At 44.4% G+C, this 70,595-nt stretch overlaps 2 protein-coding genes across 3 annotated transcripts; one reads left to right on the forward strand and one right to left on the reverse strand.

Annotated features, from left to right (window-relative positions):
- Positions 1-3,399: 3,399 nt before the first annotated feature.
- LOC129856769 (uncharacterized) lies at positions 3,400-4,812 on the reverse strand. The gene has a single exon (XM_055924487.1). The coding sequence runs from the start codon at positions 4,810-4,812 to the stop codon at positions 3,400-3,402; it is 1,413 nt and encodes a 470-aa protein (XP_055780462.1).
- Positions 4,813-13,809: 8,997 nt separating this feature from the next.
- On the forward strand, positions 13,810-54,069 carry LOC129856928 (maestro heat-like repeat-containing protein family member 1). 2 transcript variants are annotated; one of them, XM_055924706.1, is made up of 43 exons: positions 13,810-14,078; positions 14,814-14,925; positions 15,103-15,248; positions 16,169-16,300; positions 16,561-16,723; positions 16,937-17,035; positions 17,140-17,291; positions 19,669-19,809; positions 19,923-20,015; positions 20,484-20,562; positions 21,010-21,123; positions 23,168-23,241; positions 23,584-23,706; positions 23,868-23,978; positions 24,844-24,988; positions 25,618-25,658; positions 25,835-25,976; positions 26,765-26,817; positions 27,302-27,409; positions 27,716-27,835; positions 28,295-28,417; positions 28,883-29,029; positions 30,735-30,761; positions 31,720-31,842; positions 32,096-32,175; positions 32,491-32,635; positions 35,486-35,581; positions 35,672-35,776; positions 36,398-36,533; positions 36,954-37,066; positions 37,238-37,390; positions 37,470-37,624; positions 38,047-38,212; positions 38,340-38,536; positions 38,934-39,071; positions 39,211-39,325; positions 41,791-41,937; positions 42,331-42,519; positions 49,847-49,996; positions 50,301-50,435; positions 50,712-50,814; positions 51,258-51,323; positions 51,595-54,069. In XM_055924706.1, the coding sequence occupies exons 2-43, from the start codon at positions 14,904-14,906 to the stop codon at positions 51,669-51,671; spliced, it is 4,944 nt and encodes a 1,647-aa protein (XP_055780681.1). In that variant the 5' UTR covers positions 13,810-14,078; positions 14,814-14,903; the 3' UTR covers positions 51,672-54,069. The 2 variants fall into 2 exon arrangements, with proteins under 2 accessions (XP_055780681.1, XP_055780682.1); XM_055924707.1 differs by lacking the exon at positions 30,735-30,761 and having other exon boundaries at positions 13,811-14,078.
- Positions 54,070-70,595: the final 16,526 nt, after the last annotated feature.

Here is a 70,595-nt window from a genome sequence, read left to right on the forward strand (position 1 = left end):
AACAGTTCTCTTCTGTGTCACCTCGAAGTCAAGAGGATTATGATGCAGGCATAGGCTGATCGTATCACTTCAACAAGTTATAGGTTCATCAATCTAATTCAAACAGATTGAGGGGAGGGTGAAATAGGGGTTATAATATTGAAGTAGTAGCCAATACTACAGTACTGTAACTGCTACTTCAGTTGGACAGACAGTTCTGTGGTGGTGCTTGCCTCACAGCTGAGCTTGGTAACAAGAGCCCGCCAAGCGCATGCCAATAATAAACTGACCACAGCAGCCTCTAGTAATGGAGGCTGGAATCCTTCATGAAAGGACAACAATGAAACAGTACATTTGTCTGTATTTTCGCATTAGACAAGCCTTCCTGAGCAGGCACATACCTGGAGTGTTGAGTAACGGTCATAAAGAAGGGTCCTTTTTCTGTTCAGGAATGGGGAAGTATGAATTATGGTATTTGGAGATTAAAACAGCAATTAAGGGATTCACTATCAAAACATTATGGCATGTGGGCTCTATATATCTGTCACTAAGACGAGGGTAGACCAAACAAAACACATGAGCTCAGGGCAACAGGCTGTAACACAGAGACTGATGTCAGGGTGGGCCACCATTGGAAGGTACATGTTATATGCTCAGATTAGCTGATTTACTAACTGGCAGGGGTCAGTGAGATGAGACTAAAAGAGAGGTGAACTCATATATCGCAAGTGTTGAGTAGACTGGAGAGAAATCAAAATTCTAGTTAGCAGCTGTTAAAATACAAAACTGTTTCACCATGGTTAATAAGAGAAAGCCCACTAAGGTTGTAAAATAACGTGTCATAAATGTGTTTAAATTGTGGTCCGTGTGCTTGGTGGTGTATGCAGGGGCTGGTTGGATGGAGCCATTCTGGGATTGTAGATAAGATGACTTCTAGCCAAAGAGGGACATATTCAAATATCAGTTTGTAGAAGGCAATTATTTTATTTTTTAAGATTTCCAAATATAGTTATCAAATATTGTATACGTTGAGCAAAATCAACATCATGCTTCCAGACTACTTTGGTGAGTCTATTTTGGTGAGTCTATTTTGGTGATTTCACTATTTTGGTGAGTCTATTTTGGTGAGTCTATTTTGTTGAGTCTACTTTGTTGAGTTCACTATTTTGGTGAGTCTATTTTGGTGAGTCTATTTTGGCGAGTTCAGTATTTTGGTGTGTCTATTCTGTTGAGTTCACAATTTTGGTGAGTTTATTTTGATGAGTTCACTATTTTGGTGAGTCTATTTTGGCGAGTTCACTATTTTGGTGAGTTCACTATTTAGCTGAGTCTATTTTGGTGAGTTCACTATTTTGGTGAGTCTGTTTTGGTGAGATCACTATTTTGGTGAAGTTAGCCCATCACCTTGAGAGACACACCTGTGCTCTCATGCATTAGTTAATATGAGATATGTTGTTTCACCAAGCCATGCCAGTGCAAAGGTACTTTTAGCCTCTGGCTGCTTGTAATTCATTATTGGACCAACGTAGCGTCTGCTGAAAGGGTTGAACTGACTCTGACCCATCTATTTTGGGAGATTTGGCAATGAAATCAAAGTTAAACAGAGTAATACTACTACTACAGACCCTCAATGGGATTTTGGAGCAGGAGAATTGTTGAAGTTTACTTCAAGCTGTGATCCATTTGGACGTTGCGTGTAATTTATTTCTCCCCATTCATTAAGTCCTGCTCCTGCCACCTGAAATTCCAGAGATGGCTTTCAGGTTCGCAGGTTTCGACGGTTCGTTTTAAGGTTAATTCTCTTACCACCTGTGCTGAGTTGTTCTAGAGATTTACCACTGTTCACTGTCTTCAAACTACATACTACAACAGTAGTTCTGGCCCTGACCAGAGCTAATTAAAATGGCAGCCTATAGTCAACTTAATAAATGATTGAAAACATTGAAACATTGAAAAAGTCATAATGTGTTTAGAATGCTCAATAGCTGCTTCACAGGGATTTAATAAGACAAAAGAAAGAGTTGACTATGGGTCACCCAGGATGAAGGGTATTATAGTAGTGCACTATACGGAATAGAGAGACATTTGGGAGGCAACCCACTACAGTATTACTGCTTCTGCTCGGTTATGTCCCTGTGTGAACAGTGTGTTATAGATGACCTACAGAGGGGAGGGACATGGACATGCTACAACAACAGCCGCTACACTGAGTCTACAAAACATTAAGAACACCTGCTCTTTCCATGACACAGACTGACCAGGTGAATCCAGGTGAAAGCTATGATGCCTTATTGATGTCACCCGTTAAAATGACTTAAATCAGTGTTGATGAAGGGGAGGAGACAGATTAAAGAAGGATTTTTAAGCCTTGAGACAATTGAGATATGGATTGTGTATGTGTGCCATTCAGAAGGTGAACGGGCAAGACAAAATATTGAAGTGCCTCTGAACGGGGTATGGTAGTAGGTGCCAGGAGCACCAGTTTGTGTGTGTCAAGAACTGCAATGGTCCTCAGTTTTTCATGCTCAAAAGGAAGTCCAGCCAACTTGACACAACTGTGGGAAGCATTGACTTCACCAAAATAAAACAATAGAGCCATTCCTCCCCCCTATTATATCATAATTTACCAAAATAAAACAAGAGCCATTCCCCCTCTATTATATCATAATTTACCAAAATAAAACAATAGAGCCATTCCTTCCCCTCTATTATATCATACTTTACCAAAATAAAACAAGAAACCATTCCCCCTCTATTGTATCATACTTCACTAAAATAAAACAATAGAGCCATTCCCCCTGTTATATCATACTTTACCAAAATAAAACAATAGAGCCATTGCCCCTCTATTATATCATACTTCACCAAAATAAAACAATAGAGCCATTCCTCCACCTCTATTGTATCATACTATCATACTATTGTATCATACTTTATCATACTTTATCATACTTTATTATTGATGAGAGTAAATTTGTTTGTGAGCACCAAACCTGCAGCCAAGAAGCAATATTTACGCAAGTAAGATTTAGGAGAAACTCAACAGATTTGGATAGATCCAAAGTAGACAGTGTTGATGAAGTGAAATTTCCAGTCATCAAATTGTAGAGAGAGAGAGAGAGAGAGAGAGAGAGAGAGAGAATAAGTCTATAAGAGTAAGTCTATAGATATTTTCAGCGACAGAAAGGTAAGAAACTAAGTAGTGTGATATCAGAAATGAAAGAGGAGTAGAATGTAATCTGTCATTTGCCAAGGAGAGTAGATGGTGATATTTCTACCATGCTTTTGGTGATGTTCCACATGCGGGAGACATGTCTGCATGACTTCTCTCACCATGTCTGCCCTCCAAACTCAGAAACCCCCCACCGATAACCATAGAGCTGCAGGACATTTCAGCAACGTTACACCAGGGGAAGAGGGTCAAAACTTCACCTCAATACGAGATACTTTCAGATTCTTACAGATGATACAATCAGTCTCTGTGGGCTGGATGGAGGGAGAGGGTGTTGGGGTGCTGTGGGCTGGATGGAGGGAGAGGGTGTTGGGGTGCTGTGGGCTGGATGGAGGGAGAGGGTGTTGGGGTGCTGTGGGCTGGATGGAGGGAGAGGGTGTTGGGGTGCTGTGGGCTGGATGGGGGAGAGGGTGTTGGGGTGCTGTGGGCTGGATGGAGGGAGAGGGTGTTGAGGTGCTGTGGGCTGGATGGAGGGAGAGGGTGTTGTGGTGCTGTGGGCTGGATGGAGGGAGAGGGTGTTGGGGTGCTGTGGGCTGGATGGAGGGAGAGGGTGTTGGGGTGCTGTGGGCTGGATGGAGGGAGAGGGTGTTGGGGTGCTGTGGGCTGGATGGAGGGAGAGGGTGTTGGGGTGCTGTGGGCTGGATGGAGGGAGAGGGTGTTGGGGTGCTGTGGGCTGGATGGAGGGAGAGGGTGTTGGGGTGCTGTGGGCTGGATAGGGGAGAGGGTGTTGGGGTGCTGTGGGCTGGATGGAGGGAGAGGGTGTTGAGGTGCTGTGGGCTGGATGGAGGGAGGGGGTGTTGGGGTGCTGTGGGCTGGATGGAGGGAGAGGGTGTTGGGGTGCTGTGGGCTGGATGGAGGGAGAGGGTGTTGGGGTGCTGTGGGCTGGATGGAGGAAGAGGGTGTTGGGGTGCTGTGGGCTGGATGGAGGGAGAGGGTGTTGGGGTGCTGTGGGCTGGATGGAGGGAGAGGGTGTTGGGGTGCTGTGGGCTGGATGGAGGGAGGGGGTGTTGGGGTGCTGTGAGCTGGATGGAGGGAGAGGGTGTTGGGGTGCTGTGGGCTGGATGGAAAGAGAAGGTGTTGGGGTGCTGTGGGCTGGATGGGGGAGAGGGTGTTGGGGTGCTGTGGGCTGGATGAAGGGAGAGGGTGTTGGGGTGCTGTGGGCTGGATGGAGGGAGGGGGTGTTGGGGTGCTGTGAGCTGGATGGAGGGAGAGGGTGTTGGGGTGCTGTGGGCTGGATGGAGAGAGAGGGTGTTGGGGTGCTGTGGGCTGGATGGGGGAGAGGGTGTTGGGGTGCTGTGGGATGGATGGAGGGAGAGGGTGTTGGGGTGCTGTGGGCTGGATGGAGGGAGAGGGTGTTGGGGTGCTGTGGGCTGGATGGAGGGAGAGGGTGTTGGGGTGCTGTGAGCTGGATGGAGGGAGAGGGTGTTGGGGTGCTGTGGGCTGTATGGAGGGAGAGGGTGTTGGGGTGCTGTGGGCTGGATGGAGGGAGAGGGTGTTGGGGTGCTGTGGGCTGGATGGAGGGAGAGGGTGTTGGGGTGCTGTGGGCTGGATGGAGGGAGAGGGTGTTGGAGTGCTTTGGGCTGTGAGCTGCTCTGCTCCATGACTTCAGCTGAATAAACAGTGTATGTTCCACTGGTTACGTCACAAATGGCACCCTTTACCCTATATAGTGCACTACGTTAGAACAGAGTGCGGGTCAAAACGAATGCACTATATAGGGGATAGGGTGCCATTTGGGACACTCCCCCAGTCTAAGCCATGTAGGGGTGGACCCGGACTTAAGGGCTTTGGCCTGTGCCTAACCTTTGTATTATTGCGCTTTAAACACCCTAATTTTATTGAATATGAAAATATTAACGAAGAGGGTGAGGTACTTGCCTGAGGGGCATAAAGATTTGTTTAACTGGTACATATAGCTTAGGTGGTTTTAAATGATTTCCACAAGTTTGACCCAGAGCCATATATACAGACTGGTTTGACCTAGTGCAAAACACCCTGAGAGCCCTTCACTGTACACTCTGAAGGAGAAAAGGGAGAACCCTTTTTGGTTCAACGTAAAACTCTTTTTGGTTTCATGTAGAACCCTCTGTGGAAACAGTTCTACATGGAACTCAGAAGGGTTCTACTTGGAACCAAAAAAGGGTCTACCTGGAACCAAAAAGGGTTCTTCAAAGGGTTCTCCTATGGGGACAGCAGAAAACCCTGATAGGCTCTATATAACACCTTTTTTACCAAGAGTGTACCTGGTAACTCTGTTTTTAGCGTGAAATACAGTAGGTGACAATGTCTCACTGATATGATGACATTATGTTTGAACTATAGATTGTGGTTTCATAAAACAACACTTTTACAGTTTGGTTTGTTATAGTTGTGCAAAACTTGACTATACCTGTTACAGTTTAAAAATACCTGAATAACTGAAAAAGCTAATTGTTCCCCTCATCAGAGTAAATGAACTTTCTCCCACAACTGTCAAGCCAAGGTAAATGTTCAGTAGTGGGGGAAAAACATTCAACAACGCTCAAACTAGGCCCTTATTTTATCAGGTGATTGGTTTTCCTTCAGAGGCGTTAGTTTGTTGAGAACAGACAGAGTTGTGTTTATTGTACTAACCAGTTCTATAACTATTCAACGGGCTGAACCTCCATGGCAACCAGGGATCACATTGATTTACGTTCATGGTTGTCAATGCAGTCCCCATATGGACTATGGACAGGGCCAAATTGTCTCAATGCTTTGCATTCCTAATTCAAATTGGTCACAGGGTTGGTATGCCTGTTGGCCTGTAATTTGTTTAATGTTTTTTAATAAAAGTCTAAACCTCCGTTCCGTCTCGTCTGTCTCCTTAAACTTTTCATTATGGACTGTGTTAAAACTCAGGAGGATAGACTGGGCCGCCAGGAGAGACCATTCATTTAGTCTCGGGGAGCTAACGGACTTGGAGCCGTGAAAATGCAGAGTTTTATAAACAGTCATCTCCCCAAATCAACAGATGCAGCGATATTTAACGGAGAGTTATTGAGCTTTAGCCATGGCTGGTTTCCTAATGGGCCTCTCACCCTCATTGTTTATACTGACTTTAAGCTATAGCAAATGTTTGAATGTAGGAAATTATTTAACTAGCTGGCAAATGTAAACCTTTATGTAAGCAATGTGGTATTGGAAAATGTATAAATAAAATGGCAAAGTAATGCTTTTTATTTCATATCTGATTAATGTCCATCACTCTTGAAATATCCGTATTCACTCTGCACCTACCAAATCATGGCTATTTAGATGTTTGCTTAGGTTGCTTAGAGTGACAGCTCAGTGCCCCTGGCAGTCACACACACACACACACACACACACACACACACACACACCCACCCACCCACCCACCCACCCACCCACCCACCCACCCACCCACCCACCCACCCACAGCACACACACACACACACACACACACACACACACACACACACACACACACACACACACACACACACACACACACACACACACACACACACACACACACACACACACACACACACGTACTACCAGTCCCAGACAAATATTTCCTGTGAATTTGGAGTGGGACTTGGATTTGACACATTCATTTAACAAGTGCCTCATTTCAATATACAATTTGTCTAATGAAGTTTAAATATCAAGAAATACAGTCTGGGCCTGTTACTACAGCTGCACTGTTTCAGAAAACAATTATTTGTGGTTTATAAAAAAGAAAATAAATAAATTCCCATACAAATGACAAACAAAGCCTCTATCCTAAACTAGCTCATTAGACAGCATTCAAACACACCAGAATATTTTACTACAAACATCAGACAAAATACTTTCATTTTTTTCTTCTTTTTTCCCCCCCACCTTTATTTAACCAGGTAGGCTAGTTGAGAACAAGTTCTCATTTACAACTGCGACCTGGCCAAGATAAAGCATAGCAGTGTGAACAGACAACAACACAGAGTTACACATGGAGTAAACAATAAACAAGTCAATAACACAGTAGGGGGAAAAATGAGTCTATATACATTGTGTGCAAAAGGCATGAGGAGGTAGGCAATAAATAGGCTATAGGAGCAAATAATTACAATTTAGCAGATTAACACTGGAGTGATAAATCATCAGATGATCATGTGCAAGTAGAGATACTGGTGTGCAAAAGAGCAGAAAAGTAAATAAAAAACAGTAAGGGGATGAGGAAGGTAAATTGGGTGGGCTGTTTACAGATGCAGCGATCGGTTAGCTGCTCAGATAGCAGATGTTTAAAGTTGGTGAGGGAAATAAAAGTCTCCAATTTCAGCGATTTTTGCACTTCGTTCCAGTCACAGGCAGCAGAGAACTGGAAGGAAAAGTGGCCAAATGAGGTGTTGGCTTTTGGGATGATCAGTGAGATATTCATGCCAAATTGACTGGGAGGAGGGGTGGTCCAAAAGAGGGGAGAGTTGTCAACGTTTTTTCTTTGCTTTAGGGAGGGTAGTGTGGTTTTTGGGGGGGCACAGGGGAGGGTACTGTGGTTTTTGGGGGGCACAGGGGAGGGTAGTGTGGTTTTTGGGGGGCACAGGGGAGGGTAGTGTGGTTTTTGGGGGGGCACAGGGGAGGGTACTGTGGTTTTTGGAGGGCACAGGGGAGGGTACTGTGGTTTTTTGGGGGGCACAGGGGAGGGTACTGTAGTTTTTTGGAGGGCACAGGGGAGGGTACTGTGGTTTTTTGGGGGGCACAGGGGAGGGTAGTGTGGTTTTTGGGGGGGGCACAGGGGAGGGTAGTGTGGTTTTTGGGGGGGCACAGGGGAGGGTTGTGTAGTTTTTGGGGGGCACAGGGGAGGGTAGTGTGGTTTTTGGAGGGCACAGGGGAGGGTAGTGTGGTTTTTGGGGGGGCACAATTGGGGTGGTTGTGAAGTTTTGGGGGGGCACAGGGGAGGATTGTGTAGTTTTTGGGGGGGCACAATTGGGGGGGTTGTGAAGTTTTGGGGGGGCACAGGGGAGGGTTGTGTAGTTTTGGGGGGGGCACAATTGGGGGGGTTGTGTAGTTTTTGGGGGGCACAGGGGAGGGTTGCGTAGTTTTTGGGGGGCACAATTGGGGGGGTTGTGTAGTTTTTGGGGGGCACAGGGGAGGGTTGTGTAGTTTTTGGGGGGCACAATTGGGGGGGTTGTGTAGTTTTTGGGGGGCACAGGGGAGGGTTGTGTAGTTTTCCCGGGTTTACATTTGCTCTTCTGCTCGTATTTTCCCTATTAACAATGGCTTGACTTACTTTTGATATTACCCTAATAAAGTTTAGAAACAGTTGTGAAGGTTTCTTATGGTGTGGCTATTACTAAGCTTTAGCTACTGCAGGTCTACGATATGAAGGCAGTTTGCCCCGTCACTCCAACTGACTCCGACAGTTGAACTTGAGGTGAGGAAGACTGTTTCAAGCCTACCAGAGTTACAGTGCCTTCGAAAAATATTCAAACCCATTGACTTTTTCCACATTTTGTTATGTTACAGCCTTATTCTAAAATGAATTACATTTTAAAACATCCTCAGTAATCTACACACAATACCTCATAATGAAAAAGCGAAAACAGAAATACCTTATTTACATAAGTATTCAGACCCTTTGCTCTGAGACTCGAAATTGAGCTCAGGTGCATCCGGTTTACATTGATCCTCCTTGAGATGTTTCTACAACTTCATTGGAGTCCACCTGTGGTAAATTCAGTTGATTGGACATGATTTAGAAAGGCACACACCTATCTATATAAGGTCCCACAGTTCACAGTTCACAGAGCAAAAACCAAGCCATGAGGTCTAAGGAATTGTCCGTAGAGCTCCGAGACAGGATTGTGTTGAGACACAGATCTGGGGAAGGGACCAAAACATTTCTGCAGCATTGAAGGTCCCCAACAACACAGTGGCCTCCATCATTCTTAAATGGAAGATGTTTGGAACCACCAAGACTCTTCCTAGATCTGGCCACACGGCCAAACTGAGAAATCGGTGTAGAAAGGCCTTGATCAGGGAGTTGACCAAGAACCTGATGGTCACTCTGACAGAGCTCTAGAGTTCCTTTGTGGAGATGGGACAACTTTATAGAAGGACAACCATCTCTGCAGCACTCCACCAATCAGGCCTTTATGGTAGAGTGGCGAGATGGAAGCCACTCCTCAGTAAAAGGCACATGACAGCCCACTTGGAGCTTGCCAAAAGGCACCTAATGATTCTCAGACAATGAGAAACAAGATTCTCTGGTGTGATGAAACCAAGATTGATGGTCTGATGAAACCAAGCGTCACGTCTGGATGAAACCTGGCACCATCCCTATGGTTAAGCGCATGGTGGTGGCATGCTCTGGGGATGTTTTTCAGCAGCAGGGACTGGGAGACTAGTCAGAATCGAGGCAAATATGAACGGAGCAAAGTACAGCGAGACCCTTGATGATAACCTGCTCCAGAGAGCTCAGGATCTCAGACTGGGGTGAAGGTTCACCTTCCAACAGGACAATGACCCTAAGCACACAGCCAAGACAACGCAGGAGTGGCTTCGGGACAAGTCTCTGAATGTCCTTGAGTGGCCCAGCCAGAACCTGGTCTTGAACCCAATCGAACATCTCTGGAGACCTGAAAATAGCTGTGCAGCAATGCTACCCATCAAACTCCCTGACAGAGCTTGAGAGGATCTGCAGAGAAGAATGGGAGAAACTCCCCAAATACAACTGTGCCAAGTTTGTAGACTCAGACCCAAGAAGACTCGATGCTTACTGTGTAAAGGGTCTGAATATTTATGGAAATGTGATATTTCAGTTTTTTTATTTATAAATTAACAAAATATTTAAAAAAATATATTTTTGCATTGTCATTATGGAGTATTGTGTGTAGATTGCTGAGGATTTTTTATTTATTTAATCCATTTTAGAATAAATATATATTTTTTTACCTGAGCAATAAAATCAATCAATCAATCAATCCGAACTGTGCAGCAGCCAATTGATGAATGGAACGAGACATCTGTTACAAAACAGCAAAAAGTTTAATGACATTCGTAGATTGTGAAGACAAGCCTTTGATACTGAGTAAGTCTACATGGTAGGGAGGGATGTATCTCTGCTTGTAGAGATTGACATATCTACAGTATGAATAGTCAATTTATTGTGGTGTTGAAAATGCAAACCATGATATTGAAGTGCCCGAAGATGGTATGCTTTGTTTATTGGTTGTGTGGTGCATTGGCACAGAAACCTGTTTTGTGGAAAGTTCATTGCATTTATTTTATATAATGATAAATATGGCATCAAAATGTTGAAAATCTAATTTCCCCCTAGCTGATCATTGTCTGCTGCTGGCTCTGATCGTAGTGTAATGAAATAGGCAGGGAGAGTGAGCTCGTCTGTGGTGGTCTGCGAACGCTAAACCTTCTGGCCCGTATCCCTGCGTGGCATCGACTGTATCACAAAAGCATGCTGATTTGGAAAGTCGATATCCACGGTTATAAACACAGGGTCGCTACAGTTATTGTTATTTGTGGTCGTAAACATTATTTTGAGTCAATTTTATGAGGGGGGAGGGTGTCCAATTTATTTTACAATACAAGGGGAGGGTCATGTGAAAATATTTATAACTTTGGGGAGAGGGGCGAATTTTTTTGAATGACACCTTGAGCTGGACCAGTCCCCCCCGCCCCCCCAGTAAATTGTTGGGTTGGGTTTAGTTCATGCTGATGAATTATTACGATAGACTTGTGCCACATTGAATAGAAGAAGTCATAGGATGTAATATCACATGCGTCCTGTTTGACTTCAAATGCACTAATAGTTGAGAAAGAGAGGAAGTAAGTTGTGTTCATACATTCACCATGCATAAAACAATGTGATTCATGTCTTTATCTTGACTGAGCATCCCAAAGGGCATCCTACCCCCTATATAGTGCACTACTTTTGACCAGAGCCCTATGGGGAATAGAGGGGGTAATGGGAATAGGGTGCCATTGAGGACGGATCCCTAATAGTTGAGAAAGAGAGGAAGTAAGTTGTGTTTATTCACCATGAGTATAGCAAGATTTTATCTTGATAGATATGGCATTGCATCTTGAACAGAGGCAAATGTGATTCACTACACTCATAATGAAGCCCTAGATTGATCTGCCTCTCCAATTTCCAAAGGCTTCAAGAAAGAAGGGCGGTTTCATTATGAGTACCACAGAATGTCGTTAGGCTATGCCTTGACTATTTATTGGCCTACCTTGGATGCAAATTTCCTTGACCATAAACCATGTTTTTCCCCCCCTATCTTCTCTTGGAGCGACCATGATGCCATGATCTTTTCAATTTGAAGAGTGGTGCTGATGTTGTCATCATCACTAAGAGCTTATTGAAAACATTTGTCAGGTTGTGCTGGTGTTTTTGCAGGTGACGGTAATGGTACAGTACATGCCTAGGCCTCTCGCTGGAGTGCACTGGAAGCAGGTAAATATAGGAGCCTAGTCCAACTGACTGGCTCCCCCTAGTGCAGTTTTCTAGGTTTTGTCCAAGACCCAGTGACTTGTTGTTAATGTTATTACCATCAGCAAGAGATGTCAAATAGCCAAGATGGTACAGCAGGCTGCTGAGGGGAGGAGGGCTCATAACAATGGCTGGAACCAAATGGAAACCAAGGATTGGATGTATTTGATACTATTCCACCTATTCTGCTCGAGCCATTAGCACGAGCCCGTTATTGTGACACCAACCTCCTGTGTAATCAAATCAAATCAAATATCTAATCAAATCTAATTTTATTAGTCACATGCGCCAAATACAACAGGTGTAGAGACCTTACAGTGAAATGCTTACTTACGAGCCCCTAACCAACAGTGCAGTTAAAAAAATATGGATAAGAATAAGAGATAAAAGTAACAAGTAACTAAAGAGGAGCAGTAAAAAATAACAATATATACAGGGGGGTGCCGGTACAGAGTCAATGTGCGGGGGCACCGGTTAGTTGAGGTAGTATGTACATGCAGGTAGAGTTAATTAAAGTGACTATGCATAGATGACAACAGAGAGTGGCAGTGGTGTGGGGATGGGGGGGAAATGTGAATAGTCTGGGTAGCCATTTAACTAGATGTTCAGGAGTCTTATGGCTTGGGGGTAGAAGCTGTTTAGAATCTTCTTGGACCTAGACTTGGCGCTCCGGTACAGCTTGCCGTGTGGTAGCAGAGAGAACAGTCTATGACTAGGGTGGCTGGAGTCTTTGACAATTTCTAGGGCCTTCCTCTGACACCGCGTGGTATAGAGGTCCTGGATGGCAGGAAGCTTGGCCCCAGTGATGTACTGGGCCGCTCGCACTACCCTCTGTAGTGCCTTGCGGTCGGAGGCCGAGCAGTTGCCATACCAGGCAGTGATGCAACCAGTCAGGATGCTCTCGATGGTGCAGCTGTATAACCTTTTGAGGATCTGAGGACCCATGCCAAATCTTTTCAGTCTCCTGAGGGGGAATAGGTTTTGTCGTGCCCGCTTCACGACTGTCATAGTGTGCTTGGACCATGTTAGTTTGTTGGTGATGTGGACACCAAGGAACTTGAAGCTCTCAACCTGCTCCACTGCAGCCCTGTCGAAGAGAAGGCGGGCGTGCTCGGTCCTCTTTTTCTTGTAGTCCACAATCCTCTCCTTTGTCTTGATCACATTGAGGGAGAGGTTGTTGTCCTGGCACCACATGACCAGGTCTCTGACCTCCTCCCTATAGGCTGTCTCGTTGTTGTAGGTGATCAGGCCTACCACTGTTGTGTCATCGGCAAATGTAATGATGGTGTTGGAGTCGTGCGTGGCCATGCAGTCATGAGTGAACAGGGAGTACAGGAGGGGGCTGAGCACACACCCTTAAGGGGCCCCTGTGTTGAGGATCAGCGTGGCGGATGTGTTGTACCTACCCTTACCACATGGGGGCGGCCCGTCAGGAAGTCCAGAATCCAGTTGCAGAGTCCCAGGGTCCTTAGCTTATTGATGAGCTTTCAGGGCACTATGGTGTTGAACGCTGAGCTGTAGTCAATGAATAGTATTCTCACATAGGTGTTCCTTTTGTCCAGGTGGGAAAGGGCAGTGTGGAGTGCAATAGAGACTGCATCATCTGTGGATCTGTTGGGGCGGTATGCAAATTGGAGTGGGTCTAGGGTTTCTGGGATGATTGTGTTGATGTAAGCCATGACCCTACAGACTTGAGTGCTACGGATTGGTAGTCATTTAGGCAGGTTACCTTAGTGTTCTTGGGCACAGGCACTATGGTGGTTTGCTTAAAACATGTGATATTACAGACTCTGACAGGGAGAGGTAGAAAATGTCAGTGAAGACACTTGCTGGTTGGTCACCACATGATCGCAGTAATATGGCTAATATTGCTGGATAGAAAATAGAAATTGAATATAAAAACATAGATATTGTGATGTATCCAGTCCACATTGTCAAAGTATTTCAAGTCATGATGCATGACACAAAAACAGATTATTTTCCTATGGCTATAAATTTGCAAAAGTTACAGAAAAGTGATATCTCACGTACCTCGTGATATCCAGTCAGTGATCTATCACATGCATCAAAATCATTCAATCAGCTGAACTCCTGTCAAAGTCACGCCCACACTGACTCGACGCACTTGATTAGGGGTGTTTACCTGCTTGCGATGCGTTGCAGTGGCATAGAGCTAATCTAGCTACTGGATGCTAACAAGTCTCTCTCTTTATATTGAGGAAAAATACAATATCACAGTGGAAGACAGTTAGTCAGCCAAGTATCGGACAATATACATCGCATTTTCACTGGATTACTGCGCGTGAGGAGATTCATCCTTGCATTTGTGTGTAACGTTAGCTAGCTTGTTAGTTAACATCAAGCTAGCCTGTCAGACGGGCTGTTCGAAAGGTGGGGAGCCTACTTTGCTGTATTTAACGACGCTCATCATTCCATGTGTTCGCCTCTGGTATGCGGTTAACAGTATGGATGTTGTCAATATACTAGAATTGAATACGTGAAATGTCATCGACCCCATTGTCTATTGTTACAGGTGACCGCTAGCTAGCTCTGTTACAGAGCTTGCCCTTCTGTCTCATTCCGAAACAGAGCTAACTTGTTGTCACCTGTAGTAATAGACGATGTAGGTCGATGACACTTCATGTATTCACATACAATTATAGCATATTGACAACAACCATACCCACTTACCAGCGCAGAACATGTGTAATAGCTAACTTAGCTACGTAATATCCCAACCAAGAAAAACAAGAATTGGTCTGACTAGGAAGTGCTGCACTTCTCTCTGACTTTTCAGGTTCAGACTCGTTATGATTTGACAGCTAGTTAACAGTTGATTTACTTTGTCATGCACGGCAACGGTCTGTTGCAACTCTTTGTTTCTATCCAGCATAGGACATGTCATGTGGCTATTTTCACTAGTCTTAAAGTTGCCACATAAAGTGACGCAAGTGAGCTAGTCATGATGTTACTGCACATCATCGCCAGTGAGAATATAATGGAGATTGCACCGTTTTAAGCACATGAAAAACAATCACATTGTGTTGGTGTTCTCCATTCGCCCGACTATTACCATAGACTACCATTCTTTGACATGTCAAACATGCATGTTTTCTCTCTTTGCAGTGTGGTGAAACCAGATGAACAAGTTTTAACCCTTTCTGACCACCAAATGAAATCCTAAATATCTCCAGGCCCAGCCTTCAGACAGGCACTATGGAGGAGTCAGATGTGGAGCGTGAGTGACCTCTATTCATAATTGTGTCCTTATGCCATTACTTCTTTTGATATTGGATGCTGTTGATCCCTTGCATGCTGTTTGGTGGTATGAATAGACCCCAGGTCTCTCATTTGTCTCACTCCTCCACGTCTATTCTGTATTCTCCCAATCCTCCATGTCTTCTCTCCCTATCAGAGGTGACCCTGGCCCTGCTGGATTCAGCCAATGACAAGGACCCAGTGGTCAGGGAGCAGGTCAGGAAGTCCATACTGACCCTGGGGAAGCAGCAGCCTAACAAGGTCCTGTCCATGTGCCAGGACTACCTGGTCAAGCACCCCAAGGTCAGACACCACTACTACTACTGCCACTTACTGTTGATTGGCTACTGTGTGGAGCAGAGGCTGGAACACTATAATAAAGTCCCCAGTCTCATTAGCAATTTATGCTGAACTTGATGTGGCCCATGTTTGTAGGCTATTTGTGTTGAGGTAGGTGGTGCTCAATGCTGGCCTCTGTAAACATTGCTCTATGTTAACAAAATTAATATAATCTTCTTACTACCAAGACCCAAGAAAATTGTAATACAAGCCTGATGTTTAAAACCTACTGTAGCAGTCATATGTTTCCATTGTACTTGAATAACAGCATAGGTTTCTAGTTCTGTTTTAGAGGTGTCGTTCCTCTTACTTTCAGCCATTTATCTGTCCTGTCACCATCCTTGATGTAAATTTCACTCTCAGAACATGGGAAGTGGAGGTGTGACAGTGAAAGGGTTCTTGGAAAATGAGAAGAAGGATACTGTACTATGTGTGACCATAACCCTCTGATGCAAGGGCAATTTCAGACAGCACCGATGCTGCTCTGTGCTGCAGATTTCCACACAATGCTGGAGAGAAGGTTTTGAGTTTTATTAGTTGTTTGCATGGGATACGCATGGTATACATCGTCCAATGAAATGCTTACTTGCAGGTTCCTTCTCGACAGTGCAACAACAATAATACATAATAAAAGATTGCATTAGGTGTGAGATGTTCTAACATGAAGAAATAACACGCATCCTACCAGAAGCTGGAGACCTTATCATCACTTCTCTGTTGACTGGGACTCTGCATGCGCTGCTCCAACGATATGAATACAAAAGAGATGATGAAATGTACTGTATGGGAGAGACTTTTTATACAGGCCACTGTGTTGACATTAATGCATGTAGACTTAAGGCCTGTGTTTAAGTGAATTACAATGTACATGTATTTTCCTGCAGCTTGTCATTGGGCACAGAGTTGTCATACTGCAGACGATTGAGCTGATTGTGAAGACCAAGATAGATGATATCAGTTACCCGAAAATCAAAAGCATAATTTCTTTGGCCTCCGATGAAATGACCCGATCAAAGGTTAGATTGTTTCTGATTGTTATTTGGTCTCATCTGAAATACAAAGTTGGGCATTCAATTTCTCTGCTTTTAGCCTAATATTACGTGTAATCTAGTTATTCTTCTGAGAATGTACTTGATTTATCAGTGGTTATACTTTGTTCTAACATTGAGGCCATTGCATCAATCTGAACACATGAATAGTATCTGTTTGTTTTCATGTAAATACAAAAAGTATGGCCTAGGGTTTGAGTCAACAACTCAGTTTTCATGTTTTACAGGATGTTGTACCTGATTGGCAACAGGCAGCCAGCAATATTCTGGTTGCTGTGGGAAACAAGTACATCAATGACATCATGGAGGAAATCCTCAGCAAGTTCCAACCAGGGATCCTGCCTCATTTTTTTGTGGTCCAAACCTTAGCAAGCCTCTCTGAATCCAATGGTAGGCTAACACCAGACACAATGGTGTCAAGCGCAATGTATAGAGCTGTCTAAATACTTAGGCTGCTAACATGTATCATTTATGTCCTGTCACCTAACTTCCGAGAAGCATTTGTTTGTCTTTTTACAAAGACTATCCCCCTCAGTGTTTTTCAAATTGCTTAGAGATCTCTTGCCATTGTAATAGTTAGTCTAATCTTTCTTTTGTTGACAGTTTATGGTATGGTGCCGTTTCTCAATGCCATCTTGGGCACCATGCTCCCAATGCTGGGCATGGCCAAGCAGGACAACATGAAGTGGGTGTTCTCCTCTGGTAGGACTAGATGCACTATATCCAACATACTGTAGCGTTATGTATTATTGTACATGGTTAAACATGTGTTACCAGACCCAGTTTATAGACCTTCCTTCTCCCAGCTCTGTCCCACTTCAGTGAGAGTATCCTGGAGTACCTAGCCAACCTGGACAAAGCTCCCGACCCGACGGTGAGAAAGGATACGTTCTCCAGCGAGATCTACGCAGCCTACGACATCCTCTACTGCAGCTGGCTCCAGAGCAGGGAATCCAAGGTACACCACATTACATTAAGAGGAGCAGGAAACCAATTTCTCCTAATTACATTTCTGTCTCAACGGTCCCTCTGTTGTAGGGATGTCTTGATGAACGCAACCCCTTAGACTGTGTGCTGGTATTTATAGGGAAGGGAGGAGAGAGGTCCGCAGTCAGGTCAATGACTGATATCAGATGAATAAAGACATTTAGGAGAGTTTCCTGGACATATTTGCTTGGTTAATTCTCAGCAAGGTTATGCAGATAGGTTTTCTTGTGGTGTCTGAGTAGAGGACATAACCACAGTACAGGTTGGTCTAGGCTTGTGGGAAAACAAATAGTCCCTTATCTGTAATCTGGTCATAAACTCTGTATTCCTCCATTTTGGTTCTGAAATGATTAGCCACAGAGCAACTGCAGCATAACTGCTGCTCTTTTATTTTTGAGAATGCCAAAAGTAAGATGACTCCCCGTCTCTGCATTGGTAAACAGATTTCTGCTTCAGTTAGATGTGGACTCGGTTGATAGAAATCACTGGAAAAAGATTCAGTGTCCCAAATGGCATTGTATTCCCTAAATCACGTGTCAAACTAATTCCATGGCGTGCCGAGTGTCTGCTGGTTTTGCTCCTCCTTTGTACTTAATTGATGAATTAAGGTCACTAATTAGTAGTAAACAACTCCTTACCTGGCTGTCTAGGTCTTGAGAGGAAAAACCAAAAACCTGCAGACACTAGGCTCTCCGTGGAAAGAGTTTGACACCCCTGCCCTATAGAGTAGTGCACTACTTCTGACCAGGACCCATAGGGTTCTGGTCAAACCTGATGCTGCTATATCTGGTCAAAAATAGTACACTGTAGAGAATAGGGTGCCATTTGGGATGCAGTCCTAGTGTTGTGTTTCTCTCTCTCCTTGGCTGGTGCTGTAGCTATGACTGGGGTGTTTCTCTCTCTCTCCCTGGCTGGGGCTGTAGCTACGACTAACTGTGGTGTTTCTCTCTCTCTCTCCCTGGCTGGTGCTGTAACTACGACTAACTGTGGTGTTTCTCTCTCTCTCCCTGGCTGGGGCTGTAGCTATGACTAACTGTGGTGTTTCTCTCTCTCTCCCTGGCTGGTGCTGTAACTACGACTGTGGTGTTTCTCTCTCTCTCCCTGGCTGGGGCTGTAGCTACGACTAACTGTGGTGTTTCTCTCTCTCTCTCCCTGGCTGGTGCTGTAGGTATGACTAACTGTGGTGTTTCTCTCTCTCTCTCCCTGGCTGGTGCTGTAGATATGACTAACTGTGGTGTTTCTCTCTCTCTCCCTGGCTGGGGCTGTAGCTACGACTAACTGTGGTGTTTCTCTCTCTCCCTGGCTGGTGCTGTAACTACGACTGTGGTGTTTCTCTCTCTCTCCCTGGCTGGGGCTGTAGCTACGACTAACTGTGGTGTTTCTCTCTCTCTCCCTGGCTGGGGCTGTAGCTATGACTAACTGTGGTGTTTCTCTCTCTCTCTCTCCCTGGCTGGGGCTGTAACTACGACTAACTGTGGTGTTTCTCTCTCTCTCTCCCTGGCTGGTGCTGTAGCTACGACTAACTGTGGTGTTTCTCTCTCTCTCCCTGGCTGGGGCTGTAGCTATGACTAACTGTGGTGTTTCTCTCTCTCTCCCTGGCTGGTGCTGTAACTACGACTGTGGTGTTTCTCTCTCTCTCCCTGGCTGGGGCTGTAGCTACGACTAACTGTGGTGTTTCTCTCTCTCTCTCTCCCTGGCTGGTGCTGTAACTATGACTAACTGTGGTGTTTCTCTCTCTCTCTCCCTGGCTGGTGCTGTAGCTATGACTAACTGTGGTGTTTCTCTCTCTCTCTCCCTGGCTGGTGCTGTAGCTATGACTAACTGTGGTGTTTCTCTCTCTCTCCCTGGCTGGGGCTGTAGCTACGACTAACTGTGGTGTTTCTCTCTCTCCCTGGCTGGTGCTGTAACTACGACTGTGGTGTTTCTCTCTCTCTCCCTGGCTGGGGCTGTAGCTACGACTAACTGTGGTGTTTCTCTCTCTCTCCCTGGCTGGGGCTGTAACTACGACTAACTGTGGTGTTTCTCTCTCTCTCTCCCTGGCTGGGGCTGTAGCTACGACTAACTGTGGTGTTTCTCTCTCTCTCTCCCTGGCTGGTGCTGTAACTACGACTAACTGTGGTGTTTCTCTCTCTCTCCCTGGCTGGTGCTGTAACTATGACTAACTGTGGTGTTTCTCTCTCTCTCCCTGGCTGGGGCTGTAACTACGACTAACTGTGGTGTTTCTCTCTCTCTCTCCCTGGCTGGTGCTGTAGCTACGACTAACTGTGGTGTTTCTCTCTCTCTCCCTGGCTGGTGCTGTAACTATGACTAACTGTGGTGTTTCTCTCTCTCCCTGGCTGGGGCTGTAGCTACGACTGACAGTGGCAGAAGCAGTGGGATCCATGAGTCACCTGATGGCTCATGATAAACTGGAGGAGCAGCTTCCCAAACTCATTCCCACAATCCTCTCCCTGTACAAGAAGAACACGGAGCATTACGTCATCAGTAAGGTAGGTCATCCTCTAATGACCGCTGCTGGTGTTCTATACAGGGAATAAAGTGCTGGGAGGCACCCAGAGGTCTGCTCACTAATTAGCTCATGTTGTTTTCTCCTCCCCTGCAGAGCCTGTGTCAAGTTCTGGATGCTTCTGTGAACATGGGCAGCAGAGTTCTGGAGACGCAGATCGACAGCCTGCTCACTACTCTAAACCAGCAGGTACGGCAAAGTGACAGTCCCCTGATGGCACAGTACAATGCAATGTTGAGGGAGCTAGCATGCAAGCATTTCACTGCACCTTTTACACATTCTGTTGATGTAACTAATAACATTTGATTTGAAAGTACTTCCTTGAACACACAAAGCTTCTTGTCACTCCGCCTGGGCTGTTTGCGCAATGTCAATATTATGTTTTTCTTTATTTAGCATAGCTAGTAATACTAGAGACTGACTAAGGTTTCTCTATAACAGGATACATAATAAATCACTTCCTGTTGTAGTCACATGGTTTGTGACTCTCCCTATGCGACTTTGAAATGTCCTCGATGCATTGGTTTGATTGCACTTAGATCAACATCAATTAGACTGAATCGAGAACAAACTTACTTTTCAATATGGATTGGTTGATTTGTATGAATAATAGTTAATGTACCTACATGTACAGTAATTCTCATTTTGCGCCTCCAGGTTTGTGCACCTGTTGACTACAGCAACCCACTGACGGTGAAAAATCACAACGAGGTATTGAGATGCTTCAGCATTCTAGGTTGGTTTTTCTTCAATAGTCAGTGTGTTTTGTTCTCTGGGTGTATTGGATTGAGGTCAGGGTTGTAGTGAGTACGGTACTAGGCCTATATACCATGTTCAGAGTTCCAGACTGTTTTCCCTCTTCAACCAATACAAGACTCTGTGTCTCAAGTGGCACCCTACTCTCTATATAGACTACTTCTGACCAGAACCCTATGGGCCCAATAGGCCCTGGTCAAAAGTAGTGCACTATAAAGGGAATAGGGTGCCATTGTGAACAAGGTCTTTGTTATTCTGGAACTCGGAGCTGCTGCAGAGAAACTACATGATGGACACCATGTCCTCCTGTAATGAGATAATCCATGATTTAGATCTTAGATGGTGTGACTTCACTCAGAGGTAAATGTGTTTAAACTTTAAACAGTGGTCTGACTCTGTGCCATACGCTTCCTTCCTTCCTCCTCAGCCAACACCTTCCCAGACCGGCTGGTCATGTTTGTGCTTCAGAAACTGGAGAACAGTAATGAGAGGATCCGCATGGGCTCCCTGGCTGTGCTCCGACACCTCATCAACTCCTCCAGTAAGACTGTTAGTTAGTCTGGCTCGGGCCTGTCTGCACAGGACAGGAGGCACTTACCGCAGTGTATATATAGACACTACTACAAACTAATACAGAATATATATATAGGCACTACTACTAACTTCTCCATGCCTATAGTCACTACTACAGTATACACATAGACACTACTACTAATTTACTACAATACATACAGTACCAGTCAAAAGTTTGGACACACCTACTCATTCAAGGGTTTTTCTTTATTTTACAATTTTCTACATTGTAGAATAATAGTGAAGACATCAAATTGAAATAACACATATGGAATCATATAGTAACCAAAAAAGTGTTAAACAAATCAAAATATAGTTTACATTTTCGATTTTTCAAAGTAGCCACCCTTTGCCTTGATAACAGCTTTGCACACTCTTGGCATTCTCTCAACCAGCTTCACCTGGAATGCTTTGCCAACAGTCTTAAAGGAGTTCCCACATATGCTGAGCACTTGTTGGCTGCTTTTCCTTCCTAAAAGGCACATAAAGATTCTCAGACCATGCGAAACAAGATTCTCTGGTCTGATGAATGCAAGATTGAACACTTTGGCCTGAATGCCAAGTGTCACATCTGGAGGAAACCTGGCATTGTCCCTATGGTGAAGCATGGTGGTGGCAGCATCATGCTGTGTGGGTGTTTTTCAGAAGCAGGGACTGGGATACTAGTCAAGATCGAGGCAAAGTACAGAGAGATCATTGATGAAAACCTGCTCCAGAGCAGTCAGGACCTCAGACTGGGGCGAAGGTTCACCTTCCAACAGGACAACGACCCTAAGCACACAGCCAAGACAATGCAGGAGTGGCTAAGGGACAAGTCTTTGAATGTCCTTGAGTGGCCCAGCCAGAGCCCGGACTTGAACCTGATCAAACATTTCTGGAGAGATAGCTGTGCAGCAATGCTCCCCATCCAACCTGACAGGGCTTGAGAGGATCTGCAGAGAAGAATGGGAGAAAGTTTCCAAATACAAGTGTGCCAAGCTTGCTGCGTCAGACCCAAGAAGACTCGAGGCTGTAATTGCTGCCAAAGGTGCTTTAACAAAGTACTGAGTAAAGGGTCTGAATACTATTTTGATAAATTAGCAAAAATGTCTAAACCTGTTTTTGCTTTGTCATTATGAGGTAATTTGTGTAGATTGATGAGGGGGAAAAAACGATTTAATACATCTTAGGATAGGGCTGTAACAACAAAATGTGGAAAAAGTCAAGGGTTCTGATTTCTTTTTTTTTTTCTTTTTTTCCCAAGCCACTGTACATGGTGTGCTTCACATAATGGCATCAGTTGGATTTCATTTAGCGGTTATCCCTTGTCCTAACAGTCGACACATCTTCACCACTTTTACTTGCTCGACACACTTCACACAAACACGTCACTTGCAGGGGACACAGGTGTCCTGGGTTCTGTTCTTTGTGCATCCGTCTCCTCCCTGCGAGCTGTGTGCAATTTGCCTCGTGCAAAGGCTCACAGGGCATCTTTGCTGCTGCCTTGACTCTCATGTCTCTCAGGTAGCCCATATGCCAGACTCATGATGAAGTGTCTCCTGGGCATAGTGTTGTTCATGCACTTCTTGAACAACACGTGTGTGTTGACAGCAGCCAAGTCAAGCATGTTGTAAAACACAGCAACAGGCCAGCGGAGGGTGTCTCCTTTCAGAGTATAGCCGTGCCATCTGATCAAAAACATCCACACTAATTTATGGTGTTAAAACCATTCAAATAATGAAATGTCCTCCTAAAACTCCAGTTCTGTTTGCGATATTAATATCCTAACAACCACAGTGTCTTTTTATATAGACTTATTTAAGGCAGGTCAAGGACGGAGGGGGGGGGGGGGGCATGACTTAAATGGTAGAGTAATAACATACATTAATGAACAGTCAAAATGACTACTTTAGCAGTTCTAGTGTTATTTGACCCTGTTCTCTGGATTTGAAGCATCACTGGTACTTACAAAGAACTTGTTTGATATGAAATGACCTCAAGATGTTACTCAAGGCTTTCTGTCTGTGATCTAGCATCCATTATGGAGTCGAAGAAGCTTCTCATCCTGGCCAGCATCAGACAACCACTGGCTGACCACAGCAATAAGGTAACCTCATGCCATGTGTAAATATTAAACTGTTACAATTTGGCATAGTTTTCTCTCCTAAAAGGCATAGAAAATAAAAACAAACACAGTTTCAATGACCCATGTGCTGTAAAAAAACAACCACATTTTCCATTGGGAAACATATCACACATTATGCGCCAATTTCCCAGACATGGATTAAATCTGGTCCTGGTTTGAAAATCACTTTCAATAGGCTATAATCTCCATTGAACATGTATTTTAGTACAAACATATGCTTAATCAGGGAAACCGGCCCTACATTGTTTCTTATTGTTGTGTTTTGCTTGACCTCTGACCTCGGTCTATCGTTGCCCCCTGCAGGTGAAGAAGAGGGTTGTCCAGGTGATCAGTGCCATGGCTCACCATGGTTACCTGGAGCTGGAGGGAGGAGAGCTGCTGGTCAAGTTTATCATCCAACACTGTGCTCTCCCCGACACCTACTATGTACGTCTGTCATATCTACAATCCCTTTTGGTCTTAAGACATTATCCTTGGCGAGGGATTAGCATGATATTGTAGATGGTGGATCAGTTAACTGCTCTCTGACCTGTATATGGTGGTCCGTGTCTTTCTAAAGAACTGTGTGTGGGTTTGGTCTGTTGCAGCGTCCAGGCCAGCGCCCCAGTGACCCGGAGGAAGTGACCAATGAGGCGCTGCGGAGCATGTGTGACAACACACTTCACCTCTTCACTACGACAGTGGGACGCCTGACTGACGTGAGTCTACTGCATGGAGATAAGATTCCTCTCTCGGCAGGCAGGCAGGCAATATATCACCTGTTTTCTTCTCTCACATTAACATTTTATCTGATCAGCATATTTATGCACAAACATATATTTTGTAGTTCATGAAATCGTTTCAGGTATAGAGGCAGTGAACAAATGACATTTTAATGTTTGTTCCTGCTGTAAAAACGGCTTTTGAATACATCGAAGCCAAGTCACACTTAACACCAAACATAATATTGTTTATGAGAAGAGGCTGAGGGTGGAATTGCTATAATATGGTGTTTTGTGTAAAGAAGCTCAGTCAGAGTATGAACTATCATCCGATGTCTTGAGAGGAAAACCGGCTCACATCCAAAGACGGCATCACCCTATCTGTTTTACAGCCAATCACTCTGCTCTTAGTTACTTGTTCCTTTGCGGTTCCCAACATCAACACTCTCTCTGAGATGACATGTCTCTTGTATTTCTTCCCACTGGAAGCTATGAGACAAGGCATTGACAGAGACTGAAGAGAACAATGATTTACCATGCCTTCATGGGATTAAATCTCTGCAGAATTGGGTTCAAATCATACATTAAATATTTTGTTTGATTTATAGCTCTAGGTTTGATTTAGCATGTCTAGAGCTCTGGGTTTGATTTAGCATGCCTAAAGCGCTGGGTTTCAACTTTTGTGACTATTCTATTGGTTCAATTGCACCAGGCAAACTCAATGTTGTGATATTACTGTACATCTGTCTCCCTGTGGCAGGTGCTGTGTTCCATGCTGTACTACCTGACTGTCTATGTCTGTCTTCAGGTGCTGTGGTCCATGTTGTACTACCTAACAGTGATCCTCTGTCTGTCTCTTCAGGTCCTTTGGCCCATGCTGCTGTACTACCTGACCCCAGGTCAGTACTCCAACGCCACCACACCGCTCTGTAAGAGCCTCACGCTGCTGGGAACCAAGAAGAGAGCCTCCCAGGAGCCCAACTTCAACATCGACTTCAACGAGCAAGGTAGGTGTCTTTTAGAAGAAGGAGCTCCATTTACTAGGTGTGCAACAAATGTATTTTTTCTATCCCATCCTCCCTGGTAGACATTTAAAGTAGATTCATACACACTACATTACATTCATATTAACAAGCCATTATGTCTTCACGATGAGCCGGGCTGATCTGACCAATGAGATGAAGTCTTTTCCTCCCTCACTTTTCCACTCACCGAGTCAGTCTGCCGTTTCCGTATTGGGATTCGGCACACAGGCCCTGTAATGTAAACGAGATGGTCGCAGCCCGGGCCCACTCCTCATCAGCACTTCTTTGGGATTGGGATTTTTTTTTTCTTTCTTCTTTGTTGAAACTGTATTTTATACAGCCATTTTGTTCTCATTAAAGAGCCGTTGGTCGGTTCTTAGAGGCCAGACAGACCAGAGTGTCTGGTTCTGATTAGCTGAAAGAGAAGCCACATTTATCACTAAATAAAGCACTAGCATCGCCTGGGTCCTGAACTGTAAGGTCATTGTTTCAATCATTAAGCTGAACTCTTTGTGGGGAGAAGTATGAGCCTGGCCAGTTAGCAGACTAAGCATTATAATGAATGACTATCGACCTTGTTTATTCTCATCTGTTTCTTCTTTCTAATTCAGTTAATCTTCCCTCTCCACATATACTGATGGTGCGGCTCTTGGTGAGTATGAAATCCTAATGAATTGCTACTTGAATGCTCATGGATTTCAGTTTGCAATGTGGGTGTTATAAAACTGGAACTTGATTTAAACCCTCATGAACTATGATCAGTGTCTCCAGTAATAGCTAGGCTATGCCTTTGTCTTACCTGTAAGTCGGGGTGTGTGTGTGTCTCAGGTGAATGGTTCGTTCCCGTTCCGGAGTCGTGGCCATGGTGCACCGTCTTTGTCTCTACTGAACGTTATAAGTCCTAATATCCACCTTAACGCTGAGACACTCTGGGAGAAGGAGATCCCTGCTCTCCTCAGCTACCTGGAAGGTAAAGGACCTCAACTCAATGACCCCAGAGTCTTATAACCTGTAGCAAGCAATGTCTGTTCGTCAAATGGCACCCTATTCCCTAGGGTGCCATTTGGGGCTCCTATCTGTCTCTCCAAAGCAGAAGTGACTCAGGGCTTTTATTGCTGCTGCAGTATTGACAGCTTAGGAGGCTGTTTGAACCTCATTTTAATGTCAGTGGTGTAAAATAGTTTTTCCTCTGTATTCTACTGAGAACTGACATCAATAAAGACGCATGCTTCTACCACAACAGCTGCAGTTAAGGGACGTTATAAGTGATTCACAATTTTAAAGACTATTTTATGGCCTATATATATATATATATATATATATATATATATATATATATATATATATATATATATATATATATATATATATATATATATATATATATATATATTATATATATTATATAATATATATAATATATATATATTATATATATTATATATATATAATATATATATATATATATTATATATATATAATATATATATATATATTATATAATATATATATATATAATATATATATATATATTATTTTTTTTACTGTGGGCCATTTTTATCTTTCCATCATAAAAATACATAGCTTGGATTGAAGTAGAGCATAGGATATTAAAACTTAAATCATTTTAGCTCTTTGGTCGGTTTTGGAACGTGCACATAATATTCTGCTGCTCTCTTTTTTAAAATGTATTTATTTTTGTCTGGGAGGAAGTGTGATGAGCGAGGTCTGAGTAGTATGGTCGATTCTTCTTTACAGAGTCTACCCCAGAAACACTAGACAACAAGAAATGGGAAGAGAGTCTATTACAGGTATGCCCATCTTTATCTAACATCCTCTTTGTCTGTCCCCACAACACTGTCAATAAGTCACTATGGTGATCTTTATTTAACATCCTCTTTGTCTGTCCCCACAACACTGTCAATAAGTCACTATGGTGATCTTTATTTAACATCCTCTTTGTCTGTCCCCACAACACTGTCAATAAGTCACTATGGTGATCTTTATTTAACATCCTCTTTGTCTGTCCCCACAACACTCAATAACAGTCAATATGTAGAACAAGTTTTGTCCCAAATGTCATCTTATTAATTTTATAATACACTAATACACTTTTGACCAGGGTCAACAGTATGGCACTACATAGGGAATAGGGTTCCATTTGGGATGCATACAGTGTCTGACATACAGCGTCTGTTGGATGATAAATGTTTTCTGTTTCAGTCACAAAGGGATTTGATATACAGCATTATGATGTGGTCACATGGCTGTGTGGTTTTGTTTGGACATGTACAGTTCCTAGCCAAATCCCTGGTGGCCATAGCTGATGACAAGTGGAGCTGTCAGCTGGCTATAGAGGCCACACGTTACCTGGCCACCTATAACCAGTCCCTGGAAGAGAAGGTTAGTGAACAACCTCATCCTAACCTCTCTTCAACCATGAGTAGGGCCAAGAGTTCTTCATGACCTGACCAGGGAGTTCTCTGGTCTCCACTTAGAGTTCAGGGAAAACTCCTAGCCCTAACCATTAAAATAACCTCAAGGAACTCTTCTGAACCTGATAAACATTAACAAAATCTTGTTAAAACAATATATTCTACAAAGTATCCAGATTGGTAGAACCTCCATAAACCTCAGAAAAATCTTAGTAAAAGAATATCTAATACAAACTATCAAGGTTTCTCATCTTGGCTTCATGGCTCTTTCCAGAGTTTCCTCTACAGGTGCGTTGGTGTGACTCTGCAGCAGTGTTCCAATAAGGAGGTGGTCCAGAAGCAGCTACAGGAGATACTGATCAGTGCACGACACAACGACGCCATCGAGAGAGCGGTAAACCTCTTAGTACCCGTTTGAGTCAGGCCATGATTCTATTGATAGCATTTGCTTTTATTTATCATCAAATGTTCAGCGTGACCCGTGATGTAATTGTCTGCGTACGGCAGGGCAGAGCCGGGCAGAACAGTGTTTCTTTGTGCAGCTAATTTGCCCATTTAAGACAGTCTTGTGACAAGTACTCTTAAGCCTTTGCTTATTTTCAAAGGGAGGGTCACGTCTGCCTTCCTAAGCTGTAATTTGTGTCTGGTGTTAAGTTTCCCCTCATTTCCGTTGTATTTTAACCAGATGATTAGGAGTTGTGGTGTTTCTACAGTCTTTAGGCCTAATAGAGAGTGGTAGTCAAATTGTAATGCCGGTGTTAATGATAATCCAGATGTACTGTTTGGTCATTGGAGGCTGAAGCGTCCATTAAACTGTGCTAATGGGGTGTGTTTGGGGTAATGGGTTTCCCAGGGTGTCGCCATGGGGATCGGGCTGTGTGCAAGCAGTCATCTCGATGCCACTCTGGCCAAACTGGACGACTTCGGGAAATCTGACGCCTTCAAGAAAGCCTCAGGAATATTCAGCCTGCTCAAAGTTAGTATGCTATTCGTGTTTTTATTTTCATCGTAGGCGGATAAACACAAACTTGGCAATGTCTGCCTGCCTGGGAGGTTCTCTCTACACCGTACAGTCAGCAATTTAACACATTCAGATTGAAGATTTTATGGAGTTTGTTTTTCTTTCTACTACTTTGAGCATTTGATTGAGCCTGCCTGGAGTGCCAGGTACAGTCGGCACGGTTTGCACTTTTGGGACTATTCCATTGGTTCCATTTCACCAGACAAGCTCGATCAAGCCCTGCTAAAGTATTTTTAAAGGAAATGTGTACGGGTATTGATAAACTGATTTTAATTAGCCTAATTTATATATTTGAAGGTTTTTATAAAGTTGACATTCATTCTACATTTGAAATAGCTTTTTAGTCCACTACTAGGCTCAATTTGTGTCTGGGAAACCAGCCCCTACACTGTAATCCCATCTCTACCTCCTCCTCCACAGGACAAGAATGACTTGGATGTAGAGAAGATGAAGAGCACGCTGATCCTGTGTTACGGTTACGTAGCGCTCCATGCCCCAGAGGACCAGATCCTGTCCCGCATCGACTCAGACATCCTCCGCAGCATCAGTAAGCACTTCAACACCAAGGTAAGGAGCTAGGGCTTGGGAGACACTCACATGATTGCTCCATCACATCCCTTTAATAAAGCTAGTCCACAAAGTTTTGACCCAAGAGTGAATCTCTGTCAGGAAGGCCTGGATGAAACACAGCCAGCATCTCTCAAATTTAAATAGTTCTTTAGATGTTGTCATCAGTCTCAATGGACCCGTTTTGGCCTTCAGGGCACATAGTCACAAGCGTCTCAGAGTTGGAGTGCTGATTTGGATCAGTTTTATCTTTTAAATCATAATGAATAAGAGGGGGAGGATCTGATCGTAGATCAGCACTCCTACTCAGACACTACAGGCCTTCATCAGCATAAAGACCGAAGAGAGTTAGTTAGGGTGTTACATTTGGCTGCCCATACTGTTAGAGTACAGAGGCTGCCAGGGACCGAACTGTTAAATACCCCCACATGTCCTATAAAGAGGTGCAGCCAGTCAAATTAAACCCCACTCCCATCTCCAACTATCCATTTATCCCCCCATTGCAGAGAGAAAAAATAATCACTGAGCGATACCCGTCGCTGATCACCACATAGCACTGTGTTTTCCCTTTCCTCAATGGCAGCGTTAGCTAGCGTAGTCAGAATAGCTGCAATTTCACATTTATTCCTGAAACTCTATTTTTACCGTTCTCCGTTGGCCCAGTGAGCATGCTTGGGTTGGCATGGTACTGAGTGACCTCACAGAGAAGAAGTTCTGTGAGCATGCTTGGGTTGGTATGGTACTGAGTGACCTCACAGAGAAGAAGTTGTGATAAGACTGAGTCTGATGGAGTTAAAAAGACATGCTGGTCAGACAGAGGATCCATCCCAAATGGAACCCTATTCCCTACATAGTGCACTATATAGTGAATTTGGGATGTACACAGTCGGTTAGGCTCACTGCTCACAATTACATACTGGTGGTTATATGGTTAAAACCAACAATGGGTGATAATTTGAGGCATTTGAAAGGTACATAAAAGCACACAGCACAAACCACAGTGAAAGGAATGTGTGATTATATCAACCAGTTGGAGAAGTCCCGCTACGTTGTAGTCTTTCAAATGTCTCACTCGTATCATTCAGGAGCTCTCTGTCTCTCCATGGCTACAGATGAACCTGGTTTATATCCTCAGGGGTTCTTCTCCTGTAGCTGCCGGTCATATGCTTAGCATCACAATGACTGTCTGAACTAGCCTCCATAGTTGTCTTGGTTAAATGAGTCCCGTTAAACTGCAGCCTTCAGGGGCCGCTGCCAATGTACACTATGACCTCCAGATGTCCACTTGAATTGGATCATGGGATTTTATGTCCATGGTTAGGGTGGGTGATTGGACACACACACACACACGGTGTTTAATGTTAAGAAGCCGAGTCTATTTCCATCGAGTCGTTTGGGTTCCACACAGGGCTCATTTAATTGCTACGGCTAGTTGGCTAGCACTGTAACATTTGCTAACCTTTTTACTGCAATGTGGAAATAGAGATTGAGTTCATCTGTATCTGTGAGACATTTAATGTACCGTTGTCCCTTACCATGGTTAACCATCTAAACGGGAACACTTTCATGGTAAGGGCCTTCTGTAGTCTGATAACTTTTTCTTAATGAAGGGAAAGAGCATGTTCTCTTTAGGGGGAAAGGATATATTCTCGTCTAGTAGCGTACACTTGTGGATTAAACTCCTTGTTGCTTTTATGTTGTGCAGGTTCTGGGAATTAAAATAGAGACCAAGGTACCGTGACTGGACCCTAATAAAGGATCCTCTCTCTCTCTCACTAAAACTCCTCTAACAATTTCTTCTCTCTAGAACGCTGCTGCTTCAACTTTCTGAACTTTTACAAGTAAATGGCTCAGCACCACATGTAGATATAATGGGAGGCGGTGTATTTGTTTGCCTCTGTTTCAGAAGTTCAGAACGTTTAGTGCTTTTGAATGCCCTCCATGTCCTACTAACACGGTATGACACTATGGTGTTTCTAGGGCCTTGTGGTTTCCTCCTCCCCTTTTTGATCGAAGACACACACCAGCTCTTAGGTTGTGATGCCAAATCATATGGTGGAATTTGATGTTCAAATTCTTTTTCCCCTTCCAGATCGCAAAGCTTACATTTCTGTCTGACATTTACAGTCTCCAAATCAAGGCATGGATGATCATTCTTTAAAAATACACCCTCTACTTTTTGATTGTTTAATTCATATTGACCTGTATCTACACATTGATTTTTAAGCCAACTGAAAAGTAGTCAAATTCATCTTCAGTAGCATGTGTGACTTACCCAACCATAAGCTGTTGTTTCTTATGCCATTTTCTGAAACCATTCTATTGATGAGATGCTCTTATCAAGTTAAATAATAATAAATATCGACCCCTAACATTTTCAACAAAATCAAAAAATCACTAGGGTTGAAATCCTTGGTCCTGCTCTAGGCTCTCCAGCTATCTCTAGATGTGTTATGGATGGCATAGGGAACTTTAGAATCATAGGGTCAGTGACTGTCTGTGTATGAGGGCTGCACTATACAACTAATATGTGGTCGTCTTGCTCACAATGATGCCAACAAACTAAACCTCGGACCGCTATCGCCATGAACACAGTCTGAGGCTGTGTGTTTGTCTCTGTGTTTGTGTCTGTCTCCCTGTCTCTGTGCATATGTGTGTGTGTGTGTGTACGCTGTATTCCCCCCCATCAGGACCTGACCATGAAGCTGAGTCTGATTCAGAGTGTGGGGCTCATAGCCAAGGCCATCAGCACCGTCGTACGTAATCAGGGCTACATGTTCGTCCGCAAGCAGGAACTCATGGGAGTCATGATGGTCAGTGTTTATGTCATGTTTATGTATTCTGTTATGTCGTTGTTAGGACAGTGTTATGTAGCCCTTATGATGGAGGGTTACATTAAATGTTACTGGATTTAGATCACACCAACTGTAAAACATTGTTTATGACTGCCTATGACAGCTGTTATGTCTTAGGCAGCTGTTAGAAAGGCTTTATGATATAAGGGCTGCTACAGTCAAGTGGTTCTGATTGTGTTGACCCATCTCAATATCTTCCTTTTTATTGAAGGATTTTATCAAGGCAGAACCCACGGATGCCATGCGGACTCCGGTTCGCCACCTTGTGATGACCACGTGTGCCAACCTCATGTATCCTTTAATGCCCAGAGGTGTGCTAGTGGGTTGCATATTAGAACAGAGCCCAGAGATGTCAGCCATAGACTGTCAGCCTGTCAGGAGCTTGTCAGTACCAGGTGTTTCATCTTCCTCTCGGGTTGCAAAAATCAGGGAACTTTCTCAAAATTCCCAGGTATTCCAGAAATCCTGGTTGGAAGATTCTAGATATTCCTTCCCTCCTGATTCCAGGAATCTTCCAACCAGGATGTCTGGAAAACCTGGGTAGTTTTTGCAACCCTAGCCTCTACTGAGTGACATCATTGATCCTTGACCCCAGGTTGACCCCAGTAACCTGGAGCCGGCACTGACGGAGAATGAGAACTTTGATATGCTGCGGACGTGTCTGAACGGTGTGTACGGCCTTCCCCCGGTGAACACTCGGGACAAGGACAGGGGAAAAGACGAGGAGGTGCTGGAGCCCCAACAGAGAGAGGTGAGAGATGACGCTGTAGCATCTCAATACCTCGTTGTGATTTTTCCCCGTCACTGGGTTGCTGTAGTCAACAGGTGCACAAACCTGGAGGGGGTGCAAAATGAGAATTACTGTACATGTAGGTACATGAACTATTATTCATACAAATCAACCAATCCATATTGAAAAGTAAGTTTGTTCTCGATTCAATCTAATTGATGTTGATCTAAGTGCAATCAAACCAATGAAAAATTGACATTTCAAAGTTAGTGGATTGGCATAGGGTGTGTCACAAACCATGTGACTAAAGCAGGAAGTGATTTATGTATCCTGTTATAGAGAAACCTTAGTTATGTTCAACTTTAGGACACACATGAACAACCTCAAGTATACATATACTGTATGCACAGCCCTTCTCTCTGTGTGTAGATACGCAGTCACGCAGCAAAAACACAAACCTGCACTTTGTTCCTTCACACTCATTTTGTGAAAGTATGAAACAGGGTGTTCACGGGTCCTTAAAACATATCTGAAATTCATTTGTCTGATTTAAAGGCCTTAAGTCAAAATGTCTTAAATTCACTTTTCAAACGTCTTAAAGAATGTGACGGAGATGACTACACTGTTTTACATTGTGCTTCTGCGTAATTGTTGCTACTTTATCAAAACGGCAATATTAAATAACAATCGAACCGCACTTTCAAGATGGTGTGTGTCGGGTCGTTGCCAGAGGAGAGAGAAGGTAGCCTATACAATCAGACAACAACCCGATCTGGGATGAGAAACCGACATTGTCCTTCTTACCTAAGAAATGTTGCTTATGTTGGTGATTAGGCTACACAACGTTCCTGCAGATTGTTTTGGTTGTAAAAACATTTTTGTGCATTAATCTACTTTCAGTTCAGGAAGCAGATATCTGCCCTGTCCCTGTTTCGCTGCTGGCTCTCGCTCCTTCTCCCCCCTTTACACACACAGTGAAGGGAGAGATGCAGGCTGACAGTTGAGCAACATTTTAGAAATGTAATTGTGGGAAAGACGTTTTAAAACAACTACTGTTAAGAGTAGAGTCTCAGCTTTGTGTATACTGTAAAAAAGAATTTCTGTCAAGCTAGAGGAAATGACACCACTTAACAAACGGATGATGAGCCAGTGGAACGGAGAGGAGCGTACCATTTGGGGTGAATACAATGGAACGTTTTTGTAGGATGTTACAGTTACTGTTAGATCAATTGCATTGCTATCCAGCAACAATATCATATTTAGAGTTAGCACTCTAGTTAATGTGTTTTGTGTTCCCACTTCCTCGGGCGGGAGGTAGCCTAGCGGTAGAGCGTTGGGCCTGTAACCGAAAGGTTGCTGGTTTCAATACCCGACTCGACAAGGTGAAAAATCTGAGCAAGGCACCTCAACCTTAATTAGCTCCAGGGGTGCTGCACTACTATGGCTGACCCTTTAAAACAACACATTTCACTGCACCTATCTAGTGTATGTGACAATACATTATATTTATTTGTATCAGTATGTAGCATATAGCCTAGGCCACTATACACAAACATGCAGGCAAATAAAAAAAAATCTGATTATTCTGGATCCTATTTTGTTATCGCACATCAGAATAACTATCATGCATTCCCTGAACATGTTAGATGTCTATAATAATGTCTGTCTTTGCACTGGATCAAGTCAGTCTTAGAGCCCTCCCTTTTAGCTACCTTGCTTCAAAGTACAGCCATTTGATCCTGGATTCACTGAATGAGTTATTTTATTTGACTTTTTGGTTGTAGGCTAATGTTCTAGTCTTATCCCATCATTATTATTGGATAATACCTCCAGGAGACCTACTGGGTGTGTAGACTTTTGTTCCAGCCCCAGTCTAACACGTCAGATTCTACAAATCAGCTGCTCAACAGGACCTTGTTAATCTGACTCCGGTGTGTTTGAGCAGGGCTGAATCAAACGCCTGCACACCCAGTGACCTAGTTCTCCAGGGTTGAATCAAACGCCTGCACACCCAGTGACCTAGTTCTCCAGGGCTGAATCAAACGCCTGCACACCCAGCGACCTAGTTCTCCAGGTTTGAATCAAACGCCTGCACACCCAGTGACCTAGTTCTCCAGGTTTGAATCAAACGCCTGCACACCCAGTGACCTAGTTCTCCAGGTTTGAATCAAACGCCTGCACACCCAGTGACCTAGTTCTCCAGGGCTGAATCAAACGCCTGCACACCCAGTGACCTAGTTCTCCAGGGCTGAATCAAACGCCTGCACACCCAGTGACCTAGTTCTCCAGGGCTGAATCAAACGCCTGCACACCCAGTGACTTAGTTCTCCAGGTGGAGAGTTGACCGCATCTTTATACACTTACTGTGCTGTGTTTTTGACTTTAAGGATTTTTTCACAGTGGTATGGGGATGTTATTAAGTATCATTGTAGCAGGTATAGGTATCGAAGCCTGAGTTCTGGACACTTAGCTTGTGATCTAGCTAATGATTAGCCCATTGGGGCAGCCTAAACAAATGCAGATGGGTAACCCCATGCTTCAGCCATCTATAGCCTAGCAGCCCAGGAATCATCAACTAGATTCAGACGCAGGCTAATTAAAATAACAAATAAAATAAAAATATTGAGTGGATGGAACATAATGACTAATAATTAGACTACAATTAGACTACAAATTGACCACAAGAAGCCCAAACAGATATGTTTGACTAAAACATAATAATTTCAAACCTTGCTTACATTTGTGTACGATCACGTGTCTCTCTATAATGCGTGGGAATACTTTGGAACAGTCTTAAAATCAACTTCATGGAACCAGCAGATACCCTGAAAGTGGAGATGGTAACGCTTGTATCTACTGCTTTTCCCACAGGCATTATACAAAGACACCTTCGATGCTCTTCAGGAGTTGTTGAGGAATATTCTGTCAAGAGACCTGAGTCCAGACGGACTCCAGAGTGTATTCAAGGTAAGTTGGTGATGAGTATACGCTTAAATGTTGACTTATTTATACGTTGATCTTTAGCTCAACCTTGACCGTGTCTTTGGTCGTCTGCAGCACATTGAGGAGTGGTTGAGTTCTGGTCAGGGTCATGAGAGGGAGAGGGCGATGAACACCACCGCTCACATCCTACAGTTCTACTTCAACAACCTCCACGTCAAAGTGAGTCAGAAAAACATCTGCAAACCCTTCTTTCTCAGGTAATATTTGCTGAACTTGAGTTCTGTAGACATAAACTAACAGCAAATATAGCTGTGTTTGTGTTTTTCAAAACGTTTGAGATGCCATAATGTTCAGTAGCTTATCTTATGAGCTGACCTTTGTTTGCAGTGGTTCTAAAGGCTCATTTGGTAGGAACATGGGGCTTGTGTTACCAGGACCACGAAATACTAAAGGACATGGAAATAAATCATCCAGAACTCCTGGAGAACAGTAGAAGTTGATAAAAGTGCTTCTTTATTGTTAAAGGGATACTTGTGGATTTTGGCAATGAGGCCCTTTATCTACTTTCCCAGACTCAGATGAACTGGTGAACTGAACTAGAAGTCTATGGGTATCTGCTAGCATCCTTGTAGATACCAATATACTTCGTCATTGTGCTAACGCTAGTTAGCATTGGCTTGTGAAACAAACTGTAATTTCCTTAATACTGGATACAGAGTCATAAAAATGGTATCCACAAGTGGGGGAAGTAGATGCAAGGCGTCATTGCCAAAATCCTGAAGGATCCCTTTAAACGTGGAACCAACCCATAGCCTTAATCTGGGTGGTCTGTCTCTGTAGAACATGGTCACCTTCCACAACCTGGGTTCTCTCCTGGGCCGCCTGGCCCCCCGATGCACCGACCCCAACCCCCTGGTCCGCAGGGCAGCCATCGACTGCATCTACACCCTGCTCTACATCCAGCTACGCTACGAAGGTAACACACACCACTACACACACACACACACACACACACACTGTCTCTGATTCAATACGCCTTGTCTTGTATAGTTTCCTATTCTCTGGCGACCAGCTTAACTCCCCCAGCGACCAGCTTAACTCCCCCAGCGACCAGCTTAACTCCCCCAGCGACCAGTTTAACTCCCCCAGCGACCAGCTTAACTCCCCCAGCGACCAATACAGCCCATTTGTAGACACCTTTTAATATGGGAAACTCTGGTTCCATTCCAAATGGCACCCTATTCCCTATATAAGGCTCTGGTCAAAAGGAGTTCACTATATGGAATGGGCTGCCATTTGGGAAGCACACCTCTGTGTTTGTCTGGCATTCCGCTGGGAGTGAGATTGCAGTGTGTGGAGCTCAGCTGGTCTCATTGTCTCCCTGCCCTGGCGCTAGGCTTCTCTCTGGACTATAAAGACGACTCGGTGGAGAGACTGATCACATTGAGGGAGAGCATGGACAACCCAGACCACTCTGTCCTCTACAAGACCTGCTCCGACCTGGCCAAGGTAAGGGACTCTGTTACACGATAGGAGAATACAGTCAGCATTACATTCACTAAATTCTGATCAGCTCTTTCTGGATAACCTGGGATTTTGGGGAAAGTTACTGGAATTTTGCAGCCCTACTTTCATAATGTGTCTTTATTTTGTCTGTCTGTTTTCCCCTCGTCTGTGTAGATCATCAGTAAGCGTCTGCCCCAGCAGCAGCTCAACACTCTGATCTTCATGTTGTTTGAGGGGCTGGTGGACTCCCAGTCTAACTGCTCCAGAGCCTCCAGTGTTCTACTCAACACCCTGCTGAAGAACAGAGGAGCTGGACTACAAGACCTGGTACACTCGCACACTCACTGACTCGCACACTCTCTCTCACAAACACATTCACCCCCTCTAAATGAGCTGTGTGTGTCAGGTATCAGAGATGCTGGAGGTGCTTCACAGCCGTCTGCAGATGATCAGTGAGGAGCAGGTGAAGGTGTCTGTGGCCCAGTCCATCCTCATCCTGGCTACACAGCACCTCCAGACTGTCATCAACACACTCATCTCCTACCCCCTGCCCTTCGACAGGTGAGAACTATCTCTCTCTTCCTCTCCTCCCTCCATCTCCCACCCCCTGCCCTTCGACAGGTGAGAACCATCTCTCTTCCTCCCTCCATCTCTCACCCCCTGCCCTTCGACAACTGAGATCCCCATCTCTCTCCGTCTTCTGTTCAACAAGAAGATCCCTCTCCGTCTTTGTTTCTCCATTTGGCAAGTGACAGCTCTCTCCTCTTCTCCTTTCCAAAAGTCAACTCCCGTTCTCCCTGCTTCATTTGACATGTTAATTCTCTCGCTCTCACACGCACACGTGAAACTCCATGAACTGAGGAATTTAGGGAAAGTTAGACATTTTGCAACCCTGTGTGTAGTAGCAGAGGAAATGGTTTCACTGCCTCCCATTCTTTGTGAGCGCTACCCCTCATGGTCACTTCTCCCTGTGTGATCCCCAGTTGGAGCTGTGAGATGTGGGTTGCCCTGGGGGCAGACAGTAAACTGGCCTCTCAGATCATGGAGATGCTGATGGAGAAGCTCAACGTCATGGTGCCCTACGTGGACAAGAAGGAGTCCATGATGAGAGGAGGTCTCACCAAGGTGGCCACCAGTCACCCTCTAGCTGTGAGTAGCAGGTTGTAGAGTGCTATGATGAGACTGTAGATGTCTGGGTATTGGTGGGTTGCTAGGTTTATTTGTGTCAAATGTACAAGTCTGAGCAATCATTTTCTATGCTGTTCTATTGTGTCAGATGACCTGTGCCCTGAAGGAGATGATGCTGAACGGCCAGAGCCATGAGGCGGTGGTGTCCCTGTTCCCCCAGCTCTTCAGCTCCCTGCTGGTCCGCCTGGGCTCCAGCGTGGGCGTCACACTACCCAAAGACATCAACAGCTTCGGAACAAACAGGAAGAGCCCCACCAAACTGGGCGCCGGCTTCGACGTGTGCGGGTGGGTTAGGAGCCCACATGCGCTAGCTAGCACATACTGTATCATAAGACACACGGGGTGGAGTGCAGGGACACCCCATTAGATTATCTGGAGAGCCAGTGTTAGAAAATAACTAGAGGTTAGGTCCTACAGGGGTCCACATGAACCCCCCCCAATATACCTCCCAGAAAATGTGATTACGGAGATCATCCAAACATATAAAACGTAAATATACACTAAGTACTGGTGACTGACTATATGAAGTTATCAGTACAGGTAATCAAAAAGAGTAATGACAGTATCTGTTTCACTGATCATAGTTACCATACGATGTGAAAATTAAGTTCCTTCAGGAACAATCTAGTTATTTTAATTGAAGGTTTAACTCCTTTGTCTGTGTGTGTTCCTGGGTCTGCAGGGTAGCGGTGGAGGCACTGCGGATCCTCCTGGCCCGGGCCCAGCTGGACGATGTAGTGAAACCCCTGGACCAGGAGGGGGCCTGGGACAAGATGAAGGACCCCCAGCAGCACATCACCGGGGTCACCCTCCTCGCCAGGTACACCCTGACCCTAACCCTGGCTTCATGTCCACATCCTGGTTCAACCCTAACCTCAGCCCTAACTCATTCTTCATGATATGTACAGTATAGCTACCCTATGTGCTGTACCAGTTAGTGTGAGGTGTGTTGTTTTCAGGGCCATGGCCAGGCACGCAGGCCCTCGTCTCCCGGCCATAGTGGAGTGTCTGTGCCCCTGTCTCAACAACATCTACGAGTGTCAGAGGGTCACTATCACAGCCTTCTTCTCTGAGGTGAGCCAAGCACAGGGCCCACTGTTGTAGGTCTGTAAGGTGAGCCAAGCCCAGGGCCCACTGTTGTAGGTCTGTAAGGTGAGCCAAGCTCAGGGCCCACTGTTGTAGGTCTGTAAGGTGAGCCAAGCCCAGGGCCCACTGTTGTAGGTCTGTAAGGTGAGCCAAGCCCAGGGCCCACTGTTGTAGGTCTGTAAGGTGAGCCAAGCCCAGGGCCCACTGTTGTAGGTCTGTAAGGTGAGCCAAGCCCAGGGTCCACTGTTGTAGGTCTGTAAGTTGAGCCAAGCCCAGGGCCCGCTGTTGTAGGTCTGTAAGGTGAGCCAAGCCCAGGGCCCGCTGTTGTAGGTCTGTAAGGTGAGCCAAGCCCAGGGCCCGCTGTTGTAGGTCTGTAAGAAGGAAGCAATATGGTAGAATGTCCACCACCACACTGATTATACCTATCAGACCCTTCACATCTGCAAACATATAAATCCTGTGTCACACCATGCAATTTGGATGCAATGTCTGTTGCAGATGCAAGTGACATCAACTTTGCTGATACACAAAGCAATTCAAATGTAATAGAAATTGCATGCAACATCCAACCCTGTCATGCATCACGGTTTCATAAATGTTGTTTTGCCAAACGTTTGGTAATTGTAACATAATCGATATAGACAAAATGCTGGCTGTACAATTTAGCTAGCTAGCCAAAATGTTGCCGTTTTGCCAACCATGTTTTGCCAAGCTACTGTAACTAGCTAGCAAACCAAGCTAGCGATGAGCTAAGCTAGCTAGCTAGTGAAGTTCATGTTGGACAGAAAGGTCTGGGGGAGGAGACAGGTTAAAGAAGGATTTTTAAGCCTTGAGACAATTGAGATGGATTGTGTGTGTGTGCCATTCAGAGGGTGAATGGACAAGACATTATAGAAGTGCCTTTGAACAGGGTATGGTAGTACAGCAGGTTCCAGGCACACTGGTTTGTGTCAAGAACTGCAACTCTGCCTACTAAGCTAACATTTTGTTGATGTAATTAACCCCTTAGTTTAAGCACTAAACTATCTCTATATAGTTCCATGTATTTTTTAAAAGTGGTGCACGGCTACTTTCAGACTAGTCTTATGAGGGTTGTGGGCGTCCTGGAGCAAAACAACTGACATGTACGTGTTTGTGAGGGTCGTATTAGTGTATAGCCCAAACTGTTCAGACACTACAGGCAGAAGTTGGCAGATCGGCTGTGCCGACTTGAGACAAGTCCTGTGATGCTTGTAGGGGGGGTCGTAAGGCAAAACATGGTGTTAGAGGGGCTGCCCACATCCACTCTAGGGGGTTTAGAGGTGTGACAGAGTTAGGATGTCAAACTGGACATAGTGGCTTTACAGTATTATAATACTTAGAAAACCATTTTAATTGCCGTTGTCACCAGGAGTCAAAGTACTTCACATTGCATTTGTTGAGCTTTTGTAGGTCTGCTACATGTATATCTCAATGTATCGGCTTCACACTGTGTTCTCTCTCTGTGTGTAACACTAGTTGCTGAACCACTGTGTTCTCTCTCTGTGTGTAACACTAGTTGCTGAACCACTGTGTTCTCTCTCTGTGGGTAACACTAGTTGCTGAACCACTGTGTTCTCTCTCTGTGGGTAACACTAGTTGCTGAACCACTGTGTTCTCTCTCTGTGTGTAACACTAGTTGCTGAACCACTGTGTTCTCTCTCTGTGTGTAACACTAGTTGCTGAACCACTGTGTTCTCTCTGTGGGTAACACTAGTTGCTGAACCACTGTGTTCTCTCTGTGGGTAACACTAGTTGCTGAACCACTGTGTTCTGTCTCTGTGGGTAACACTAGTTGCTGAACCACTGTGTTCTGTCTCTGTGGGTAACACTAGTTGCTGAACCACTGTGTTCTGTCTCTGTGGGTAACACTAGTTGCTGAACCACTGTGTTCTGTCTCTGTGGGTAACACTAGTTGCTGAACCACTGTGTTCTGTCTCTGTGGGTAACACTAGTTGCTGAACCACTGTGTTCTGTCTCTGTGGGTAACACTAGTTGCTGAACCACTGTGTTCTGTCTCTGTGGGTAACACTAGTTGCTGAACCACTGTGTTCTCTCTCTGTGGGTAACACTAGTTGCTGAACCACTGTGTTCTCTCTCTGTGGGTAACACTAGTTGCTGAACCACTGTGTTCTCTCTCTGTGGGTAACACTAGTTGCTGAACCACTGTGTTCTCTCTCTGTGGGTAACACTAGTTGCTGAACCACTGTGTTCTCTCTCTGTGGGTAACACTAGTTGCTGAACCACTGTGTTCTGTCTCTGTGGGTAACACTAGTTGCTGAACCACTGTGTTCTGTCTCTGTGGGTAACACTAGTTGCTGAACCACTGTGTTCTGTCTCTGTGGGTAACACTAGTTGCTGAACCACTGTGTTGTCTCTCTGTGGGTAACACTAGTTGCTGAACCACTGTGTTCTCTCTCTGTGGGTAACACTAGTTGCTGAACCACCACGTGGTGACAGAGCTGATGATGATGGATGTCCTGATGAACAACATGATGGAGCGTATCTCTGACCCCTGCTGTACCGTCCGCATGCTGGCCGTCAGGGGGCTGGGGAACATCGCTGTGGGATCACCTGAGAAGGTATGACTCATTTAATCTTACCTCAATGTGGCAATATTACGCAGGCAATAGTATTAACAGATGTTTCAAGAGATACCAGAGGGATAGGATTAGGATATACTACAGAGCAGGATCAATGAGTTAGCCAGATATCTTTTATAAACAACTCAAAATATATATTTATTTTCTGGTTCATTAAGAAATCTGAACTGTGTTTTTGGTTGTCAATTAGACCATGCCAATTTCAAGTTTATATAAAATAAGTTATTTCAGAATATTTAGGCAAGTTAACTGGTTAATCCTACTTTGTAGTATATCCCTCTGGTCCAACCAAGACCGCAGCAGAGGGGAACAATGTTTCAGACAAATATGGGTCTCTATGTAATCACAACCTATACAACATCTATTTTATAGGTAAATAAATATGCCAAGGAGCTGCTGGCTGCTATGAGCTCTGGGATGGAGGAGAAGGACGACCCTGGGAAACGCATCACTCTAGAGGCCATGTCGGGCCTGTCCAAGGTGCTCCTCTACCTGGACAAGAAGAACGTCCAGCTGCTGGTCGTCTACATCTTCATGAAGATCAAACCCTTCCTGGAGAGTGTGAGTAGAGCAGAGACACACGTCTCTGTTGTCATGGTTACCACCCTGCTGCAGCCCACTGTCATGGTTACCACCCTGCTGCAGCCCACTGTCATGGTTACCACCCTGCTGCAGCCCACTGTCATGGTTACACCCTGCTGCAGCCCACTGTTGGTAGAGTTACCACCCTGCTGCAGCCCACTGTTGGTAGAGTTACCACCCTGCTGCAGCCCACTGTTGGTAGAGTTACCACCCTGCTGCAGCCCACTGTTGGTAGAGTTACCACCCTGCTGCAGCCCACTGTTGGTAGAGTTACCACCCTGCTGCAGCCCACTGTTGGTAGAGTTACCACCCTGCTGCAGCCCACTGTTGGTAGAGTTACCACCCTGCTGCAGCCCACTGTTGGTAGAGTTACCACCCTGCTGCAGCCCACTGTTGGTAGAGTTACCACCCTGCTGCAGCCCACTGTTGGTAGAGTTACCACCCTGCTGCAGCCCACTGTTGGTAGAGTTACCACCCTGCTGCAGCCCACTGTTGGTAGAGTTACCACCCTGCTGCAGCCCACTGTTGGTAGAGTTACCACCCTGCTGCAGCCCACTGTTGGTAGAGTTACCACCCTGCTGCAGCCCACTGTTGGTAGAGTTACCACCCTGCTGCAGCCCACTGTTGGTAGAGTTACCACCCTGCTGCAGCCCACTGTTGGTAGAGTTACCACCCTGCTGCAGCCCACTGTTGGTAGAGTTACCACCCTGCTGCAGCCCACTGTTGGTAGAGTTACCACCCTGCTGCAGCCCACTGTTGGTAGAGTTACCACCCTGCTGCAGCCCACTGTTGGTAGAGTTACCACCCTGCTGCAGCCCACTGTTGGTAGAGTTACCACCCTGCTGCAGCCCACTGTTGGTAGAGTTACCACCCTGCTGCAGCCCACTGTTGGTAGAGTTACCACCCTGCTGCAGCCCACTGTTGGTAGAGTTACCACCCTGCTGCAGCCCACTGTTGGTAGAGTTACCACCCTGCTGCAGCCCACTGTTGGTAGAGTTACCACCCTGCTGCAGCCCACTGTTGGTTACCACCCTGCTGCAGCCCACTGTTGGTTACCACCCTGCTGCAGCCCACTGTTGGTTACCACCCTGCTGCAGCCCACTGTTGGTTACCACCCTGCTGCAGCCCACTGTTGGTTACCACCCTGCTGCAGCCCACTGTTGGTTACCACCCTGCTGCAGCCCACTGTTGGTTACCACCCTGCTGCAGCCCACTGTTGGTTACCACCCTGCTGCAGCCCACTGTTGGTTACCACCCTGCTGCAGCCCACTGTTGGTTACCACCCTGCTGCAGCCCACTGTTGGTTACCACCCTGCTGCAGCCCACTGTTGGTTACCACCCTGCTGCAGCCCACTGTTGGTTACCACCCTGCTGCAGCCCACTGTTGGTTACCACCCTGCTGCAGCCCACTGTTGGTTACCACCCTGCTGCAGCCCACTGTTGGTTACCACCCTGCTGCAGCCCACTGTTGGTTACCACCCTGCTGCAGCCCACTGTTGGTTACCACCCTGCTGCAGCCCACTGTTGGTTACCACCCTGCTGCAGCCCACTGTTGGTTACCACCCTGCTGCAGCCCACTGTTGGTTACCACCCTGCTGCAGCCCACTGATGGCTTGCCTCTGAAGCTAAGCAGGGTTGGTCCTGGTTGGTCCCTAGATGCTGCTGGAGGTGCTGTTGTAGGGCCAGTAGGAGGCCCCCTTTCCTCTTGTCAATTTAAAAAAAAATCCCAATTCCCCAGGGCAGTGATTGGGGTCATTGCCCTGTGCAGGGTGCCGTCTTTTGGATGGGACGTTAAACACTTATTGTTAGAGTAGGGGTGTTAACCCTGGTGTCCTGGCTAAATTCCCAATCTGGCCCTCATACCATCACGGTCACCTAATCATCTCCAGTTTCTGATTGGCTCTTTCCTCCCCCTTTCCCCTGTAACTATTCCCCAGGTTGTTGAGGTAAATGGGAATGTGTTTTCAGTCAACTTAACTGGTAGAATAAGGGTTCAATCAAAAGAAATAAAGAGTTGAATCCTGGTCTCTGTACATTGATTCCATGTACTGTAGCTTTTGTCTATTGACTTTATTACTTTGGGGCGGCGGGTAGCCTAGTGGTTAGAGGCGGGTAGCCTAGTGGTTAGAGGCGGGTAGCCTAGTGGTTAGAGGCGGGTAGCCTAGTGGTTAGAGGCGGGTAGCCTAGTGGTTAGAGGCGGGTAGCCTAGTGGTTAGAGGCGGGTAGCCTAGTGGTTAGAGGCGGGTAGCCTAGTGGTTAGAGGCGGGTAACCGAAAGGTCGCTAGATCAAATCCCCTCGCTGACAAGGTAAAAATCTGTCGTTCTGCCCCTGAGAAAGGCAGTTAACCCACTGTTCCTAGGCCATCATTGTAAATAAGAATGTGTTAACTGACTTGCCTAGTTAAATAAATAAAAAATAAAGTTACTGAAACTTTGCAAGGTTGCCCTCACAAAATAGGTTTCTTACCACAAGGGCCTTTTTGTAGTTAATAACATAAGACATACACCTCAATGTAACATCTCAGGTTAAACTGTAACCACATACACCTCAATGTAACACCTCAGGTTAAATTGTATGTGGTTACAGTTTAACCTGAGATGTTACATTGAGGTGTATGTGGTTACAGTTTAACCTGAGGTGTTACATTGAGGTGTATGTGGTTACAGTTTAACCTGAGGTGTTACATTGAGGTATATGTGGTTACAGTTTAACCTGAGGTATATGTGGTTACAGTTTAACCTGAGGTGTATGTGGTTACAGTTTAACCTGAGGTGTATGTGGTTACAGTTTAACCTGAGGTGTATGTGGTTACAGTTTAACCTGAGGTGTATGTGGTTACAGTTTAACCTGAGGTGTATGTGGTTACAGTTTAACCTGAGGTGTATGTGGTTACAGTTTAACCTGAGGTGTATGTGGTTACAGTTTAACCTGAGGTGTATGTGGTTACAGTTTAACCTGAGGTGTATGTGGTTACAGTTTAACCTGAGGTGTATGTGGTTACAGTTTAACCTGAGGTGTATGTGGTTACAGTTTAACCTGAGGTGTATGTGGTTACGGTTTAACCTGAGGTGTATGTGGTTACGGTTTAACCTGAGGTGTATGTGGTTACGGTTTAACCTGAGGTGTATGTGGTTACGGTTTAACCTGAGGTGTATGTGGTTACGGTTTAACCTGAGGTGTATGTGGTTACAGTTTAACCTGAGGTGTTACATTGAGGTATATGTGGTTGGGTCTGAGTTTATTTGAACTATTCCTGATATCAGTCCAACGTCTGGCACCGTAAAATATGCTTTTCTCTCTTGGTAACCCCCCTTCCTGATAGATTGAGGAGAAATTACACCAATCCCTTACACGGAAATCAAACCGGCTGCGTGCGTCCGCCATCGTGCGCACATTTATTTTGTCCCCCCACACCAAACGCGATCACGACACGCAGGTTAAAATATCAAAACAAACTCTGAACCAGTGACATTAATTTGGACAGGTCGAAAAGCATTAAACATGTATGGCAATTTAGCTTGTACTTGCTAGCTAATTTGTCCTATTTAGCTAGCTTGCTGTTGCTAGCTAATTTGTCCTGGGATATAAACATTAGGTTGTTATTTTACCTGAAATGCACAAGGTCCTCTACTCCAATTTATCCACACACAAAAAGTCAACCGACTCGTTTCTAGTCATCTCTCCTCCTTCCAGGCTTTTTCATTGTTTAACTTTATATGGTGATTTGCATATAAACTTTCATAGTATTACCACGACAACCGGAAACAGTTCGTCTTTCAATTACCCACGTGGGTATAACCAATGAGGAGATGGTTCCTGCTTCTATAAGCAGCTTCTATAAACCAATGAGCTGGGAGAGGCAGGACTGCATCAAATAGGAATGACTTGCATTTTATCCCTTGGCAACGCAGACGCTCGCAAGCAGTGTGGGTGCAATAATTGAATAACAGATTCCTAAATGTATTTTGCAGCGCACGCGACACGAGCGGTGTAGTCAGGGTATTAGAGACTAGTGGCCTCTGAGGAGGATGCTTGTGATGGGGCTACAACGTATGAAACAGATTTGTAAGGCTTATTAGGTTTCTCTTCTCAGAGAGAAGGCCAGATATTATATGTTTGTGGTATTGTGTGTTTTCAGCTCCTAGTTTCTCAGGGCCAGATTACTGTCATGTAGAAGAAAAGGACAACCTTGTTTTAATGAATGGATGTTAGACTGTGAGTCGCTCTGGATAAGAAGGGTTTGATCTGCTAAATGACCAAATGTATTACATGATGAAGGTTAAAGGTTCTGTTATGTAGGTCTACTGGTGTGTGTTACCGTTATGATGGGTTTAGGTTGGATCCTCTAAAGCAGGGGTGTCAAAGTCAAATGGACGGAGGGCCAAATAAAAAATTTAGCTACAAGCCGAGGGCTGGACTGTTCGAATGTTCATTGAAAAAATTTTAAATGACGCATATAGTCTAGTGAACCTAATTGAACCTACTGAAAACCTAACAAATATATTCCAATATGATCAGATAAATAAAGCAATATTTTCTTATGGCTCTGTCAGTAATCTTTAATTTTCAACAGACACAAAAGACAAATTTCCTTTATATAAAAATCCCCATAACATGAACATTAAATGAAAGAAACCGGTATTCAAGGCACCATCAGTAGCCTATATTTTCTATTTTAGCAAAAGTGGGCTAAATTTACTTCAAAGAAAAAAACAATAATAGCAATTTTCTATCATCCACTCAACTGAAATATTTTTAAAATATAATTGGATTGAAATACAATAAAATAAAGTGCAAAAATCTATTAATCAAAAACAACACTTTGTTTAAGGAGAAGTAACATGCAGTGAAAACAAATATTAAACTTTAACTTTTAAACTTGAACTGAGTAAAAACTCTAAATATGTGATTGCACAGTAATGTTCACTTGTTTGAGGTTGAGAGTGATACTTGGTGGTGTCCCATCTTTTCCACAAGTTCATCAATGTTCGGGGTAAGGCTCTGAGCTGAGGAAATCCTCAGAATTGAGTGGAGGTGTTCAGCAGTAAGTCGACTTCTGTGTGATGTTTTGTTCAGGTTCATCAAAGAAAACAGTTGTTCACACAGGTATGTGCTGCCAAACATAGACAACGTTTGAGCAGCCTGGATGCGCAGCTGGGGCATTGTGTCGGGGAGGAAACGGGCGAACTCCGCAGCACCCACTGCCGCATATTTTGCCCTCAGTGCATCATTGCATTGGAGGTCAATCAACTCCATTTGGAGGTTTGGTGGTGAGCTTTCCACGTCAACAGCAAATGGGTTACCGAGCAGTTCCAACCTGCTTTTTTGTGCTTCAAAGTCAGCAAATCGGCGTCGAAAGTCAGCGGCAAGCATACCTATTTTATCAGCCAACTGTGCGCTCGGGAACGCACTGGTAGAGAGCTTCTCTTTCATGGTCTGGCAGCTGGGAAAGTGGCTCAAATTTTCTTTCCGCATCTGCGTCTCCCACAGAGTCAGTTTGGTTTTAAATGCCTTCACTGTACTGTACATATCAGAGATGACATGATCCCGACCCTGCAGCTGCAAGTTCATTGCATTCAGATGACTCGTAATGTCACACAGAAAAGCCATTTCACACAGAAACATTTCGTCTCGGAGTTGTGTTGTGTCTTTCCCTTTGCTGTCCAAGAACAGACAAATCTCCTCACGAAGCTCGAAACATCTTTGAAGCACCTTTCCCTGGCTTAGCCATCGCACCTCTGTGTGATAAGGCAAATCACCATGCTCCGTTTCTAACTCCGTCAGAAATGCCTTGAACTGGCGGTGATTCAAACCTTTGGCTCTGATAAAGTTAACTGTGCGCGTGATGATGCTCATTACATGCTCCATTTTCAAGGCTTTACCGCACAACGCTTCCTGGTGTATGATACAATGATAAGCTGTCAGCTCACCTGTCGCGTTTTCCTCTTGCATCTTTTCCCGTATCTTCGCCACCAGTCCGCTCCTGTGTCCACACATCGCAGGTGCTCCGTCGGTTGTCAAACCCACGAGTTTTTCCCAAGGCAGCTCCATCTCATTTACACATCTTGACACCTCTTCATACAAATCATGCCCCGTAGTTGTGCCATGCATAGGACGTAAAGCCAAAAACTCCTCTGTCACGCTTAGGCTGGAGTCCACTCCGCGGATGAAAATTGACAACTGGGCAATGTCAGAAATGTCGGTGCTCTCATCCACAGCCAAGGAATATGCAATGAAATCTTTTCCCTTTTTCACAAGCTGCTCTTTTAGATTGATGGACAACTGGTCTACTCTCTCGGCAATGGTGTTTCTGCTCAGACTCACATTTAAAAAGTTGCCTTTTTTCTGGGCAAACTTCGTCACAAACTTTAATCATGCAGTTTTTGATGAAATCCCCCTCCGTAAATGGCCGGGCTGATTTAGCGATCTCTTCTGCCAAAATAAAACTGGCCTTGACAGCAGCCTGGCCTTGTGATTTGGCTTTTTTGAACAGAGCCTGTCGAGATTTGAGGCCTCGTTTTAATTTCTCTGCCTTTTGTAGCCTTTGTTCCATGTCCATATTCTTGTTTTTGTCCGCGTGTTTCGTTTCATAATGTCGTCTCAGATTATACTCTTTCAGTACCGCCACACTTTCTCCACACAGAAGACACACAGGTTTTCCAGCTACCTCCGTGAACATATACTCCGACTCCCACCTTGTTTGAAACCCCCGGTTCTCAGTGTCCACCTTCCGTTTTGCCATTTTTGATGGGTATCTGAAAGTTAATTTTACTGTGATGCTGACGACTGCTGTGCCAATAAATATTGAAATGAAGCAGCCTACTGCTCGGTGCGTCACCGTTGCATTGTGGGAAATGTAGTATTGGTGCATGTAAAAGATCTGCGGGCTGCCGGCTTGCTGCGGTCTGCGGGCCGGTTCTAATAATAAATCAAGATCATCCCAGGGGCCGTAAAAAACCTTCTCGCGGGCCGGATGTGGCCCGCGGGCCTTGACTCTGACATATGTGCTCTAAAGGTTCTGTTATGTAGGTCTACTGGTGTGTGTTACCATTAGGATGTGTTTAGGTTGGATCCTCTAAAGGTTCTGTTATGTAGGTCTACTGGTGTGTGTTACCATTAGGATGTGTTTAGGTTGGATCCTCTAAAGGTTCTGTTATGTAGGTCTACTGGTGTGTGTTACCGTTATGATGGGTTTAGATTGGATCCTCTAAAGGTTCTGTTATGTAGGTCTACTGGTGTGTGTTAACGTTAGGATGGGTTTAGGTTGGATCCTCTAACTGCGTTCCTGTACTGTTGACCCAACAGGAGAATGATGAGATCCGCTGTGCCTCCATCATGCTCCTGGGGAACCTGTCTAAGTTTGGTTCAGGAGAGCCTGTGTTCAAGGACCAGATCCACAACGTACTGGTCAGCCTGCTGCTGCACCTCAGTGACCCCAACCTGCAGGTGGTCAAGGTGGGTAACCTCACATCAACACTCAGGCAGTGGACTTGGGAAACTATGGTTCTAGAAACTGGTTTGATTTTTGGTACAGTATACCTGTTGTCTAGTTTTATTTGCAGTCCTGTGCTTTACATACCTAGAATTAATCTGATATAGTCTGGTTTATATCATAGATGCATCTGATATAGTCTGGTTTATATCATAGATTAAAGTAAATGATATGTTATTACATCATGTGGATTGAACTGAAGCAGCCTTTGTGCCGAGACTCAGATGGGAGACTAAAAGACTGTTTCCTGTCTGTTTCTCCGTACAGGCGTGTAAGTATGCCATGCGAGTGTGTGCTCCGGTGGTGGGCTCAGAGCTCATCACCACTATGTTCCAGAACCATCTCCACGAGGACAAGAGTCTGCACTACGGAGAGTTCATCAACGACCTCACCAAATATATTGTGAGTTGATCACTGTCTAATACCGTAATACTCTACTCACCATCCACAAACTGGTACAGACCTCACCATCGGCCATCAAAACCAGTAACGGAGATCTGGCATCAGAACGAGGCAATTATTTACCTACTGTAGTAAACAGCTTTTAAATGTGTTGCACGCTATGCAATCAGTAGAGCAGTTGCCTTGGAAACCCACCTTGAATAATGTTCTATTACAAAAGGTTACGGTTATTTTTCTCTTTTTTTATGATCGAGCTGTTATTTGATTTGTCCCCAGATTCAAGACTTCCCTGGCATGCTCAACTTCTACCACATCACTGTCATCCAGTTCTTCAAAAGCAACTGGGCCGAGGTTCGTGCCGGCGCTGCAATGTTTATCGGTAGGTAGGGAAACCGGGCAGGGTGGGATTCTTTATCTCGCTTTCCTCAACTTCACCTCAACACCAGGGTTGGGGTCTATTCCATTTCAATTCCACTCAGTTCAGGAAATACACTGAAATCCCAACTCTCTTCAATAAGGAAAAGTGTCATTTGGTTTATCTTGTGAATTGACCTCAACCCTGCTCTACACGGCTCTGTGTCTCTGCTTCTGTAGATATCCCAATGTCTTTGTAGTCATTTATGAGTTAGAAAAATGTTGGTCATTTTTCAGGCAGTGTTCTGTTATAATATAGGATAAATGTCATAATTAGTTGTAATTTCAAGAAGATAATATCAATGAAGCTGTTTGCACAAACCAAATATTCTCTCTAATTGACCATGGTAGAGATTTTCACTTAAATATTTATCCAATGAAACATTAATGTCCTTTATTTCTTTGTAGGTTTCCTTCTGGGTAATCTTCCTGAGGAATTATTTTCTCACATCAACATGGGGAGTGTGACCAAAGGTAGGCTTAGTGGTTTCTCTAGTTCTACTTCCCCGTGAGTTGGGCCTGTTGGAACGGTTGTTCTAGTCTGTGTGATGAGTACTCCTTCCATGTGATATTACTGTAACTAAATGTGCTTGTGTATGTTGGGCCAGGAGTTATTCCTGCTCAGATCCAATGATCAGGGAAACCTACCTCATACTCATTGTCTTCTATGTAACGCTAGTCCGACAGGAGTGAAGCCCCCTGGGGGAAGACAATGACCTCGTGTTCTGTGTGTGGTGTCTCCCAGGTCTGGTCATGCTGCTCCAGGACCCAGACCCAGTGGTGAGAGTCAAGGCAGCTGAAGCTATGGGTCACTTCCATTGAACAGACACACATCCTGCCTGCCATTCATTACTTCATTAGCTGTTTTAGAGTTGTTACTGTTTTCCAAGAAGATGATCTGGTACTTCACATGTTGACAGTGCAACTTGAATTAGTCCTTGAAAGTATGTACTAGTGACCAAAGACTGTACCTCCATGTATAGAACAACATGCATAGCACTTTGGAGCAGTATTATGAAATCTGATAGTTTTGAATTAGTCTTTTAGAATGTTGACAGTGTGTTAGGGTTAGGTCAATGGACCTGACCTCCGCTGAGCTTAGTGTTTAGCTGAATTCCAAATCGAGCCCTATCCCCTCTTCCCTAGGCACTCCTGTAGACCTGAATGGATTAGAACGGTGTAGGTGATATGGTAGTTAGTTCCTTGGCCTGCTGATGGGACTTGGCTGCTGGATGGAATCTCCACCATATTGGTTATAACTATCTGTCCCTTTCAGGTCAAGAGAAGGGGCTTGCGGGTAGGGGCTAGGGGTTGATCTCCAGCCTCCACTCCATTCACACTAGTCTAGTGGATCAACCACTGAAACACACGTAGGGCTGGCACTATTACCCTGTAACCCACGGTTATGGATGAAGACCGTAAAGAAAATAACCGCCATGACCGTAAATATGATGTGTGCGGTTAAGTCCCTTTCTTCTGCAACATGGACTCTTAACGGGATTAAACTTTGTTGTAATGTAGAATGTGCATTCAAATGAAAACTGGTGTGGCTCATGCAATGGAATGTACTGTACTTTTTGTAATGTCTATTGAGTTGAATCACCAAATCACAGCACATATTTTACTACCTGCTTTGGTCCTATGGGTACACTCGCAATGGCTGCCAGTCAACCCATTATGCCAACGTTGAGTTGAATGGGGACTCCCGTTCTATTCATTGTGTTTCTATGGCAGCACATGCAGTCAGGAACGCAGGAGAAATGTGCGTCTACATTTATTAATTTGTATTCTTTTTGCTATTTGAACGGTTGTTACGGTGACCGCAGTCATTTGGCTGACCAAATTGCCGTCCTACAAAGTACCATGACCGTCACAGCCCTCCACACAAGGATGAGCAGTTATCAGCCATGTCCAAGGAGGCTGTCTGTCAGCAAGGAACCAAGGCCCAAACCATCCCATGTACCCGTTCTTACAGTTACTTCTGAGGCAGAAGGGTTTTCAGAGGCTCCATTTATTCTCATGCTAGGATGGTCTAACAACAGGACTGCATCCTAAAACACTATTGTAGCTAGTTCAGAAAATGTCTTGAAGGAACAGGAGTTTTCTCCTGACCACAAGACCTCACCAGGAGGGGAGAAACAGGCCCTAGTTATATAGTTATACATTGAGGGCCCAGAGTTTCTATTTGTCAGGTCAGGGGAAATGCCTGGGTCACTTTCATTAGGACCTCACAATAGAAAATTAATCCGGGAAATTCGTATCGTTGGACTAGTCCAGATAGTCCCTCCCCGTTTTCAGTCAGTTTTCTTCCGTTTGGTGCCTATTGAACGTGACCCCTAGTCTGTATCTGTTCTTCTTTACCCCAGGTACAACATGTACGCAACCAGGCACTCCCGTGGAGTCGCTACAGTGCCAAATAATCAGACCTGGATTTAAATACTATTTGATTTAGTTCAAAAATGGTGTTTACTTTAACCTGCCAGAGGGGCGGGGTTTGCAGTTTTGCCAGCGCTATTCTATTGGTTCCATTGTGCCAGCAGGCAAGCAGAATTAAGAACACCTAAAGTACTTGAAATGATTTAAAATAGTATTTGACCCCATATCTACAAATAATAGTTTTACTGGGTAGCTGCATTAAGATGGACGCAATAACCTTTTCATATCTCTCCTTGTCTTATCTCTCACCCTTTCTCTTAAATGATGGAATGCACTTAACTTTTCCACTCTTATCCGTTTCATGTGATTGGGTTAGGGTACTGATTTATAACAGGTTATGAGGTCTTAAGCGATGCCATTCCTGTCAAGTAAGTTTTACGTTGCACTACTTAATCAGTCTGTCATTGTACACGGTGAATGACACATCCACATGTTTTTGTTGTGTTACTGATGGGTAGAGATGTTTGTCTGTGGGAAAGTGCAGTATAGGCACTATTTAATGTGTTGCCTACATTGGGTAAAATTCCTAGTAATGAAGTACAGCTGGATTGGACCTGTGTGTCTGTCAGTTTCTGGGGTGTTGAAGGGTTACTGAGGATGATGGCTGTTCTGTTGGACCAGTCTTTGTTATTGTAATATGTTAATGTGACGTCTTTCAGTAATGGACATGGGAAAAGTGCACTGTATTGTGTATGTACACCGTGTCCATTTAAAATGGAAATGGGCCTTTGATGATGGCAATCATATTTTATTTTGAAAATAAAGTGACGAAACCTTAAAATAACTGGGTTCCTGAGCCTTTTGTCACAACTGTTCAAAGGAAGGAACTAAGACCTAATACATCATATGGTTATTAAAGCTGTTTTATAAGGAAAATATGGAGAAAAGTTCATATATAAAGGAAAGGTGCTTATATACTATTGAGGATACGAACCTTACTGTACAGTATGTGGAAGCTTATTTGATAACCTGTGGGAGTCCCCTGCTCTCTTCACACAGCATTCATCTGGAACGGCATCTGTCTGATGGAAGTGAATTGGGGAATAAGATTTAATTGTGTCCATCAGAGCAGTTTTTCTAAATGACTAATGGTTTTAATATATCTCCTGAAAAGCTCACTTCAAAGTACTGTCCATTGGGTCTCTTCACAACTCCTCAAAAGGAAGAGAGGAGAGTATTAGAAGGGTAGTTTGAAGACTGAGAAGGAAGTGAAAGTCTCACCCAGAAGTATTTGGATCCGTAGTGTTCAAGGTGAATCAAACAATTGGTGTTTAAGGTAATTTAACTCTAGGCCATATCATTTCTGTTACATTCACTGCACGTTCTAACTGGACACTGTATTAAATTGGGGTCTCAGGCAGTCTATGAGATAATCAACGCCTAATAGAATAGAATACATAGCGGCGTATTGAATCGGAGTCAATTTAACTTAATGACGAAACAGGCAGGCTTGTTGAATATAATGGGCTGAACCTTGATAACCACTAGCCCATGTGAATGACTGGATGTCCTCTTCAAACTGCTTACGGTGACTGCTCTGCATGAGAAACCCATATTGTCTAAATAAGCAATCCAATCTCAAGATGCGTAATGGTGATTTAAAATGATCACTGTCATTGCATTGAATGGCACCGGTGTTCTCAGGTCAACACAGTTCATTTCAGATAACAATTGGTTTACCGTAAATGGCAGCTCCACATTGTCATGCAGGTCATTTCAAATCTTAATTGACCGTCTTTAAATAATGACTTTGAAGGTAATGCAATCATATACTGTAGCTGCACTTGAGGAGGCTGTGGATTGGAATGCCAGCTAGATCAGTGGTCAGGACAGGAGATGGTGATATTTGTGCTTCATTGTCCTAGAGAAGACAGGAGATGGTGATATTTGTACTTCATTGTCCTAGAGAAGACAGGAGATGGTGATATTTGTGCTTCATTGTCCTAGAGAAGACAGGAGATGGTGATATTGGTGCTTCATTGTCCCAGAGAAGATAGAAGATGGTGATATTGGTGCTTCATTGTCCTAGAGAAGATAGGAGATGGTGATATTGGTGCTTCATTGTCCTAGAGAAGACAGGAGATGGTGATATTGGTTCTTCATTGTCCTAGAGAAGACAGGAGATGGTGATATTTGTGCTTCATTGTCCTATAGAAGATGGTGATATTGGTGCTTCATTGTCCTAGAGAAGACAGGAGATGGTGATATTTGTTCTTCATTGTCCTAGAGAAGACAGGAGATGGTGATATTTGTGCTTCATTGTCCTAGAGAAGACAGGAGATGGTGATATTTGTGCTTCATTGTCCTATAGAAGATGGTGATATTTGTGCTTCATTGTCCTAGAGAAGACAGGAGATGGTGATATTTGTTCTTTGTCCTAGAGAAGACAGGAGATGGTGATATTTGTGCTTCATTGTCCTAGAGAAGACAGGAGATGGTGATATTTGTGCTTCATTGTCCTAGAGAAGACAGGAGATGGTGATATTGGTTCTTCATTATCCTGCAGAAGAGAAAAGGCAATAATAGTTTGTCTAACGTTGTGACCAATGATGCATATAAACCCTGGATTGCTGATGCTATGTATTGGCCATTGAGAGGCTTTAAAGCCACTGGTCAGCTATATTTGCTCTCCCCAGTAGAAGTAATCCTATATAGCAGGTATTCCCAAACTGGAGTACATCAAATGTTGTTTTTTTTCTTTGACATTTTCAAACATTTTCATTTATATTTTCCAACGGGGCTATACATTTTGGTGAGGTTTTTTCCTCGCCTGAGTAACCTCGTTTCACTGCCAAAAATAAAATTAAACCATCTAGTGTTCAGCGAAATAACAACACAATGTCAAATACAGGTAGCCTAGTCAAATAATTAACATCCAATCACATGAACCGTTACTCTCTCGCAGGAATTTCATTAACGGTCCATATGTAGCCAAACGTATCTGCTGCTCATGTTGGTATCTGTACTGATGGCACAAAAGCCATGACAGGGAGACATAGTGGCGTGGTAACGTGCATGCAAGCAGTTGCTCCCGACACCACTTGGGTAAACTGCAGCCTGCACCGAGAGGCTCTTGCTGCCAAGGGAATGCCTGACAGCTTGAAAGACGTCTTGGACACTACAGTGAAAATGGTTAACTTTGATAAGGCCTCTGAACTCTTGAGTATTTTCTGCACAATGCAATGATATGGACAGTGACCATGTAACGTTTTTACAACATAAAAGTGCGCTGGTTATCATGGGGCAAAGTATTGACACATGTTTTAGAATTGAGAGATGAGCTTAAAGTTTTCTTTACTGACCATCATTTTCACGTGTCTGACCGCTTGCATGATGAGTTTCTCACACGACTGGCCTATCTGGGTGATGTTTTTTCTCGCCTGAATGATCTGAATCTAGGATTACAGGGACTCTTCACAACTGTATTTAATGTGCGGGACAACATTGAGGCTATGATTAAGAAGTGTGAGCTCTTCTCTGTCTACATGAATGAGGACAACACACAGGTCTTTCCATCATTGTATGATTCTTTGTGTGTAAATGAACTCAAGCTTACGGACAATGCCAAATGTGATTTAGCGAAGCATCTAAGTGAGTTGGGTGCGCAATTACACAGGTACTTTCCCAAAACGGTTGATGACACAAACAACTGGATTCGTTATCCCTTTCATGCCCTGCCTCCAGTCCACTTACCGATATCTGAACAAGAGAGCCTCATCGAAATTGCAACAAGTGGTTCTGTGAAAATTGTATTTAATCAGAAGCTACTGCCAGATTTCTGGATTGGGCTGCGCTCAGAGTATCCCGCCTTGGCAAATCGCGCTGTTAAGACACTGATGCCCTTTGCAACCACATACCTATGTGAGAGTTGGTTCTTGGCCCTCGCTAGCATGAAAACTAAATACAGGCACAGACTGTGTGGAAAATGATTTAAGTCTGAGACTTTCTCCAATACATCCCAACATTGCAGAGGTATGTGCATCCTTTCAAGCACACCCTTCTCATTAACCTGTGGTGAGTTATTCACAATTTTCGATTAACAAATAAGGTTTTATATGTAAGATGGTTAAATAAAGAGCAAAATGATTACTTATCATTATATTATTATTTGTGCCCTGGTCCTATAAGAGCTCTTTGTCACTTCCCACGAGCTGGGTTGTGACAACTCACACTCATTCTTATGTTTAATAAATGCATCGTATAGTGTGTGTGTGGCAGGTTTACAATCATGGCAAAAAACAACATTTGAGATTGCGCTGACGCTGGTGCTAGAGGGGGTACGCAGCTGGAGGTTGAATGTTTGAAGGGGTACGGGACTATAACAAGTTTGGGAACCACTGCTCTTTAGGAATGAATGGAATTCTACAGTATTTCAATTAAGGACAAAATTACATAATTCATGATTTTGTTGTTTTTGGGACAATAACATTCGTAATCCCTAAAATTATATACTTTAATTAAGGAAAATGTTTGATATATATTTTTTCATTTTTATACGTTTAGTGCACATAATACAATTTCAAAGTATGCATTAATATAAAACGTGTTAAAAATGAATGTAGACATTAATAAATGTATATTTTTTTCAATGGAGGAGGAGTACCAAGATGGCTGCACTGTGGCTTTAATAGAGCGCCCCCTGTTTGTCATCCAGGGTGTATACACATCATTGGTTGTGACTCATGTCATGCCACAGAACCATGGACCTTTCCCCTGTACTGTAAAATCTCCCTCCCACATCCCTAACTTTACATGTTGATGAATGGGTCATGTCTACGGTTTTTACACCTCTGCAAACAGTTGAAAGCCTCATTAATAGGTACTTACTGTACCAGTCAAACGTCTGGACACACCTACTCAATCAAGGGTATGTCTTTATTTTTACTATTTTCTACATTGTAGAATAATAGTGAAGACATCAAAACTATGAAATAACACAAATGGAATATTGCAGTAACCAAAAATGTGTTAAACAAATCAAAATATATTTTAGATTCTTCAAAGTAGCCAACCTTTGCCTTGATGACAGCTTTGCGCACTCTTGGCATTCTTCAACCAGCTTCATGAGGAATTATTTTCCAATAGTCTTGAAGGAGTTCATATGCTGAGCACTTGGCTGCTTTTCCTTCACTCTGCTGTCCAACTCATCCCAAACCATCTCAATGGGGTTGAGGTCAGGTGATTGTGGAGGTCAGGTCATCTGATGCAGCACTTCATCACTCTCCTTGGTCAAAAAGCCCTTACACAGCCTGGAGGTGTGTTGGGTCATTGTCCTGTTGAAAACATATTATAGTCCCACTAAGCGCAAACCAGATCGCTGCAGAATGCTGTGGTATCCATGCTGGTTAAGTGTGCCTTGAATTCTAAATAAATCACAGACAGTGTCACCAGCAAAGCACCATCACACCTTCTCCTCCATGCTTCACTGTAGGAACCACACATGCGGAGATCATCTGTTCACCTTCTCTGCGTCTTACAAAGACACGAAGGTTGGAACCAAAAACCTCAAATTTGGACTCCACCGCTCTAATGTCCATTGCTCGTGTTTCTTGGCCCAAGCAAGTCTCGTCTTCTTATTGGTGTACTTTAGTAGTGGTTTCTTTGCAGCAATTGGACCATGAAGGCCTGATTCACGCAGTCTCTTGTGAACAGTTGATGTTGAGATGTGTCTGTTACTTGAACTCTGTGAAGCATTTATTTGTGCTGCAATCTGAGGTGTAGTTAACTCTGCTGCAGAGGATAAGTTCATTAGAGGTAACTCTGGGTCTTCCTTTCCTGTGGCGGTCCTCATGAGAGACAGTTTCATCATAGCGATTGATGGTTTTTGCAACTATACTTGAAGAAACTTTCAAAGTTCTTAATGTTCTGCATTGACTGACCTTCATGTCTTAAAGTAATGATAGACTGTCGTTTCTCTTTGCTTATTTGAGCTGTTCTTGCCATAATATGGACTTGGTCTTTTACCAAGTAGGGATATCTTCTGTATACCACCCCTACCTTGTCACAACACAACTGATTGGCTCAAACGCATTAAGAAGGAAAGAAAATCCACAAATTAACTTTTAACAAAACACACCTCTTAATTGAAATGCATTCCAGGTGACTACTTCATGAAGCTGGTTGAGAAAATGCCAAGAGTTTGCAAAGCTGTCATCAAGGCAAAGCGTGGCTACTTTAAAGAATCTAAAATCTAAAATATATTTTGATTTGTTTAATACTTTGTTGGTTACTACATGATTCCATGTGTGTTATTTAATAGTTTTACTACAATGTAGTAAATAGTAAAAAAAAAAAAAAAAAACCTTGAATGAGTAGGTGTGTCAACTTTTGACTGGTGCTGTATATCAAACTTCACTCCTGTTAAAGAGAGCAGGAGGTAGTTATGAGAGTGAAGGAATGTCTTCCCTTTCATGAATGATGGACCATCCTCAGTATGGGCGGACGGCTGCCTCCCATCACATTGAAAAAGGATCATTATGAGGTTTCCTTGTTATGCGTCAGCTAATGTTCCATCTGATCACAAGACTATGATGTCATATCACAGGACTCAAGGATTTTCATGATTTTATATCACAAGAATATGATTTCATAATTTCATTCCACAAGGATTTATTATGATATCATGTTGAATTTGATCACTTATTAAAATGCGTGACAGGAGCAGGTTATAGATCTGTCACCTGACCAAGGAGAAGGACTCCTCCACCACCTCTCTCTCGCGTAACCACATGAGGGAGCTAAAGCTCATCATAATGAAGTAATCCTCACGTTGTCGTTTCAACCTTGCTGAATTGCTAAACGTGAGAGTCAGACAGTCATACATTGAGTGGAATGCTAAAGACAACGAAGAGAGTGAGAGAAATGTGATTATTATCCAATGGAAACGGTTCTGGGGATGTGGGTTAAAAGGTCAAACACACCGTGATCAGATTGTCTTTATCAAGTCATTCACATTACCTTGCAGAAATCCCCTTTAATCCTTCTCAGGGTTGAATCCTTATAGTCTCAGGATTAGGGAAAACGTGTGTATATGTGAGGTCAGGTAGATGTGATTCTACCTGTGTTCCAAATGGAACCATATTCCCTTTGTAGTACACTACTTTTGACCAGAGTCTAGGGTACCATTATGGATGCTACCTCTGTGTGCCTGAGGTAATGTTCTATGTTGGAAAAACACTAACTGTCCTTCATCATAATCAAGTTGATCTTTTCCATTGTCACCGTACGGTCACTACCTCCTATTGACTTGGGCTGTTCTGTTTCTTGGCTGGTTTAAACAGGGGATTACTGCTCATTTGTTGCTGTATGATAACGTCTCTCATTGGCTATTACTGCTCTAATGCTGCCGATGAAAGGGCCTGACAAGACCCCCCCACACACACACACACACACACACACACACACACACACACACACACACACACACACACACTCTCAGAGGAGCGAGACAGAGATCCAGTGTTAATCACAAAGACTTTAGGAAACCAGCCTTGCATACAGACTCTACAATATGACAAACTATAGGTGGGAAACTTAATGAAAGATTACAGCACCCTTGTGAGATGTTACTGGAAGGTCATTGGAAAGATTTTGATAACAGACTGAAGGTGACACTGGAAGGTCATTGGAAAGATTTTGATAACAGACTGAAGGTGACACTGGAAGGTCATTGGAAGGATTTTGATAACAGACTGAAGGTGACACTGGAAGGTCATTGGAAGGATTTTGATAACTGGCTGAAGGTGACACTGGAAGGTCATTGGAATGATTTTGATAACAGACTGAAGGTGACACTGGAAGGTCATTGGAATGATTTTGATAACAGACTGAAGGTGACACTGGAAGGTCATTGGAAGGATTTTGATAACAGACTGAAGGTGACACTGGAAGGTCATTGGAAGGATTTTGATAACAGACTGAAAGTGACACTGGAAGGTCATTGAAAGGATTTTGATAACAGACTGAAGGTGACACTGGAAGGTCATTGGAAGGATTTTGATAACAGACTGAAGGTGACACTGGAAGGTCATTGGAAGGATTTTGATAACTGGCTGAAGGTGGTATTGATTCCTGTCCTCAGGCATATAGGAAACAAGACAAACACCTAGAGATCTTTTCCTCCTCAATCACTTCTCGCCTTTCTTATTTCAAGGTTTAATAGAATGTTAGTGTTATTCCATGGGAGAACCAATATGGAGGCCCACCTCTCTCTCCTCCAGTATGGGGGTCCACCTCTTTATCCCCCTCTCTCTTTCTCTCAACCTCTCCCCCTCTCCTCCACCACATCTCTCTCACTCTCCTCCACCATCTCTCTCTCCCACTTCTCTACCAAACCTCTCTCTCTTCTCCACCACCTCTCTCTCCCACTTCTCCACCAAACCTCTCTCTCTCCTCCACCACCTCTCTCTCCTACTTCTCCACCAAACCTCTCTCTTTCTCTCCTCCACCACCTCTCTCTCCCACTTCTCCACCAAACCTCCCTCTCTCCTCCACCACCTCTCTCTCCCACTTCTCCACCAAACATCCCTCTCTCCTCCACCACCTCTCTCTCCCACTTCTCTACCAAACCTCTCTCTCTCCTCCACCACTTCTCTCTCTCTCCTCCACCACCTAACTCTCTCCGCCACCTCTCTCTCTCCTCCACCACCTCTCTCTCCTACCTCTCCACCAAACCTCTCCCTCTCCTCCACCAAACCTCTCTCTCTCCTCCACCACCTCTCTCTCTCCTCCACCACCTCTCTCGCCTCCACCACCTCCCTCTCTCTCTCTCCTCCAAAACCTCTCTCTTTCCTCCACCACCTCTCTCCCCCTCTCTCTCTCTCTCTCTCCACCTCTCACTCCACCACCACCTCTCTCTCCCTCTCTCTCTCTCCACCTCTCTCTCTCTCCTCCACAACCTCTCTCTCTCCTCCACCACCTCTCTCTCCATCGCTCTCTCTCTCTCTCTCCTCCACCACCTCTCTCTCTCCTCCACCACCTCTCTCTCTCTCCACCTCTCTCTCTCCTTCATCTCTCTCTCTCCTCCACCACCTCTCTCTCATTCCACCTCTCTCTCTCCACCTCTCTCTCTCTCTTTCCTCCACCACCTCTCTATTTCCTCCACCACCTCTCTCCCCTCTCCTCCACCTCTCTCTCCCTCTCTCTTCACCTCTTTCTCCTCCACCACCTCTCTCTCTCTCCACCTCTCTCTCTCTCTCCTCCACCACCTCTTTCTCTCCTCCAGCACCTCTCTCTCTCCTCCACCACCTCTCTCTTTCTCTCTCTCTCCTCTACCACCTCTCTCTTTCCTCCACCACCTCTCTCTTTCCTCCACCACCTCTCTCTCCCTCTCTCCACCTCTCTCTCCTCCACCACCTCTCTCTCTCTCCACCTCTCTCTCTCTCTCCTCCACCATCTCTCTCTTTCCTCCACCACCCCTCTGTCTCTCTCGCGCTCTCTCTGAAATTACAGTCATTCATTCCCACATGGCAGGCGTGGAAAGCTAGACAGAAGAGGAATGTATCTGGAGTTGTCCCCACTCTTTCAGGACATACTGTATGGCTTTAATTTGTGACTCGATTGCTTTTGCTCACATTTGATAGTTCCCATCAATTTATACTGTGGTGTGATACAATGAAAATACCTTGTTGTGCTCTGAAACCATTATATTTGAGATCCTATAGTAATCTTGATTCTGGTCCGGATCAAGGAAATTGTCCGATGGCACTGGCTTGGTATTAGAAAACCTATTTCAATTGCAGACTGAAAGAGTTTTATTGACTTTGCAGTAAACTTGAAAATGTTTCATGCAACTTTTTATGCCATTTGTTTTCTTGTCCTGAGTTTACAGTTTTTGCCATATTCATACTGACATATAAAATTACTATCATGTCAAAACAAATGTGGATTCCAATACAATTAGTAGCTAAGACAAACTGTGGATGATGAATTGTTGCATTGTGACTATTGTCTTGCAGCCCAACCCATAACAACACCTCAGTAGAAGGAGAACTTGATGATTGCATACTACTACATCAACCAAAACAATAGCTAGTGTGTTGCTAGGCTTAACTGGTGAGCTGCCATGCCCTTGGAAAATGATCACAGTTACCGCAAATTGAAATAACTGGCTGCTCCTTCCGTTGATCATTTTCAATTTGGGTGCTTGGGTGTGTTCTATCCCATCAGGATGATATCCCCATAAGGATACTCTGTCTGGTTGTTCACTGCAGGTTCAAGAGAAGCACACACACATACAAACACACACACACACGCTCACACACACACACACACATACAAACACACACACACGCTCACACACACACACGCGCTCACACACACACACACACACACACGCTCACACACACGCGCGCACACGCACGCACGCACGCGCGCACACACACACACACACACACACACACACACACACACACGCTCACACACACCGCACACACCCTAGTAAGGTGGAGTCAGTGTGATCACAAACGAACCGTGAAATTAAGAAACAGATAGCTAGTACATAGTCTCTCTGGGGACCCTGATGCTAGGGGGAGAGAAGAGCAGCCCTTCCAGGCCAGTGGGAATCATTCGCTTTAGGAGGGGACTCTGTCCTCCAGCCGTTCTCTTCAGAAGGCACCGGGAGGATGAGCTAACCTCTCGCCGCTCATCCACTAGGGCAAAAGGAGGGAGGGAGAGGGTGAGAGGGGCTGGGTGTCCTTTAAACAAGGCTAATGGACACCAACTCTTTGGTGAGGGAAAGGGAGAATTTAAACTGGACTGATAATTAAAAATGCTTGATGCAACAACAGTAGTAAACAGTATTCCACCTGAAAATATCTCTAAATGAACTAACCTTTATATATATATATATATATATATATATAGATATAAAATAACCCTAAAATATATTTTTTCTGGAGTTTCTATGGCTAAAACCACCAGGAAATCAAAACTGAATTGTCACATAGAGAACCTTCATAACATATGCACATATTCAAATGAGTTTGCCGCGCCCCATGCAGGCACAGACTGTATGTGCATTATCATGGATTAAGTTGTAATGTCCTCTGGATCATATGGAGCCTGTTAGTGTGAGCCTGAGAGAATTGAATGAGTTGAGAGAATGCTGTCTCTTTCTGTCTGTCTGTCTCTCTCTCTGTCTCTCTCTAACTACCACTGAATAATCTGGGAGGTGAGGTGTTCAAACAGCACAGCTGGAGCAGGAACCTGTTAGCTTCTGGGGTGTGTTTTGTTCTGTCACTGTCATGCTTCTATCCAAGACCCAGAGCTGACGCTGTCACTGTTGATCACCAAGACTGTTAAAGCTGTTCCCTCTGAACAGAGCTGACGCTGTCACTGTTGATCACCAAGACTGTTAAAGCTGTTCCCTCTGAACAGAGCTGACGCTGTCACTGTTGATCACCAAGACTGTTAAAGCTGTTCCCTCTGAACAGAGCTGACGCTGTCACTGTTGATCACCAAGACTGTTAAAGCTGTTCTCTATGAACTGAAGGGTTGTGTCCCAAATGGCACCCTATTCCCTATATAGTGCACAACCCTATGGGGCCTGGTCAAAAGTAGTGCACTAAGTAGGGAGAAGGGTGCAATTTGAAACACAGCACTTCAGTTCAGAGGGTATTAACAGTATAGTGCCTGATATCTTGGATAGTGGTCTGGGAGAGCCATGTGTGAAGTAAAGGGGAGCACAGTAGCCCAAGTGGTTCAGCTCCAAGAGCAAGCTGTTTCCAACTGTATATCTCCCTGACGTCATGCAGCTTCCTCATCCAGTCAAATACATGAAATAACATCTGGGCTGGATGATTGCTGATTGGTCGTCTTTCCGTGTCATGCTGTTTTTCATGCTCTCCCCTGGTACTGTATCTCCCTGAGCTCCTGTGGCTGTAAAAGCATCCTGGTTACAAATCATCAGCAAACCGTGTGCAGTCTTACTACTTGATTTACTGTGCCAACCACCTGTTTGGGCCTGGAGACTAAATGATCGGGCTAATCCTAGAGATAGTAATTAGTGAGTGTACGTGCAAATCTTACTCCATCTGACTGAATCACATGGGCTAATTAATTTAATTTCACTAAAGCAATCTGTTCCTTTCTGGAGATGGGTCATTAAATCAAGGGACTTGTTCCCAGTCAAATATCCTAGATTGCCGTTCTATACCTTCCAGTGTTGTAGAGAGATTGATTATGTTGCACCTCTGGCCTGAGTTCACTAGTATTGTACCGAATTAACATCTATTTCCACCTTCATCCTCGGATAACTCTGTTATTTAAAGTAGCAGAAGAGCTCACTGTACAGAAACGTACGGGTACATCCCATATAACACCCTATTCCCTTCATAGTGCACTACTTCTGGTTAAAAGCAGTAGACTATATTGGTAATAGGGTGCCATTTGGGACACATCCTGTGACTGACTGTCTGGTGCTGCAATAACATTAGCTCAACACCCACCGTGATAGGTCATCACATTTCATTCCACCTGATAGAGACCATGCAGCACTTCACAAATAGTAAATGAGGCACATTAATATCTGGTCTTATCTAGTTAAATACGCTCCCTTGTTAATGAGCAATCACCAGCCTTAATTAACCAGCAATCGCCCACTTCTTAAATTTAATTAAATGCCACTTGAACCGTTTAATTGTGACAGCACTTAAATAGTTTTGTCCTGACTGAAGTAAGGATGCATTCCTCAGGGAACAGTGAATTATATTGTGGTGAGGAGGACGCTGTTCAAAGATCGCTGCTGTGTATCTAAATTAAATGTCCATTTATTCATGTGGAAATCAATTCTGATAATATGACTTTATTCTAAGTATTACAAGTTAACACTGTTGGTGTCTAATGGTATGGTGGCTGTGTAGTTGAATTTGTCTGTTATATCCTCACCTATCTTTCAGTGTTAGCAGCTAACTGTGTTAGATCAAGTCTCCATCTGCTTAGATTTACAACTGAGAAAGAGAGCCAGCAGTTCTGGTAAAATAAGACTGTAGAGGCTATAATGGATATCTGAAAAGATACGTGCACATGTTCAAATGGATCCTTGGATAACTACAACCAGTTGTCCCTTCTTGACTAAATTCACCTCAATTCATCATGTTGAGAAAGCGAGAGAGAGCGCATTGATAGAGGAGAAACAGAGACAGAGAAAGAGAGAGAGAAAGAGAGAGAGAGAGAGAATAAGAGAGAAAATAAGAGAGCAAATGAGAGAGAGAGAAAGAAAGAGAGAGAATAAGAGAAGGAATAAGAGAGAGTTATAGAGTGTGTGCTCTGTCTGGTCGATGCCAGCGGCCCCAGACATTCCCTGCTGCTTGTTAGTGTGCCAGGACCTTAGCACCTCTGTGCTCCGCTCCGTGCTCCCCTCCCGCTCCGCTCCGTGCTCCCCTCCCGCTCCGATCAGGCCGGGCCAGGGGTTACACACAGCCAATTTACACTGACGGACATTCAACTTGTCAGCTCACAGTTGCTGCGAGAGAAATAATGACTTGTCGGCTCATCTGTGTTTTTTCCCCTCCAGAATGGAGCGATGGAGCTGGACTTGAAAATAAAGACACAAGGCAGGTCTGAAACATGTGTTTGTGTACCAAATGCCACCCTACTCCATACATAGTGCACTACGTGTGACCAAAGCCTTATGGGCCCTGCTCTGTAAAGGGAATGGGGTGCCATTTGGGACGCGGCGCCCTGTAAGTGTAGCTCACTGTGCCCTCAAACAAAGTGAACCAGAGAAGGGACCACCTGGTGAAAAGTTCCCCTAGCGATGGCTCCACATGCCCACCCATCTCAGCCAGGGCCTAATTAGAATAATTGCAGGGATTGTCTAACAGAGAGGAGCATGGGAAGTCCTGAGGTGGGACAGGAGAGGACATGGTTACACATATGGTTCATCGGCTGCTGGGAGTTTTTTTTTCAGAAAGTGAGTTAGATTTGAAAACAGAAAGTAAATGAAGGCCTTTGGTTGAGTGAGACCAGAGGTGGTTAGTTGTCAAAGGCCTGTTTCAGTACCATCAAACTTTCTTAAGGGGGTCACAGTACTATGTGAATGTGCTTTTGCTGTGTGAATGTTCATCAACAACATGGGAAAGTAAATTCCCTCTAATTTGGAGACATAATTCACAGACCAGATCATATCATCAGATGTTGACTAGACTTTCTGTTGTTGCTGAAATGCTGCAAGATTTGGCATCATAAATCTTTATGACAAAACCACAGAATCAAAATATGACTGTTGTACATTTAATGTTAAGGACTAAGGTACTGCACTGTTGGCACGGTTCCCCATTTAGTTCTATTAGATCCTGTGTTACGTGAAGTGATTTAGACATGGTTTGGTGATCCTGTCTGCTCTGTTATCCTGATATCCCATGCGTTTCGATAGACTGTTCATTTATTTAGCTAACCCACTTTCCTCCATTAGTATTCATGTAAATGAAAGGAGCCTCTATTCATTCCACATCTGTGATTCTGGAGCCAGTGCTTGTGACTTCCCTAATCGGCAGCAGTACAGTTCCATAGCTGGAGCCAACTCTCCTTACAGATGACTGTTCCATCTAAAGAGACCAGTCTACTGACAGTCTCACATAGCACCCTATTCCCTATATAGTGCGCTACTTTTGACTGGAGTCCTATGGACCCTGGTCAAATGTGCCCTACAATATGTAGGAGATAGGGTGCTATTTAGGACGCTGCCCCAGTCTGCTGCCCATTGGTTCAATCTGAGTATGGATATCACACACGGTGTGTGTGTGTGTGTGTGTGTGTGTGTGTGTGTGTCTCTCCAAGCAAGCACATGGATCTATGTTTGGACACAGAGGGCTATAACCCACTTTCTGTGTTTCTCCTGTCTAAGCAGTTTGTTGTCCTTGTAAAACAGCCGCTTCCTTTCCAACGTTGTGCGGTGCGTCAGTAACCTTCCCGTGCCCCTGTCTCGGTCACGCTGCCATGCACATTGGTGGCGCTGTGGTGGATTCCCCCGGGGGGCCTGCGGGACTGGCCCTCTGTGTACTTCCTGTGTGTTCATCACTGCTGCGCTGTGCAAACACACACGCATAAGTACACACACGTACACACACACCCCCTTCCCCCAGGGAGTGGTACCACATAGAGCAACAGCGCATACCTGTGGGGAACTCGTTTGTTCCCCGGTGGACCATGCAGCGCAGTGGCATCGCCCTCCAAGGCCCAGGCTCTACTAGGGGATTAAAAGTCAACATCAACCCAGGCAGAGCTTCACAGACTGGGCTTCTGGCTTGGCAAGGCAGGGTGGCAAGCCTCAGAGACCACCAAGAGTGATGGCTCAGTGATGGCTCAGTGGGTCAGTGCTAGCTTTGGGACACAACACCGGGAGTGTGTGTATTGGTGGGACTTCGTGAGTGCCTCGTTCTGATGGGTGGCAACGGAAAGTAATTACCACAATAAAGCCTGCTTCCCACGAATTATTTTTCCAGTCAAAAAGGGCATGTGTACATTGTCTAGCAACTCTACTACCAAATGTAAAGTGAAATGTGTCCTTCGCTATAAAATAAACATTTGAATCCAACTTTTGCCCGAACCGCACCATGTTCCTGCTGTGTAGACAGTGGTGGATTTCATGGTAGAAAGTCTGGCGTGAAGTGTGTGGTCTAACGACAGCCCGCTGTCTAACTCAGCAGGAATATGGACAAAAGTTGGATTCTGCCGTTTATTTGATCATCTCTTTGAGGAGAGTTTGTGCTTGTTTGTTCATTATACAAAACTAAAGTTGTGTTCCAAATTGCACCCTATTCCCTATAGAGTGGAATACTTTTAATTATGGCCGGGCTCTGGTCAAAAGTGGTGCACTATATACGAAATAGGGTGCCATTTGGGGCACAGAGAGCCTAAGCTAACACACTGACAGTAAAGATGGCGTAGTCTCAAAATAGAACGCTGGATGAGAGTTACCGTAGTTACAACAACCCTGATGAGGTCACAGCCCAGATGTTAGCCTGCATGCCTGTAGAAACCCTAGGAGCAGACTGACACCAGAGTCTGTGTAGAAACACCTCAGGAGCAGCAACATCCAACATCACTTCTCATCGCAGTAATAATGAATGTCTCCACAAGCTAACAGGAGCTAATTAGAACAGGAGGTATGGTGGCTGTCTGTCCATACCTTAGAGCTCGACATGACATGACACGCACAAAAAGAGAAAAAATCATATGTTTTGTATGTTGTTTTTCTTCATGAAATACATTAGGTGTATGTATCATATTAAAGTCTAGTTCCCCAGACCTACAGTAGGCCACTACAGTAGTGTCATGGTCTAAGTTTGGTTGAGTTCAAATGTTCTGCAAAGGCCACACAGCCAGGTTTCATACATAAAATACACACATACAGATGTAGGATCTTAATGTGATCACCCTGTTGCAGGAGAACCTTCCTGCAATGCAGGACATTTTAAACGTATAGTGTATTTGAGGTTTAAAATGGCTTCTAAAGTTTATAATTTACACTTTGAAATGTCACACTTTATTTTTCCTTATGAAAAATGTATCAACCTCACCAAAATGTCCATTAACTATATTCAACATAATAATTCACATTTCCTGCTGCTGCAGGATTATTTTACTGGCTCAAATTAAGATCCTACATCTGTACACACATTAATGCAAGTGCATTACTCATGTTACAATACCTGTTTACACAGTGTGTATGGCTTATTCAATAATGAATTCACATCTTCATGTTCATCTTCATTTTTCCAGTCCTGTGTCGTCAGGAATGGATTTTTTTAAAGCCAATTTAATTAGAGCTGTGAATATGGCTCTAACAATAGGAGGAGGAGAGGAGGAGTGGAAGAGGAGAGGCAGGCACGGTTACAGAGTAGTAGTGACACACTGGGTCTTTCTGAGCTGGGAAGTGTTCATTTATCATTGTCTCCTGGGACAAAGAGAGGAGAACCTGTAACCATGCTAAGAGCTGTACTGTTCTAGCCTCCACATAGCTGGATGGAATATAGTACAACACTACAATAATGAGGTACCATGCAACTCCTGGAGGTGCATCCTGAATGGCACCATATTCCCTATGTAGTGCACTTCTTTCGATCAGAGTCCTATGGGGTTCTAGGGAATAAGGAGTCATTGGAGACACATTCCTGATGTTTCATTTGCCGGCTGGCTCCTCCTCTCTCCTCCTTCATCATTGTGGTATTCTCTTTAACCACAGTGTGAGGTGTTTACATTACATATTACAAATGCATGGTGCCAACAGTTGCAACTTTGATTTGTCAAAGGGGTGTCCGCTGCATCCTACACATGTATAACACACCCATTACCCACATGCCCCCCCCC

The sequence above is a fragment of the Salvelinus fontinalis genome, chromosome 6 (assembly GCF_029448725.1).
Source record: "Salvelinus fontinalis isolate EN_2023a chromosome 6, ASM2944872v1, whole genome shotgun sequence".
In the NCBI taxonomy this organism is placed as follows: Eukaryota; Metazoa; Chordata; class Actinopteri; order Salmoniformes; family Salmonidae; genus Salvelinus; species Salvelinus fontinalis.

Excerpts from the sequence above, each read along its gene's own strand:
- LOC129856769 (XM_055924487.1), bottom strand. The coding sequence starts at position 4,812 with ATGGAGCAGAGCAGCTCACAGCCCAAAGCACTCCAACACCCTCTCCCT.
- LOC129856928 (XM_055924706.1), top strand. The coding sequence starts at position 14,904 with ATGGAGGAGTCAGATGTGGAGC. Across the intron at positions 19,810-19,922 it reads AGCATTACGTCATCAGTAAG|AGCCTGTGTCAAGTTCTGGA; the intron begins GTAGGTCATCCT and ends CCTCCCCTGCAG. Across the intron at positions 25,659-25,834 it reads TACTGATGGTGCGGCTCTTG|GTGAATGGTTCGTTCCCGTT; the intron begins GTGAGTATGAAA and ends TGTGTGTCTCAG.